At 38.6% G+C, this 72,089-nt stretch overlaps 2 protein-coding genes across 9 annotated transcripts in view; both read left to right on the top strand.

Annotated features, from left to right (window-relative positions):
* The window catches only part of LOC140375540 (metabotropic glutamate receptor 4-like), a 21,447-nt gene extending 14,470 nt beyond the window's left edge, over positions 1–6,977 (top strand). The window contains exon 3 of the mRNA XM_072461849.1: positions 6,613–6,977. Coding sequence (XP_072317950.1) covers positions 6,613–6,656 — 44 coding nt within the window. The 3' untranslated portion in view covers positions 6,657–6,977. The remainder of the gene's footprint in view (positions 1–6,612) is intronic.
* A 37,701-nt stretch (positions 6,978–44,678) lies between these two features.
* On the top strand, positions 44,679–71,258 carry LOC140375541 (immunoglobulin-like and fibronectin type III domain-containing protein 1). Of its 8 annotated transcripts, none has more exons than XM_072461852.1 (28): positions 44,679–44,837; positions 47,951–48,033; positions 51,430–51,549; positions 51,616–51,758; positions 51,828–51,927; positions 52,287–52,331; positions 52,657–52,690; positions 52,775–52,958; positions 53,027–53,140; positions 53,736–53,904; positions 53,981–54,253; positions 54,480–55,058; positions 55,548–55,658; positions 57,511–57,621; positions 59,615–59,728; positions 63,050–63,163; positions 65,955–66,079; positions 66,158–66,302; positions 66,538–66,831; positions 67,171–67,467; positions 67,534–67,716; positions 68,016–68,144; positions 68,566–68,874; positions 68,961–69,046; positions 69,236–69,428; positions 69,550–69,846; positions 69,987–70,313; positions 70,400–71,258. In XM_072461852.1, the coding sequence occupies exons 2-28, from the start codon at positions 47,985–47,987 to the stop codon at positions 70,402–70,404; spliced, it is 4,650 nt and encodes a 1,549-aa protein (XP_072317953.1). In that variant the 5' UTR covers positions 44,679–44,837; positions 47,951–47,984; the 3' UTR covers positions 70,405–71,258. The 8 variants fall into 8 exon arrangements, with proteins under 8 accessions (XP_072317953.1, XP_072317952.1, XP_072317951.1 ...); XM_072461851.1 differs by having other exon boundaries at positions 57,508–57,621; XM_072461850.1 differs by having other exon boundaries at positions 55,548–55,664.
* Positions 71,259–72,089: the final 831 nt, after the last annotated feature.

Genomic DNA, 72,089 nt, shown 5'->3' with positions numbered 1-72,089 from the left:
TAGTTCAGTGTAGACTATATAGTAGTCCAGTGTAGACTATATAGTAGTCCAGTGTAGACTATAGTAGTCCAGTGTAGACTATATAGTAGTCCAGTGTAGACTATATAGTAGTCCAGTGTAGACTATAGTAGTCCAGTGTAGACTATAGTAGTCCAGTGTAGACTATATAGTAGTCCAGTGTAGACTATAGTAGTCCAGTGTAGACTATAGTAGTCCAGTGTAGACTATATAGTAGTCCAGTGTGGACTATATAGTAGTCCAGTGTAGACTATAGTAGTCCAGTGTAGACTATAGTAGTCCAGTGTAGACTATATAGTAGTCCAGTGTAGACTATATAGTAGTCCAGTGTAGACTATAGTAGTCCAGTGTAGACTATAAAGTAGTCCAGTGTAGACTATAGTAGTCCAGTGTAGACTATAGTAGTCCAGTGTAGACTATATAGTAGTCCAGTGTAGACTATAGTAGTCCAGTGTAGACTATATAGTAGTCCAGTGTAGACTATATAGTAGTCCAGTGTAGACTATAGTAGTCCAGTGTAGACTATAGTAGTCCAGTGTAGACTATATAGTAGTCCAGTGTAGACTATAGTAGTCCAGTGTAGACTATATAGTAGTCCAGTGTAGACTATAGTAGTCCAGTGTAGACTATAGTAGTCCAGTGTAGACTATATAGTAGTCCAGTGTAGACTATAGTAGTCCAGTGTAGACTATATAGTAGTCCAGTGTAGACTATATAGTAGTCCAGTGTAGACTATATAGTAGTCCAGTGTAGACTATAGTAGTCCAGTGTAGACTATAGTAGTCCAGTGTAGACTATATAGTAGTCCAGTGTAGACTATATAGTAGTCCAGTGTAGACTATATAGTAGTCCAGTGTAGACTATGTAGTAGTCCAGTGTAGACTATATAGTAGTCCAGTGTAGACTATATAGTAGTCCATGAGGCAGAGAACCTAAACCAATAGCCTATTAAAGTCTCCTGGGGCAGTAGATCATATATATATATATTCCACATGAAATTGTTTTGCCTGTGAAAACATTTCTTTCTCACCAAACTAAGTAACACACTAGCACATTCATTATCACATTAAATGCTATGCAATGAAACAAAATAAACATTTAGTGTGTTCGTGTTCATTTGCATTTCAGGAAATACTACTGAGATCAGAGATACTTCACTTTGCCTAATTGACTTCAGCCAGTCTATGGAATATGCCAAAGCAAAGTAGACAATAATATTTATTTATTTTCTACTTGGATCATACATACTATACTTAAATTGAATTGTTGTTTAATGTTTTGGTATTGGTCGCTTTTAAGCCAGTATTCACAAGACACTTTTGAGAGCCTTTTGCAGCTCCAATATCCATGTTTGGGCATCTGAAAAACGAATGTTAGACTCGTAGCAGAGTAAAATATAGCTAACTATTAAGCGGTGTACCATCTTATTTAACGCATCATTGATTTGAGCAAATTTCCCCCAGCCGTTAATTTACAGAAGCGAACAGGAGTGAGTGTTGCATCTATGTAAAATGTATTAGTGGGTTTACAATTGAAAAGATGGAGGTGGCATTAGAGGCAAGAAAGAATGAATTACCGTTGTCACAAAACTGGTGGGTGGTGAATTCACAATGCACCCTTGTCTCAATTGAAACTCATGGAAAGAGCAGAAGATTGGTATTGATGTTGGTAAAGCATCAAGGCTAAAGTGGGAAGAAAACACATTTGTCATAAACACTGTTTTCTAGTTAATTCAATCGTTTGGTTCTCACTCAGCACGGAGTCTGTGCTTAATTCAGCAAAAAACAAAATTAAAAAGAAGAAAATAAAGCAGTTTACAGGGTCAGTTAAAAGCAAGTGTGTCTGGACATCTGTATCACAGTGTGTTGATGATTGGGTTTATAGGAAACAATATCTTCACTGACATCAATGTTGGTTTAGACACAGAGAAAGATATTGATCCTAGACTCAAATTCATATTTCTATCATTACTATGCCTGCAATGTGGAAGTACTCATATTTCCCCACTTCCGTATCTGGGCCTTTAAACGCCTCTAGTAACTGTCTGTTCCTCCGTCCACTCAGACTTACTCAGTACTCACTCATTCACAGTAAGTCTTTCTGAATGAGACAACTTTTGCAAATCTCACCCCCTGCTGTCTAGATAATCCTTTTCTATTGATCCCATCTAGAGGAAAGTACTTTTAATCTTACAATTCACAAAAAAGAGAGGTCTCGTTATGAAGCATATGGTCTTTGTTTATCCTCTTCTTCCATAGACCAGCTCTGCGATCAATACCTCAAATGTGCTGCGCTGTAGTAAACAACCATGATCGTCATCACACTATGACTCACTGGGATTATTCTGGTGTTTTTCCGATTCCCATCATCTCTTTGACAGATAAGTAGAATCGTGGCTTAAAAAACAAGTGGATTTTTGTGTTGAGTAACGCCTTCATGATTAATTATACACATGTTATATTTATTTCATGTTTGGGATTAAAATGATCTACCTTGCATGTATTCAATTGCCGGTGTTTTATGTTGCTTAAAACACATTGAATTCTTACTGTGAATGGGGTCACCTCTCAACGGATGTGATCTGTATTTTTCAGGTGCTTGTTTCCATGGAGATAAGCTTTACATCCCAGGCAAAGCAATAGCATCGCCACAAGTGCTGCACCTTTAACCTGAAAACCAAATCAAAACTATGTCTGTGACAAAGTTTCTGTGACAATGTGCTGCAACAACATGGGAACATTCAATCTAACATTAGGTTTTTTTTTTTGCAATGGTTTCTTTTGTGTCTTTTGTTACAGCCAGAGATAGTCCTAGAATTGATTGGCAACAGCAATCTTTCCTGATAGAGCTTAACTTTTACTGTGCACAGAGATTTGAATGGGCATAATTTGTCATTGTCACCGGCAGTGTGGATTTAAGTTTTGATGAAATTGAAAAAATCCTGTCTGGGCAAGCTCCGCCACCAAGAGTGGAGATGTGGTGGAGATATGTCAAGTTTATCTGCTCCACCTCAGTGAATCACTTAACACACAGTCTGCAGAGACAGGGGGAAAAGCTAAGGTCTGATGGCTGAGGGAGGCCTGTGTGGGTGGTGGGGCTAACAGCGAAGGCCCAGGGTGCTCCCTATTGGCAATAAAAGGCAGGGGGAAGGGGAGCAACGGTGATAAAATAGATTTGGTTGGTGCACGATCACATAGGTGTGATTAGAATATGAAAGTGCTTCAAGAAAACTAAAAGGAACCATTATGAAACTACATCCAAGCTGAAACAGGACTAAACAAATGGCCACTTATTGTGAAGAAGCAGCACATTTTTGTTAGAGGCATTTTAGGGTATAGCTTTTACACTTGTTTGGATCAGGTTCTGGTTTGGTTTAAGTTAGTTCTTATGTAGACATCGTTTGGTGCTGTTCTAATCCTGGTTTAGTCCTGGTCTATTCAGACTGGTCTATTTAGTCTGAATTAATTAGGCCCGAGCCCCAGCAGGGGGAGGGCCTATTGCTCCCGCAACGCTGCCGAAGGCAGCGTTGCAACTGTCTGACCAAACATGCGGGCGCAGCCCGCATGTTTGGTACCCCGTCGCCCCTGGCAAGTACAGTGAACTAGCCCATGCCGAAGGCATGGATCATGCATACTTACTCCTGCTATGACAGAAATAGTCAACAATTAGTGAATGGGCGTAGCCCATTCACTAATTGTTGACAACAGCAGCGCGAAGCGCTGCATTCCTCCAAAAACCCTCCTGGCATCGTCCCGTACGCGAGAATCCATGCCGCAGGCATGGGCCATGCTTGTATCTGCTCAAATCAATGGAAGTCTATGGGGAGTGGGCGGGGCATCCCGACGGAATAGGGAGTGACGAGCGCGTAAGCGCTCGTAATGATGATTCCACCCCATGGCGGCATCGGGAAGGCTTAGAGCTTTCAAACGATGTATCATTTGTTGTTATAGTAAAAACGGCTATATTGTTTTTGCTAAAAATATTATTATTATTATTATTATTATTATTTTTCTTGTTCTTCTTCAGCGCTTTGATCTCTAATTTGACCCCCTGAACATGCTCAAAAACTCACCAAACTTTGCCCAAAATTCAGAATCGGCGAAAAATTTTATTTTTTCTGGGCCATTTTTTTTTTCGTTAAAAAATGGCGCGACAGCGCCACCGACAAAAGTCAAAATACATTGCGCCTATGGGAGACGCCCCGAGGTCAACTTTGGCGTAAAGCTACGAAATTCGGGACACGCATTCTTCTCGTGAGGATAAACAAAAAAAATCATTGTGGCCACGCCCCCAAACTTACCCTATGGCCGCCATCTTCCTTTGAAAATGAAAACAAGCTGAGTTAGCCATTTTGTTTACGTCAAACTTTGACGAACTCCTCCTAGGGCGTTTTGCCCACCGACTTCAAAATCGGCGTACGTCCTCTGGACAAGTGGGGCATCTAAAGTTATTCAATTTTTTGAGATACCTTTTACGGTCTGTGTGCGGCGCAGCCGCAAAGTTGGACAACTTATTTTGGAATATTGCAGGTCTAAAAATTGCTCCCATTTGATCAAAACCAGTCCGATTAGGACCAAATTTGAATCAGTTGTTAAACTTTCTAGTTTGGACCAGTTTAGGCTGACAAAATTGAAATGGCAGTGATAGCGCCCCCTACAGAGTGACCTTTAAATTAACATTGAAGGTCAAAAATTAGTTTTACCAAAATTGTCTAAACTTTACCCAAAATTCTATTTTGCCGTCCCGATCACAAAAGCCAATCACAAAAATGCCTAAATTTTTACGCCGTAGTCGTAGCGATGACAGAAACCTCCCATGTTATCCCTATGGGAAAACCACAAAATCTCTCAAATTACCACATTTTTATGTTTTACACTTTAACGAAGTCCTCCTAGTGCGTTTTGCCCACCAACCTCAAAATCGGTGTACGTCCTCTAGACAAGTGGTGTATCTAAAGTTATCCAAATTTTAAGGATAACTTTTACGGTCTTTGTGCGACGGAGCCGCAAACGTTTCCCAGAATTCTGACTATTTGGCCTTCAGAGTGGCCTATAAACAATAGAGTTTTTCCAAATGACATGATATTTTGAACGAAATTCTAATTTGCCATCCTGATCATACAAGTATGAGAGCCAAAGTCATATTTTGTACGGCGTAACCGTAGCGTTGACAGAAACATCCCATGTTATCCTTATGGGAAAATCGTAGAATCGCTCAAATCACCACATTTTTACGCTTCACACTTTAACAAACTCCTCCTAGGGCGATTGTCCGATCAAGTTCATATTTGGAGAATATCATCTACACAAGCGGGGCATCAAAACTTACCCATATTTTGATTCTAAGTGCTACGGTCTCTGTGTGGCGGACCCGCAAATATATGTCAGAAATGGGAAAACAGCGAAATCTCTAAAATCACCACATTTTTACGCTTCACACTTTAACGAACTCCTCCTAGGCCGATTGCCCGATCAAGCTCATATTTGGGGAAAATCATCTACACAAACGGGGCATCAAAAGTTATCCATATTTTGATTTTAAGTGGTACGGTCTCTGTGCCGTGGAGCTGCAAATATACTGTCACAAATGGGAAAAACGCCAAATCCTTGAAATGTTCACATTTACGCTTCACACTTTAACAAACTCCTCCGTGGGCAATAGCTCGATCAAGCTTTACTTTGGGAAAAATTATCTACACAAGCGCGGCATCAAAAGTTATCCATATTTTTATTCGAAGTGCTACGGTCTCTGTGCGGCGGCGCAGCAAATTTGACTGACACTTGTGTTCATTTGCACTGGATTGGCCATGTCCAATGTGTCGCCGTCTGTCAAGTTCTTTTTTTATTCAACACACAATAAGGGCGCCATCTTTATCAAGTCAAAAGCGCAGAGTCGGAAGGCCGGCGGCCCGCGAGGGCCGTTGGATGCCGCTTGCGGCTTTAATTCCTATTTCTTTTTCTTTTTCTTTTTTTTTAGAAACAAGTTGATATCATAACTCATTTCAAATGTAGTAGTCTGAAAATGACTATTTGAAGTTTATACGTCTTGATTTGTAAAACATTGTCCAGATGACTACCTTTGAACCTTTTACTATGTCAAATGTGATGTTCTGCAAGTGTGAATGCACAAATGGTATGTGATTGAAACAGATTTAGGGTGTTTTACTCCAGTGGTTTAAGTCAGAATAAAAGTTTATTATTGAGGATTTTGCAGATCATTTATTACAACAAACTCAAATCAAGTTCATACATTTTAATTTGCCAAAACACAAAATTTAAGGGACGTTCCTCTAGTTTATTTAAACATTACGTTAAGGATATGGACAAGTAATGTAGTTTATTTTGTTTACAGTGTGGCAAAGAAAACCTGTCAAACTAAATACAATTCAGCAACAATAGCTGATGTTACTGATGTTAAGACTAGAGAACAGTCTTAAGTCACTTGATCACAGTGTAAGTAGCACCTGACATTTGAAAGACTCTGCACATGTACGCCTTAAAATAAACAACATTGTCTCTCACCTTTGAATGTGTGAAATCACAACAACACGCAACAGCAATAATCTTTTCTTTTTCCCCCTCTTTTTTTCCACAGCCACGAAGCAAACCTACATCAGCTACAGCAACCATGCGATCTAAAGGACAGCGCATCTCCAGTTAGTGTCCACGCGAAAATATCACTTACAAACAAATGAAAGGATCACAAAAGATGTGGCTGTTATTGTGTCTGAGAGAAAAGAAAGTGCTAATAATTGTAAGGTTTCATCTACTGTCTGCGTCACAAACACAACGATACTGACAGAATGAAGAAGAGTTGCATGGCAGAGGCCTTACTATATTGGATCGTTTACAATGTGCTCTCGGTCTTGAACACATGGACAAACTGATTATCAATCAAAGCATCAGGTGTTCTCAATGTTCCTTCAGGATATCATCAAGGAGAGTATGACAAAAAAAAATGAAAAAAAAAATATATATATATATATATATATATATATATATATATATATATATATATATATATATATATATATATATATATATATATATATATATCCATGGATTTATGAAAGAGATTTATGTGGCTGGAATCAGTGATCATCGCAATGCAAGAAACTGTCCCTCTTTGGGGATTCCTTGGACTTTGCCTCTTAAAATGGTCTCTGCTGATTTGAGCATGCCAGTTTCAACATCTAGTATTGTGTTGTTAAAAAATAAAATGTTTGAAAAAAAAAAAAAGAAAAAAAAAAGAGAAAAGAGTATCTTCGGAATGCGTTTCAAAAATCTGTTGCACCGTTGTTACTATTGTTTGGGCCAACGCCTTATGTACGTTTACGGTGTTCTCAAAATGGTGAAGGTCTAGTACGTGTTTCTGTGTGCTTAAGTGAGGCCCTGATTTGTATTACCAGCTGGCTCAAAGGCTGCCAGTGCCCTCTGCGAATATACTCTGTGCTTTCAAATAGGAGCTAATGGCCAACAGACGCCGCAGAGTGGGATCATATTGTTAGGTGTCATCCTGGGTGATCCGCCCCATCACTGCCACAAGCTTACTCCAGCTAAGGGTAACGCTGCACGGATCCATCAGGAGGGAATAAAGACAGAGCGCACACCTTGAGATCATTGCGCTCTACTCCCTGAAGGCGAGATCTGTAATGTACCAGCGGCTGAAACTGAATTTGTCACATACATTATCCTCATAAGGCACCCTCTTGACCGGACACTAAAAGGGGTCACCCTCGTAAAAGAGGTCCCGATCTCAATGGGTTCTCAACTGGTTAAATAAAGGTTAAGTAATACATAAATTCCAAGGTATAACAGTACACAATATCTTCATCATTCACCTGATTTAACCCTGGCTTTGTGTGGCACCGAGGAAAAACATAAGCAAAATGGATCATTTGTGTTGTAAATTCAATGCTGCTTCTCATGTCTGCGCTGTATTCCTTTAAACACCTCATTTGTTTTGCAGAATAAAATGTGAGCGCTCGACAAATTAAGTGGCAAGTTAATGTATGTTATTAAATAGGCCGATGATGTCTGCTTTATGTCCTGACATGTCCAACACTGGGAGAAAATGTACAAAAAGATACAGTGCCTGGCTATCTGATGATGTATTTGTTAAAGCTCATAAAAATAATGAAGTGTGTGAAGCATGTTATTTTTTTTATACAAAGTTTTATTTGTATTAAAAATGGTCTCAAACTTAACGTTGCTTTTTACGTTTTTCTTACAACAAGAAATAACTAGCTTGCTCACCTAGCATTTTATTCACATTAGTCTGCTTGAATTTGAGGTTGAAGAATGCCAGAAGTTGCAAGAATGGGACTAATGAATGGCAAAAACACAAATAATATTAGGAATCATTGCCAGTTTCGTCATAGAACTTGCTGTTGATTTGAGGTGCTCTGTATTGCTGAACAGAAGCCACATTGTTGAAGGTTGTTTGATTGCATGTCGCCGGCGCATATAAAGCCAAGGGTAATGTCGTTGTTATATGGCACCTGGATAAAGAGTAAACACACAAAGAATAAAGCAAACAAAGCAGACTTCAGCTCCAACAACAACACTGCTCACCGTTCTAAAGTTCACTCATTATCAAACAGAACTAATTAACTCTGACGATAGAGCTTCCCCTGCAGCTCTCAATATCAGAAAATATTATTATTATTATTTTTTTTCTCTTTTCTTTCTTTCTTTCTTTCTTTACCATAATAATACAGTATAACCACACACATCACAATACTAAACATTAAAAAAAGAGCCAGGGTTTTTCAGGAGAGTTGTCTCGCACAGGGAGATGACGAACACTTCAAACACCTCGAAAATACATATTTAACCATCGCGGGGACTTTCAAAGACGGTCAATAAGGTGAAAATGTTACTTAGTTCTGCTTTAACTGGCAACATCTTCTATGCTTTGGTATGACATGCTGCATATCGAGATAGTGATAAGTCAGTGCAACTCGGAGTAGGTACGAGAGCAAACCTTCGTGTTTTCGTTCTTTACCATTGACACCAACATAGACTGCGTCGTCTTATGTAAATAGCTTTATCAATGATTGGCAGCACAATTGCTCCTGTGTATTTACTGATTAAACAACTTTGTCAGCCTGCAGGACAAGAAGACAAAAGCTGCCAGGGCGGGAATAATATGTTGCCACAAGCTTCGGATAATAGCAGTGAAAAGAGCGAGGATTGTGGGTGGGAAACGTAAAATTATTTCAAATTAATGGTTAGCCAGTGGTTGAAACAGGGACCTCAGTTTGCAGCGAGCTCTCAGCATCTCATCTTCCCCTGCCCCCACGATCCTTTACCCCCCACGAGGACAAAGGAGCCTGGGAAATTACAGTGTGTGCAAAGCAAGGGTCTTGAATGCATAGCTGTGCTTCTAGGTTGGTGCATCATCTTCACAGAGAGGAGACATAATGAGGTGCTGCGGTGTCCCAGGTTTATCTGTACATGACGCACACCTTACAACATCGGAGAACTTTGATCAAAAAGAGAGAGATGGGGGGCGGACTGTGGCGGCTGGTGCATTAATATTAACATCTTATAGTTCCTTTTCTACATGCCTCGTAATTATGTAACGACGCTTGCATCTTGACGCTCCTGGCAAGAATTTACTGGTGTTTTGACAGTGGATAAACTAAATAAATACATAAATATATTACTGGCTACTCATGATGAAGATATAGGATGTAATAGTCGCTGTTTATAAAGATTAAAGCACACAAAAGCAATGTGTGTTTTGTTTTAATCCTGCAACAATTACAGCAGAATATATTATAGATTTCTTCACGATCACTGCAGTTGGAACTAATTGAAGTAAGTAAGTGAGTTGTGAAGAGGCAGGAGACAGGATGTGTATTGCGTGAGAACTTTATTAACCTGGAGACATGGACACTCAACACATTGTGGTGTTGTTTACGGCTGCTAAATTAATTGCAATCGAGTTGAAATCGCAATTTGAGTGGGCACAATTTTTAAAGTACCGTCATTTCTTCCGCAAACAACCATAAAAACGACTAATCCTGTAGTTTACATCTAGGCAAACATATTACAAAATACATAGGTTGTCAGTTCAAACTCCAACTGTTTTTGTCAATTATTCTGGACACATTAAAAAGAAAACTTTGAATAGAATTCGGGTATTAAAACAGAAATCGTGAATCTAATCGCAATTCTTGTCACAAAAATCGCAATTAGATATTTTTCCCGAATCATCCAGCTCCAGTATTGTCCATTCAAGTTTGGCCACGCCCCCATTATAGGGACTATTATAACCTCTGAAGTCAAATAGAGCTATTGGCAATGGAATGTCATAAAAGCACAGAGCTGGAGGTGTCCTTGGTAGTTTCTTTATCCTCCTCCAAGTGATAATGCAGTGGTGTCCTTCAGCAAGACATCTACTTTGTCTTTGTGTTTATGAGTGTGGGAGTGTGAAAGTTTGAAAGTGTCATTGGTTAGTGTGCTACCTGGTTAGATGTTGGCTTTGAAATTGTGGTTTGAATGAACACATTGTTGGAGTCTGGAGTCTAGGTTGGCCACTTTCATTGTATATTCAGCCAGAGATGAGAATTATGTTACAAACTGTTGCAATTACTCTTAATTGGCTAGATGGGTGAGATTTCATTAAGCATTAAGCCTTTCTCTGCAGATATTTGCTCTGTTTGGATTGAAAATGAGCGGGCAACAGTAAGACCATTCCCAAAAAGCCTCTTTGGTATTGTGCCATGTGAGCACATATCAGCAGCAGCCAGCGCGGATCTCAGTGAAGCTAACAGCCTCTCCCTCCAAACTGAGGAGGGAGAATTTTCCTCCAACAGCTGGTTTCTTCTTACTCCACCGAATGCGAGTGCGAAAGCCAGCAATTTACCTCAAACTATAGGAAGATTTTGGACAAGAGGTGGAAAAGCTTTCAGGCAGTTTAATGACAGGCAATGCATGAAGAAACACTTACTGTGGAGAAATAATGACACATTGGGACAGTTTTCCCAAGTAGACTATAAATTATTAGGATTTACAATTACATAGTATTATTAGAACGTTCAATAAAGAAGGACAGTCAACCTTTAGTTGTTTAGTCGACAATAAGGTCGACAATGTTAATTGACAAAGACTTTATATTAGTCAGCTATACTTATTTTATTTAGGATAAATAAAACAAATTTAGGCAACAGTAAAGTTATAATGGGCAACAGCATAAGGTAGAAGATATGGGGTGAGCCAGCTAAAAAATGTCAGTGTATCGGGAGTTTAAGCTGCCTTTTTACACACAAATCCACTGTATCCTGACTCCTTTTGAAAAAGAGTTCTTTGGATGACTATGCGGCCTTGTGGGTGCAGTTTGGTATTCAGGCCTTTTGCCCATTTCGCGCTACTTTCCCCTTTAGTCGACAGGTTTTCAAAGAAATATTTATGTATATATGTATACGAAAAATGTATTTTTTAAAAGAGCTGGATTGCCGTTCCACAGATCTGACCTGTAACTGCCTTACAGCGGAGACAACTTTTTCAAAATCAAGACATTTACATTTTTAAGATTGAAAATTACTTTTGGATGGAAGTCAAAATGTCTTGATTTTCAAAACCTTGTCCAGATGACACATTTTTCTATGATTCCTAATAAAACAATAAAACCTCCTCCAGAAAAATACAAAGAGTAATTTGAATGATGTTTTTGAACTTGTGTGAAAGTTCAATATTAGATTTTTTTTATTTTTTATTCCACAATGAATAAAGAAATGTACAGTATTAGCACTGACAATAGTGTGACTTGAGTGAAATATTTATGTTATAATGTTTTATATAAAGGACTGTTACTACTGTCGTTAACCTACTTTGCCTAATGCGCTGATCGTGGCATACGTTGATGGCATGATCATGAGCGTAGACCGCAGTGAGTCCAGTGTTTTATGCTGCGTATCCAGGAAGAGAGGTGCCGAGAGGACCCTCTTCATCGCTACATGAACACAATGACAGCTGCTTCATATTAGCCGACAAAATTAATTCAGACTGCTCTCACCCGGCCGCAGGAAATATTACCACACAGAGGCGAAATAGAGACAGGGAAATCCATCATATGAGCATTGGATTTGCCTTAGTAATCGACTTCTCATTTGTAGCCTTATTAATCCTGTCCCATGTTCTGGAAGCGATCCTGGCACCAGCTCAAAAGCCAAATCTATGCATGTCAAAGTCGCTACGAGAAGAGGCTTTATTAGCAAGAAACTTTTCCATCAAGTAATTCCATTTGGGCATATTCATTGCCAACTAATTTAATTAAACAAAGTGTTCAAACTGTATGGATGTGAGCTGACCGGGTGCATAACTAAAATGATCACATAAATAGGAATAGCAGAGCAGAGAGACTATTTTAATTAATGTTGCCACTTTTGAAAAATTACAAAGGAAGTGAACATGAAGCATTAAATAAGTTGGAAGTAGTACTGAAAATCGCAAATCCAAACGACTTATATATTGTTGGATTTATGTATTTTATCTTACTAATGTATCATGTATATTATGCTTAACATTTAGTTTGCTTATAGTCTAAGAAGTGATTCTAAGTGTGTGAGCTGTTTGCAGACGGAGCAGTTTCTCATGAAAGATGAAAACAGATGGAAATACCTTACTCGCTTCGCAGCGACAGGACTAACTTGTTAGCTTCACTACCAACAGTTTATGTCAACAGTGTGACGTGCTGAGATGTATTAAAAATGTGGGCCAGCTGTCCTGTATGTGACCTGTACCAGTGACCTTGTCCACTTAGGGGAAGCTGGTTAATGTGTAACTATCGTACGGTCCTTAATAAAAGGAAGGTGGACGCGGGAGATCGGCAGAGCGCTCTGAGTGGTGGGCTGTCCAGTGTGTGAACTGGAAGGCTGTTCCTCTTTGTCGTTTCTCCCCCGTATTCCACCGGGGTTAAAGATATGGATGGTCTCTAAAGCTTCCTATTTCTTCTAACGTTGTCTTCCTTCTCAAAGATTTAGTTCTATCATATATGTACACATTCTTCTTCTTCTCTATACAACTCTATCTGTTATTAACCAAACATCCAATTTTGAGATGAAAAGTTACACTATAATCGCTTCTGAAGGTGGGTCCGTCTTCTGCTTGTCTCCATGGAGATGTTAATGATGTGCCTCAAATGTTCAACAGTTTGGCATTAGACAAATATATGTTGCATTTCTTCAGTAGCAAGTGTTTTTGTCACAATTCTTATTACAAGTGAGCTCCTTCTGGTCGCAGATCTTACCTGTAACTTGTCTGTTTTGCCACCTGCTCTTCTCCATGGAAATGGATGGTTCAAGCTATATTATGGAACATTCTGTGTAAGTTTTGTATTTTGTCTATTGTACTGTATTTATAATGATTCTTTGATCTGTGTATGTGTTTTGGACCCCTTTGAAAATGAGAGGGTACGTCTCAAGGAAATGTTACATAGTTTACCCTTAATTAAGTCAAATCAGAACTGAAGGCATACTGAATAGTTGATAAGCCCTACTCCATGTAATTATTTATACACTGAGTATACACGTATACAGTTACTGTTAGTGCAACTCTACCCATTATAAACAAATGTACAAATATACAAATTTAGAGATCAACAATTTCAATGTACCATAACCTCCATTCACCACGTAATGCTGTGCTTGATCATTCCATACATTTACCCGAGACCTAAAGAAAGACAATATGCATAAGACAGATAGAATGACGATAAATCATACAGGTGTTGTGCTCCGACCACAGCAGGAAACAATGAGGTGCAGAGCAGAATTTGAAATCGATCACACTATAGCTCCATTTCCATTTGCTTTTAGACCTCACTGACCATTTCGATTTGATGAAGACTTTTAATGTGGGCTCAGCTGAGAGCACAATGCAGAGGCCATCCCTTAAGCGTGTGTGAATAGCTGAGCAGATAATGTGTGTGCAGTAGCCAGCTCCTATACTCCTGTGTGCACCTCGAGACAATACAACAGAACCACCCCTCGGTGACAAGAGCTGCATCGGCGCACATTCGTCTAAGACTGAGCACCAATTTACGGGCAAAGTGAGAGATGCACTGCAGTGGTGTGTGTCTTTGGGCTGCTCTGAGTGAGCGCTCAGCAGGCACCGTGACGTGAAAATTATATAGTATTTTCTCATGAACAAATTTATGACTGGCACAAAAAAGAAGATGAATGCGGTGGCTTAGAAGTCTTTCAAAATGCAAGCTTGAAGGCATAAATATATTGAAAATGGAGCACATACAAGCTAAAAGTACCCAAATAATCGAAATCTATTCATCGAAACCGGTTTCCTAAATGGGAAAGGAAATGTCTCAAAATGCCATGTGGTCCATATCCCTAATGTATGACTCTTTTATGTTTGATGGCATTGAATGATCACAAGCATCTTATACACCACATATGCAATGTTGCTATGGAAACTGTAGCTTGTGAAAATCTTGGGGTACAATCAAAGGGCTCTGACGGCTCACACACAGCACAACTACACTGGTAAAGCATGTGGAGAAAAACGATGCTTGATGATTTCTATTTTTTAGAAATAATTACATCAAATTGCTTTTAAATGAAGAGTTCCATAAAAATAATAAGGACGTTGTGTAAAACATGATACAATTTGGTTAATCAAGTGAATTGTAATGATTGTGTCAAAAATGTACGCTTCAATTAAAGTTGCTTGTATTATTAAGTCATTATGTATCAACATGTAGAAAACAAAAAAGACATACCTGAAATATTCAAACATAGTTTAGTTTGTGTATCAAAATGATATCACCGATTTACCTTTTTAACTAAACTTGAGACACTTAAGATTCTTAACAAAAACTATGTGTTCATTCTCATATTTTCATTGCTGGTACTGATCAGTAGATTACCAAAAGATGCATTGCATGACTTTTCTGGAGTGAGATACGGCACCTGCTAATCTCCATCGTCTCCATAAATACTGTATGTAATGTTTTCAATAGAAACTTTTAATAGAAAAATGTCCTCCCTTATGTATTTTATTTTGAGGAAAATTGTGTGGGGAAATTGGGAATAACTGCAAAGAAATACAATTCATTCTTGGAGAAGAAAATACATGCAAGGTGTGAGAAGAACTGGACGACCAAACAGAAGAGCGCTGTATAATTAGCATCATGTCCGGAGAGGACCGTAAACCTTGGGTGACACGGACAGGTCAGTGGGACCAAAGGTGTGGAGCTTGTTTCCTAAAGCAAAAACATAAAATGGGGAAGAACAAGTGGACAAGGACTCTTTAAAACAGATGGTCGTGTGATATTGAAATTGACCTCAACTGCTTTTAGGACAGTGCTTAAAATAAAACAAAGTCGCTTTGTCAAGGGACGTAATTGATGATGTTTTGGCCCAGGGATGTTCATACTTTATGGTACTGGATTGCATTAATAATACAAAGGCACTGCATCAAGATTGATTTGTTATTTTAGAGTGCATTATTGTATTTACCCCATACAACTTGTTTTTTTTGTTTTTTTTGAATCATTGTTATTTGTTATTTGCCCTGAATAGCATGAATCAAATCAGCAGATGAAGGGCTGCAATTGTTCTGGAACGATGGACGGTGTTTCACGTGTAGAACTACAATATTTGTTGTGGATTATTTCTTATCTTATCTTATTTAAACTCATCTTGTTCAGGAGGTACATTTCTGGGACTGGGTGGTGGGATGGAGACAAACAAGCTGAGATTGAATCACCTTTCTCTGCCTTGTTTCCTTCGTGGTCCTCCGTGCGCTTTCACACAACAAAACTACGTTACCCAGTTGTGAATTTAAAATAACACAGGCACATTAAAGCAGGAAACGGATGGAACAAAGTAACCATAATAGTATAAAACCTCAACTCAAAAAGTGTTCTTCCCTGTTAGTGTTTTCATTGCATGTACTGTTAATAGTACAGCATTTTTTTTACTTTTAAGGACGGATTTGAGTCCACATCTGGTACTACAGATGCCTTATGGGAGTTCCTTATTCTCCATGTGTACGTTTCACTGCATTGGCATTATCATTTTGGTTAGCTTCTATTTTGGTGGAATTCTCCTTTAGTCCAATATTGAAAATATATGTGACTTGTCTGTGTGTGACTATGTGAAGTATTGTCCAGTTTGTCTTCTTGCATCAAATTTGTCTTTTTATACAATTGTGGCAATATGGGTTTTTGCCACTAATTTTAGACCAGTAGGTGGCGCTTTAGAAATATAAAAGCCTCTCTCATCGTCTTCTTCGCTTGCTTCCGGTCTGGTGTGCACACCCTGTCCTCTGCTGCGTCAGGTAGCTATTCAAAACCTTTGTTTTCCAGTTTAACACTGCGTAACCACTGAGTTAAGGCCTGTATTGTCGTAGTGCCGCAGTGTGGCAAAGCCCCGTGACGCACCGCTTCATGGCGTTTGTTGTCTCGTGCTTTGGAGGGTGCAATATCTTTTTGGCGCCTGGAAGTGTTGCAGCCGGCTACGATGCTGCGAGCCTTCGTGATTATTCAGGCTTCAGGGTTGAGCCGTTGGCCCATTGCTGCCTGTCTGTGTGCCCTGTGCCCCGCCAGCCTGTGCCATTGCCTGGTTTATGGTTATGTAGCTTATGTTCTAGCCAAAGGACCTTTATTGGGAAAGTGCAATAATTACAACTAATGAACTCAATCAACATTGCCCTGCATATGTTGGGTATGTAACATGCCCTTGTATTGGTTTATGAAATAATGATCTGATACATGTGTATAGCGAGCAGCTAACCATCTGGTACGCCACACAGACAAGGAGTGAATATTGAAATAGAAGCGCAATTCGAGTGTGTGTTTACCAAATCCTGCAACTAATGATATTATATCCCAGATTAAACTATTTTATTTTTACAAAAACAAAACGTTATTTGCGAACTTGAATATAACTTAACATGAATTAGTGGTCCTTGGATTGAATAATATCTTCATCTGCAAATAACTGTTATTTGCCACAACAGCAAGACAAATATCAGATATTGCATCGGCTCAAAAATCCACATCAGACCATCGCATTCATTTTGATATGAAAGTGTAATGCGAAAGGCTTGATTAAAGCTGGCCTCCTTGATTTTCACACAGCGAAAGGAGGAAATATGCATTTAACTGAGTGTAACTCTTAACGCACTAGGGCTAAACGATTAATCGAGTATGTTGATTACAAAAAGCTTAGATTCTTTTTTGATTGCCTCGATGATTAATTTAATTTACATATTTATTCAAATGGATCTATGGCGCACGGAACGCTTTAGTTTCACTCGGAGCTTCCGTGTAGACCTGCAGCGGCGTATTTTAAATTCACAACTAGGTAATGATTATAAAACTGAAAATCTGCGAAGACGGGGCGAAGACACAGAGGCTAAAGTGAACGGCACACGGAGCTAATGCTGCAAAATGAGTTACAGCTCAAAACACAAGACACAAGACATCACTGGCTTCTCTCAACATAAGGTTTTACAAACAAGTTTCTTATTTTAAGTTAAGTGACATAAAACGCAAATGAATTCATAACTACTGTAACTGTTTACATACACAGGCGGGTGACAAGTGAATTAGTCCTCAGAACAATTTGGACTGGTCAAGTGAAATGTAGCTGTTTTACATACATTAGATTAAAATGAAATGTGTTTTAAGCAGAAACTCCTCTGTCATCTATTACTATGAACTGTAATGTTTATTTAAAAACATGTATATATGCTTTTAAAAGTGGTTTGTGGAATGTAAAAAAGTATTAACGTATTGAAGAAAATCAATTGTTAGATTTCTTGATTACTAAAATAATCCATAGCTGCAACCCACTCTTACAAACCCTTTGTCACATCTGCAATATCTGCATGCATTAATATTTCAGCTCATGCCATTCATGCTGATTTCAGTTCTCACTTCCTGTTCGACAAGAAATAAGATACATGTTTTATTAGATGCAGACAGCGCACTTACAATATATTCGTTGGGGGACACTACACAATTAACTTTTGTGTATATAGTTGTGTGATAAGTTAGGTACCCAAGCTTTAAGTACAGTTCAAGGTGTACAGTTACTTATTAACCATTGTGAGCCACATGTGAGTTTCTTCTATTCAGATAGAGATGTCTAGGACCCTCTTGGCTACGAGGTCGGGATTTACCCAAGAACACACCCGTCTATGTAAACAGCGCGTGGCCATTGTAGTGATGTGTAGTCCACTGAGGCAAGTCTCCCCCAGGGAGAATGTTGGGACAAGTATAAGCTCCCGTATGAAACTGTGGCTTGGTTAAAGACAAGACAGTCTGGTAATCCTTGGGGGCAGAAAACATTTGTGAGGAGGTGGGTAGCTGCTACAATGAAACTAGGCCACCCTAACAAGGACTGGAAAGCTGTGACAGTACAGTACAGTGTCGCGGGTGCTGCACCCAGCCTTTCTCCAGAGCACTGCCAATATTTTCTTCATTTGCAATGCACCATTTCACTCAGTGGTTTTAAGATGCACTGACTGCAAAGCCTTGGAGTATAGTATAGTGTAGTGTCGGGGGTGGTGCCACCCCTCGAGAGGGTGCAACATGATTAGACCCATCAGTCTTGAAAAAAAGGGCAAGTACATAACATGGGGCATACACTGCAAACATTAAACAGGGTTTTATTGTTATTTTGGGACTTAAATTAAATGTATTGAATGAGTAAAATGTGAAACCAAATTTTATGGAACATAAGCTTTAACAATGACTTGATTCAAAGAGCAGTAAATAGGTCAGCCATGGCACATCTGTCTGGACCATGGTGTCTCCTTCTCTATGATATCAGAAGCAACTTTTTTCATGTGCAAAGAAACTCGATGGTTATCAAATCAAATCAAATCAATTTATTTTTGTAAGGCCCAAAATCACAACAACAGTTGCCTCTGAGGGCCACAGGGAGAAATGAATCAACAATGTCTGTGGTGGCGATGAAGTCAGACAATGTCTGTGGTGGCGAGGGACGATGTCCCAGGGTCCTCTGTCCTTAGACTCTCCTTCTCGGCCAGGAAAAACTACAAAAAAACCTCTTTGGGAAAAAAGCGTAGAAACCTGGAGGAGTTCCAGTGAAGGAGAGATCCGACTCTCACAGACGGACAGAAGGAGACTGGAGCTGGACCCACTCTTCAGGCAGAAGAGGGACCGTCTGAGTCGAGCTGGACCCACTCTTCAGGCAGATGAGGGACCGTCGGAGGCGAGCTGGACCCACTCTTCAGGCAGATGAGGGACCGTCGGAGGCGAGCTGGACCCACTCTTCAGGCAGAAGAGGGACCGTCTGAGTCGAGCTGGACCCACTCTTCAGGCAGATGAGGGACCGTCTGAGTCGAGCTGGACCCACTCTTCAGGCAGAAGAGGGACCGTCGGAGGCGAGCTGGACCCACTCTTCAGGCAGATGAGGCGAACTGGAGCCACTCTTCAGATGAGGGACTGTCTGAGTCGAGCTGGACCCACTCTTCAGGCAGAAGAGGGACCGACTGAGGCGAACTGGAGCCACTCTTCAGGCAGATGAGGGACCGTCCACACAGGGCAGGGACCACTTCACCAGGGGAGGGGCATCTGGGTCCACAGGTCCTCAGGAGTGAGAGAAAGAAAAGAAGGCGGTGAACAGTTTGCAAGTGGAATCAAAAAATAAATATTGTTTGATAGCATAAGTAGTTATGGAGGAAAATGCATACACAGTGCATCCGCATATGTACTTTCCCCCCATTTTGTTAAGTTTAACATTAAATTCATTATTTGCCTCAAACTTCTACAAACAACATCCTGTAATGACAATGTGAAAGAATGATTTGCAAATGTATTTAAAACTAAAAATAATTGAATAAGCATTTCTACATAAGTATTCACAGCTTTTGCTCAGTACTTTGTTGAAGTGCCTAATTACAGCCTCAAGTCTCTTTGAGTATAATGCTACAAGCTGCTGCACCTATTTTTGGGCAGTTTCTTCCATTCTTCTTTGTAGACCCTCCCAACACCAATAAGTTTGGTTGATGAGTGTTGGTTTACAGCCAGTTTCAGATCTCCCCAGGGATGTTCAATTAGATTCAAGTCTGGGCTCTAGCAGGGCCTTTCAAGGACATTCACAGAGTTGTCCTGTAGCCACTCCTGTGTTATCCTGATTGTGTGCTTTTTCTATTCACGGATGATGGAGGCCACTGTGCTCAGAGGAACCTTCAGTGCTGCAGACATTTTTCTTAACCCTTCCCCAGATCTCCATCTTGAGACAATCCTGTCTGAGGTCTACAGACAGTTCCTTGGACTTCATGACTTGCTTTGTGCTCTGACATCACTGTTAACTGTGGGACCTTTATATAAACAGGTCTGTGCTTTTCAAATCATGTCCAATCTACTAAATTTACCACAAGTGGACTCCACTCAAGTTGTAGAAGCATCTCAAGAAGGATCAGTGGAAAAACAAGGGACCTGAGCTCAATTTTGAATGTAAACACTGTGGAAACTTTTAATACATTTGCAAAGGTAAGTATTCATTATTGGGAATTGTTTGTAAAGGTTTGAGGCAAAGATTTAATTTAATCCTTTTTGGAATAAGGCTGTGAATACATTCCGGATGTACTGTAAACAAAGTTGTCCTTTCTTTTTATATTGCTACAGCAAATATACTCCTTTGGCTGATGTTTTTCACATTAATTCCTTAGTATCCCTCCTATACATTTACACATGGTAATATTAATAAACATGCTGATATTAGATAGATTGGTAATGTCTTCAAAAGCCAAATGTATTTTACTGCAATCTAATCCAATTATTATCATTATTTTGATTAATAGCTGTAGAAAATGTTGATCATTCTTCAAAACAGAAAAATGTGTTTTTGCAATTTAACTACTGTATATATTGATCCAATGTTTTGACTTTTTTTTGTAATGAGCCGTGGACCACTGGGTTCCAGAAGTAAATTTTCCATTCATTTTACACATAGTGATTCCGAAAAAAAAAGTCTGAAAGCTGATCACCTACATGGCGCGTAATGAGTACAAGACCTAAAATGAATTATATTTAAGCTGTCAACCTCCACAAATGTTAAGTTTTATATGTGATTTTTGCTCCACAAACATCTGTGTTATAGACATAACTGGTTAGCTTCCATCGTGCTTAATCTCTTTAATATTTGTTTTTTTTTTCTAAGATATTAATCTTAATCAATTATTAACATTTTTATTAAAATCTCCAGCACAGGCCAATATTTAGTTTTGGCTGACCTTCTGCCTAAAGAAGACACATAAAGCTTTATTTGAACAAAACTGCGGTTGTAAATTCGAATGAAATCATTTGGGCAAATTCAGCCTTACATATCATGCAAAAAGTATCGGCAAAGCTTCTCTGGATTCTGAACTATTGACATCGGCCATTAAAAAGATATGGGCCAGTATTTTATTTTTCAAAACTTAATTTCCTTGTTTCAGACCCAGCCAAACTAAAATCCAATCAGAAATGTTAGTTTTCCTCCCCCAAAGTGTTTTGTGTTAGAAAATCCTCTGAATCCAACATTTCAAAAGCTGGGCTCTGCCGATAGAATAGGCTCTTGAACTCCAGGGAAAACGGCACAAAGGAAAAGTGTGCTGCTTGGAGAGCCTCCTTCAACAGATAAATCTTCTGGGATGGCAGGTGAGGCGAGATAGTCACTGGGGAGGGTCGGGAGGGAGGATGGCTTATACTGTGAATAGAAAGGGTTAAGGCTGAGCAGAGCTACCAATGTGCAATGTGGGACTCAACATGTAATTGAGAGATAGGGTGACGAGTTTCAGTCTGGGCCAGTAATGGGACGGCATCTTTAAGCAGATGAAGAAGCAGAAATACATTTTGAAAAGTATTTGGAAGCAGCAACATGGCAAACAGCTTAAAACTAGCAGGGAACAAGTTGGCAAGAAGTTTTGGCCAATCAAAAATACCATAAAAGTCAAAGTTGTTTGAAAAAAGGAGGCCCCCCATGGTTAGCCTGAGAATACAGCTCTTCACTGTTGAATCAAAAGGAGGAGGAAAGTGAAAAAGTACCTATTCCAACTCTGCTTACATCAGGGCAAAACTGAAAGGGGCAAGTGAATAAGAATTTCTCTAGATTTTGCAGTCCTGGACAGAAATGGTCTTTTGTACAGAAATTGAATAAATTAAGTTAATATTTTACTTGCCTACTTCGCGATCGGCAAAACAAGTCTTTTCTGAGCTATTTGTATTCATGTGTTGCCAGTCATTTGTTTGTTAGGCATTTGTTTGGAAGAAAATACAAATAGAAAGATAGAAAAAATTTAAATGAGAAGACGAGTTTTCTCTTGATCTAATTAGAAACCAGATATTAGCTCAAGTTTAAGAACCTAAATGCGTAGCTGGAAATGCTTGAACTCAAATACATAACTGTTGTGTATAGAATAAAACATTTAGAACACCTATATTTGTGTTAATACAAAGTTATCACCACAAAAAGTGTTTTCTCTTCAGCCTGCATGGAACTACAGTGACAAAATCAAGCACAATGAAAAGGTGGGAGACATATAGGAAACCGTTGGCAGCTGGAAGTAACTGCAGAGGAGAAAGCAAAGATTATGAGGTACAGGAACCTGTGATCTTGTTCATATATAAGGTCGGCCACTGCAGACCAGAAAGAAGTCTGTGTAAAGTCTACTGCAGCAGAGGAAGCAAACTGATTCTGAGCATGACAACAATGAAAGAATGAAAGCCCAAGATTTCCTTAGGGAGTGTCTAAAGAGTTATTAGGGCCTCTGTAAGACTATAAGATGCAGACAAACTGGGTTGTGCATCAGACAATTCCACTATAGGAGAGGATTATGTGTACAGGGGATGAAACGCTACACAATGAGTACACAGCTGAGATCCACATTTATCTTCTCCCACGAGGGAATCACCAGCAACTTCGTGGACTTTGTTGAGAAGTGGGTCAAGTCTAGATAGAGGTGAACCTGATCCCTGAAGCTGTTAAAAGGATGATTTATGAGGATCCATGCAAAGCTTCTGGTCACAGTGACACCCAGGATGACACTGTAGGTAAATGTGATGCACAGGCTCAAACACATTCTACTATAACTAGAGCAGAGGGGCCCCTGTACATGCAGGACAAGAACTGCATGCCACAGCACATTTTGGGACTCAATAAACGATAATATAAACAATGCTTTTTAGTTTATATGGAACCTTCCAGGGGTCATTAATAATAAATAGGGAGAATTTCCGCATGCCCATTAGTTAGTAAGTCGAACATCATACTATAATGATATGATACACATGCTGTGATTTCTATCCATTGTCTATCCATACACGGAAAGTGGAAGCAAGGTGGGTGAAGTGTCTTGCCAAGGAAACGACGACAGTGTGCACTACCGCCGCCCTGTGGCATGTGGCATTCCAGCAGTCTCCCATCCAATTTACCAGGCCCGTCCCTGAGCTTCTGAGATCTGATGAGATTGGGCGATGGCAAGTTGGTATGGTATGCAAGTTTGAGCTTTCATTTTCACTTATGTCAATGAAGTCAGAGAAATCAATGTTAACCACACTTCAGATCAGGTGCTCCAGGCGCTCTAGCTGCTCTTTGACCATGCGACTTATTTCAGTTCCAGAATTACTAACTTGTACTAACTTGTAACTAACCTTTGAAATCCAATTAGACCATAACCTGTATTAATCGACTTAAGAGTGGGTCTAGGTGAGCGTAAACCTCAAGCTAAACGGTGTGTGACCATTTCTATTAAACTTGACATTGTAAAAAAAAAAAAAAAAACGTGAAGAAAAAAAACAACAACAAAAAAGAACTTTTTTGCAAGAATTAAAACTTTTTTGAAGAATCTGTTTAATTGTATTGAATAATTTGGCTTAGAGTGAAGTCGCTACAGTGTTCTTAACTGTTAGACATCCAGTTCAGACCTCTCCATATGGTACAATAGCAGTTAGAAGGGAATCAGATAAAGTCGTGCTCAGCTGAAATGGAGCTAAGTGTAAATTCAACCTGGAAGACCAAACTCCACCTATGTCCACGGCTTCACCAGAGCTCACCTTCTCTCCTTCAACGCACCCGAGTTACTCCTCCCTCATGCACAGCACTCCTCCTCTGCACCCAACCAGCACCTATTCTGCCCCATTCAAACCCTTTTGCCCCACCACCTCCCCATCTCCTCCTCAGCATTCCATCCTCACATTGTCCCCTCTATCTTCCTCGGTGTCATCTCTTATCACCACCATTCTTCAGGCCCCGGGGGCGACATCTCCTAATATACATCTAACCTGTCACGGCCATCATCTCAATGTCTTCTGGCGGGGTCCGAGTGCCAAATAACCCATTTAATAAAGCCTTCTAAATGCTGTTTCCTGTTTCTGTCTCCACAGGGTGAAGTGCATATCTTTAATATGGGTAGATGATGTGCTATGGTGGCCAAAAGGAAAAAAATACTTACAATACTTAATAAATAAGGCAGCAACAAATTTGGCAACAATGACAAATGAAATAATGACATGCAAGTTTGACATCGATGCAACTTAGTGTCATTACATAATATACACAATAGTTTTGTAGTTAGGTCGTGTTGGAGCAGAAAACTGAGGCCAGGTCAGACAAAAATGAGTGGTGGTTTGAGGCGAGCAGGCGCCACACTATAAATATTTGGAGCTTCTTGGCAATGAGCATCTCTGTGAGGCTCACTTTTCTGGAGATTGATTGGGTTGTTAAAGCTTCCATTGAGATTAATATATAACCTACATACTTTCTGGACTGGGACTGCTGTTAGCCATAAATAACGGTTGGCTGAAAATGACTTTACCGACGGCAGACTTCAAGCCCAAAAGAGTTCCCTTATTTGTTTCGATATGACACACTTAGAACGTGAAGACTTGAAAGAAATGGCTGACCCTCACCCACTTTAAATTAGCCAAGCCAAGTAAGTAAGTGAACTGAACCTAAACCAACAGAGTTAAGATTGATTGACATCAGTGGAAACAAAAAAAAAAATGTTTTATTGAGCCTATCCATCTGGCTGTTTGGGAATGTTTGACACTTCATGAGTCAGAAGTGCTTGATTTGCTTTAATGGTGTTTAAACATTCTTGAAAGTGACAGCGCAAGTTGTAACATTTCATATGAGACATTTAATACTTCTATCCAGCATTTTGGAAATAATCATAAGAATTCTTACTTTTGTCTATTTGGAAATATTTAGTTAATCACCTCTGTGTCTTTCTAAAACTAAAGTTGTTGAAAAATGTATACGCAAATGCAAAATAAAAGGACTGAGACAATATAAATGAGGTTTAAGTGTCAAATATTGGCAAAATGTGTACTATGTGTAACCCAAAGAATACTGGCATTAGTGTTAGGGGTCACATTGTTTTTTCTTTGGATGAATGGGCTTCAATGATCCTTGTGATAATATTGACTCACAAACTCCAGACCAATTATCTTCTAGTCAAAAACAAGTTGAATAGTGAGTCATAAGGACAAGACAATGAAGGGAGAAAACTGCTATCGTTAAGCACAAGACAGGAAAAGACAAGTCTAAGGGGTTAGTGTGTCCTCATTGCTCGTCTCCAACTGGTCCAAAATGCTGCTGCCCGTCTTTTAACTGGAACAAGAAAATATGAGCACATTTTGCCTATTTTAGCTTCACTCCACTGGCTGCCCGTCCATTTTAGGATTCATTTTAAAACTCTTTTATTTACTTTTAAAGCCTTAAATGGTCTTGCCCCTCCTTACCTCTCCGAGCTGCTACACCCCTACACTCCCAGCCTTTCCCTCAGGTCAGCTGACCAGCTACTCCTTACAGTGCCACGGGCTAAAGGTCAGAGGTGAACGAGCCTTTGCAGTGGCAGCTCCAAAACTGTGGAACAAACTGCCACTCCTCATAAGAAAAGCCTCCTCACTGCCTCTTTTTAAATCGCTTCTTAAAACCCATCTGTTTTCTCTGGCTTTTAACACCATGTAGTGTTTATGTTTTATATGTGTTGGGAGGGCAGTACCTTTTATTTATTTTATTTTATTTATTTTATTCCATTGATTTTAGTGTGTTTGTTTGATTTAATTTTCTATTTGATTTTGTTTTTATATCTTATTTTATTACTTTTATCCTATTTATTTATTTATGCTTTTACCTTGCTGTGAAGCACTTTGGAACCCTCTGGTTGTGTAAATTGTGCTATATAAATAAAATGGATTGGATTGGATTAAGGTGTGGACAATGTGAAAATGTATTCTATTATTCTACATTCTATATATGACTGAGTTGAAGGAAGGCATCCGAAAACAATGTATTCAAAATCGTTCCTAATATTATGCAGTTCCAGCATGTAATCATACAACTTTTGCTACTAACTTGAATTACGCAGCACTGTCTCCGTCTTATTGCCTTGCGGGCAGATGAATTCCTGCAACATTAGTGTGTCCACAAACTCACGAGAATCCATGTTGAGCCTCTCCCGCTGCCGTGTCTGGGCTCAGTTATGGGATGACCAATCACAGGCCGCCCAAACAAACCCAAACAAACCCAAACGAACATGGCAACGCCGAACGACGCTTTCAGGCTTTCAGTGAGGAGAACCCAGATTGATAATGTGCAGAACTCGACTCAAGAGTGTTTCATACATCAATGTGGCCTTTGTCTCTCACAGATATAGCAAAACAGCTGAGGCGGTGATTAAACCTTAAATGCCTTACGTGGTCCAATTAAAAGCCAATACAAATATGATGTGAAGAGTGGTATAGTGCCGAGCTAAAGGGCAGACTGGGGCCATCCCTCAGCAAGCTCCTGGCCACACCACTCCTCTCTCACGTGTCAATTAAGTGTGAAGAATACAGGGCTGCAATCTGCCTCCTACAGCATAGACAAATACAACAGTCATAAAAGTGAATAGTCCAGACTCCTAATTATCAACCACCATCTGCATTGCTTCTCAGGGATTAGCATGATGTGTTTGGGGAGCTTAAACAGATAATCAATGTAATTTGAGTGGGTATTCTTGGTCCAATTGGTGGAGAATGTTGTTTGTTACTACCACGTGCTCCATATATAAGATTAACATTGACGTGGATGCGGATGTAAAATGTTCAGATTAAAATGGTTATACATTTCAATTTTTTGACGTGGCTCTGATATACATGGGTTTTGATGTACTGATATTATATTTGCTTGTGGGTTTCTGCTGAAAAACAGAGCTTTGACATTTGTTACAGTTTTCCCAGAATAGTTGATGAGGAGAAGTCTAAAAGAGTTTGTTGGAGGGGATGAGAAAGAGGTTGCCAAACTTGCATGCGATTTGGGCAGTTACGGAGCTTTGAAGATGTGGGAGGACAGACTATGAAGATAACATGTATTTTTGATCATTATTTCTCCTCAAGCAGAGCAAATCTCCAAACAATGTTACACCAACTGTTCCCTTCTGGCTATCAACAAAATATGTATTAGATTCTTAATGCTGACATTTTCTATCTACACCAATCATTGTGATGGGTTATGATCAGTGTTTTTTTTTTTATCATATCTTTTGTTAGTTTCATATTTTTTGCTGGGTAAAACTAAATAAATACATCATTATAAAGACTAAAACTATGACTAAAATTACATACATTTTTGTCCACCAAAACTATAATTAAAAGTTGATATATTTGTGTTGAGTAAAAGTACTGATACTTTCATTGAATGATCAAAACTAGGCAAGGCAAGTTTATCTGTAGAGTACAATTCACACAACTTCACACAACAGGAAAAATGCATTCATATCTCAAAGATATGACAGAAATCACAAAACAGTTTAAGACATACAAGAGAAGAGTGCAAATAAAACTATTTCAGTCAAATGTACAGCTAAACAAAACTAAAAATGAATGAATGAATGGAAAGAGTAAAAACAAGGTGGAAGTTTCTGTTTTTAATCCCAGAGCCTCAAACTGAACAAAGATCAACTTTACATGTCGCATGAAGCAATGCACTACATCTGATAAACATTTTAGTAAACATTTTAGTTTACTAAAATGAGACAAAAGCAAAAAAAATAATGTTGGTCAAAAGACTAATTAATAAAGTAAAACACACTGACTACCTGCCGAATACATCCACATGTATGTACTCTGACATTCTACAATGTATTCTATCACTTTTTGTCCAGAAAACTATTAACAACATACATTACTTCACTTTATTTAGTACTGTAAATCCTTGTTTTATGCATGTCTTATATATTTGCTATTATTATGCAATTATTGTTATTGTAAAAACAATCATCATCAATTGTAGTTTGTGATTTTTGGTTCACTGACAATAGCGATAAAACATTTTCTGATTCTGATACTGAAAGGGTCTGACCCAGCCAGGAAATTATCACAATTCATGTGCATTTTCTACTTCTAAAACACCAACTACCATTAATCCACTTGCTGCCTCATCCATCCCACTCAGTAGTAAAGGTTTGCCTTGAGCGATAGGTGCTGTTTTTTGTCAGTCGCAATAGACAGGTTTAAGTTAATCATCTTTTATGTTTTAATGTTGACAGTTGAGATAGAAATCCTCAGCTAAACTCCGAGCAAGGTGCAGAGGGGAACTGGGACGGTTTCAAATCATGCACCTCTAAAGCCAAACAAATCTCACACACGATTCAAGTGCACTTTAGAAAATGAGCTCTGGAATATGCTGTTCGGGCTGTGGAGACCCTCTTCTACTAACTGCACTTAGGCCTGACACTGTACCGTGATGTGGCTAAATCAAAATACCAGCCGCCTTGTGACTCCTGCGCAGTGAGATGTACAAGGAAAACATTATAAAAGTTATGCATGTCTCTGGAAGCTGTTTTTTTATTCTCTGTAACTGCAATTTACTGCATCTTGTCATTGTAAAGGCAGCACTGTCTGAATCCTGATTGATGCGGTCATTAAAGGATCAGTGATAAAGAGTGGCTGGGATGCTAGTACAACATGTAAACTCACGAAGAAGAGCGAGGGTTGATTAAAGCATCACTGTTACAGTCCAATTAGACCGTATAGATTTCTAGGGCGAGAGAAAACAAGCTCTATGTCACTATGCACTGGGGAATCAATGCAGTACATGTTGTCTTATGTAAATATTCACCCTAGTTTGGAGCATAGTGAGTGTAATCTATTGTATTTGTATATATGTTTTTCATATTTCAAATATCTATTGAGTTCCAAACCATAATTAATTGGGGAGTGACATTAGTTTTATAATATACAGTATCTACAAATCAAATAGTTCTAAAGTGATATAATATTATTATATACAAACATATATCCTGTGCAATGCAGGCATTTCCAGCCCAGGACTGAACAAAAAATACCCAAAGAATGTATTTTGATCATATTTTACTTTTAAGCGCGATTTAGAAAAAAATTATAAAAAAACAAAAATGAAAACACACACAAAAAAACGTTTTCTATAAAAGCAACTTTACCTCCTGTAAAAACACATGGGATTGCAGTAGCTCCAGGCTGCACGGGGCACTCACACCTCCATGCATGGCAATAGAATTATCTTTTTTTATGTATTATTTTCTTTTTTCCAGCAGCCGGGAAACCCCTAAAATATAATTTTATACAATTCATAAAATCAAGTGCAAATGCCCTAAATAAATAATAAAAAGTAGATGTATAGATATTAAAACTGATATTTTATTGAATGTGAATGTGCATTTTTCAAACTCAAACTTAAACTCTGAAAAAGTGACAAAAACATGTACATAATTCGACACTTGTTTAAGTTAAAGGGTGAAAATATCTGTTAATAACAGGGTTAACTTAACCCGACGACGGTAGACTACAACTGCCTCCCAAGAAAGAGATCATGGGTTGGATTCCCAGACCAGACCAACTTCACATGATCTCACTGGGTGGAGTCTGCATGTTCTCCCCGTGTTACCGTGGGTTCTCTCCGGGTTCTCCGGCTTCCTCCCACCGTCCAAAGACATGCATGTGTTAGGTAAAATTAGCAACTCTAAATTGGCCCAATGGACAGGTGTTGAAAATTTGCATATTCTGCTATAACACTTAAAACATTGCATCTGGTTCGTCCAATGTAAATGCTATGTCCATATTAAATAAATAAATAAAAATAAATAAATAATAATGTGAATTGTGGAACGTGAGATTTGTGCACTAATGTGGATGATGCAGTGATGTAGACTGCTAAATGTATTTCTGTTTACAGTGTATGGAATGTATGTGTTTCTGTTATTGACCCTTCTGTGACCCTGTCCCTTGGTTTGAAATTAGCCTTTAGCAACAATCCGGTGTGTTTGCTTCATGTTGTGTCATGTCTGTCCTTTAACATGTCCAAATAAATAAATAAACAAAAAATAAAGTCCTATTCCCCAGATCCGGTCCTGCTATAGCTTACACGATCTGGCATTAACAAGCAGGTTTGTCCCGGCCTAAAATATATCACTCAAAATGCTATAAATATGTCAAAAGATGTATTTATCATTTATCATTTGAAAAATAAATATGTATGTGTACACCATTGCTATTTTTACCTCATTTATTATAGTCTATTCATTTTTCATTACAGCTGGTTCACCTTTGCCACAGCTGTTACGTCAAGCCCCTGGAAAATAAACGCATGCTATTTTTTTTCTATTTGGTTGTTTTTCATACACATACAGTATGTCCTTGTCCACTATGAGTGAAGAAGGACATCCAGCTGATTGTTTCCATTGAAATGTCGTATATAATGGAGAACATAAAACGTATCTCTCAAGGGAGAATGTTACACAAAGACCAGTGTAATAGGTCACCTCTAGAAAGAAGGATCTACAGGTAGCATCAGGCAGCGCTCATCATAATGTATAGGTTATTCCGATTTAAAAACTTTATCATCAGTTGTAGCACAATTGAGGGAGAGAGGGTTATGACATTCAGAAAATGGTCAAACACTGGAATTAAATCCACAATGCTGCGGAAGAAACCACTCATGGGCGATGTCATTGACCACTCTACCACCGGCGAGCACATTTCTTTTTTGTATTAAAGCTGACCCTCCACTACATGTGCACCTCATCTTTGCATCGCTGTTGTAAGTCACAGCAGCACAGACAGAACAGCACCTGCTCTGAACAGGACCACATGACCCAACACTTTTTACATTGTCATTCAAATAAAGTATAATTAACAATTTGACCACTCTGATTTCATGGTAGTTTGTTAGTGTCTTTAGGACCACCCCATGAGTCACAGAGAGGTGTGGTCGGGCTATGACACAACCACAAAGATGAATATTCCTGGATTTTTGCACTAAAGGTGATTGCCCTATAATTCAATATTACTGGTAAATGCTGACTCTCGTTCTTTAGTTTTCGTTACCTTTTAGTAAGGGCCGCTACCTTTTAGTAAGGGCTTTGCTGTGGCTGATTCATTGCCTGACTGTATCTCCTTAACAGGCAGCAGGTGCAGGCTCTGCTTTGAGCTCCCGCTGCTTTTGTTTTAGTACAATCATGAGTCCTTGAAGCTGGCAAAGTACTTTCATGCTGCATTAAGTAGAGAATTCAAGATCAGGTTACTTTCGGGGGAAATATTGCATGATAGAATATTGATGGGGGGAAACCAGAATGCCCCGGACGACACCCACCCACATGAGGAGAAACTTTACACAGAAACAGCTGGTAGGTAACTCCTTTATTAACCACTTGAATTATCTTTGTTTTTTATTATGTATGTGTATTATAGTATTTTTTTTTTATATCATATTGTTATATACTCAAATATTCCTGTATGATATTGAACAACAACAGCTTCATCCAGATACCTAAAGTCACTGCCTGCAATTACCCAAGTGCCAAAAAGAGTGAATGAAACAGTGCCAGTAACCTGATGCCAGCATCCTGATAACAAGGTAATGTGGAGGTAATGTGTAGAGAGTCTGACACTAATGGCATGGTGCAGGCTCGCTCTCCTCTGCTCTTTGCTCTGTGTAACGTTTAGCTCCTCTTCACCATGAGATACACGTCAGGAGCTCTCAGGAGTCGGCCGGAGATCATCCAAAGCAATCCAGGATTTGGGGGTTTGTCTTTGTTAATCTTCTTGTCTTTCGAGCTTGAGGTGAATACCATAAAAATCAGCATGTGATGTGTGGAGAGCCCGGTGAGGGTTCATATTCTCCATAATAATGTAAGATGATGCAGCTCTAACCTGGAGGCAGGACCTTTCATTCTCAGTGACTGTGGAAAAGGTGCTTATAGCAAAACTTTCTGGCAAGACTTCACAAAGTTTGGCTTGACTAAGGTGCACCAGAGATGTCTTAGCAAGATGGCCGGTGGGTTTTGAGATGTTTTATTATTGTGATACATTATTTGTTATCTCAAGGTGAAATCTGTTTGGTCAAGTGTTCAAGAAAAAAAGCAAAAACAAAAAATATTGTCTTAGTCATTATTAATCACAGCACAACTTCCATTATTTGTCAAAACAAACTTAATTTGTGATTAAAATGCATGCTGGTGTCCTGTCTTGTTCTCTACACAATTACAGGACTGCATGTTGAATGAGTCAACTTTTATCATAGTTTAGTTTGTCAAAAGGGCAAAAACATGACATGTTTTTGAGCATTCCTTTTTGTTGTTTTCTTAGCACCAGGAAGTTAACTCACAGCTTGTTTTGTTAGCTGCACTGAGCAATCATTCCCACTAGTTTGTTCAAAGAATATAATGTCTTATATTATATATGTCTAATCTTATTTAATTTATATACATATAATATAATATATTACGCAAACTAAATACCGTATTTCCCGCACTGGAGTATAAGTCGCACTGGAGTATAAATCGCATCGATTTGATAAAATCCAAGACCTAGAACAGACATTTAATCTTGAAATGCAATTTAAAACAATAATAGATTAGAGAACATAGTGAATAGGTGTATGTGTGCTCATGTAACACCTTCAGCTACATGACACATAGACAATGAACAGTCGTAAGTGTCTGGTATGTTAACGTAACATATTAACAGTTATTCAGATAAATATAGCATAAAGAACATGCTAACAAGTTTACCAAAGCATCAGTATTACCCCAAATCACTAAATCCATTGAATTCTTCTTCCTCTGTGTCACTTCTAAACAACTCTTAGAGCCTAGAGCGCCCTCTTGCGGTTGTCAGTGTGAAAATCATCAACATGTGAAATGCGGTTGCCATTGTGAAAATAATGAATAATATCACATATAAGTCACTGTGAAGTATGAATCGCACCCCAGCCAAAACTATGAAAAAAGGTGCGACTTATAGTCCGGAAAATACGGTATAATAAAATACACAAACTACAGACTGGACGTCTAATGTAAATTCTGACACATTACACTATTCAATAGAAATTGGACTTAAAATTTTCGTAGACACCCAAAAATTGGACAGCGAGGAAAACTATGTCTCTGGACCCCACTCCTACACCTGATAGCACCAACAAAACAGCCTGTTAAAGCAGGGTGTTTTATAAATATAAATGGGGGACTGCTCTATCACTGCAGAGTTATGGCTCCTGTCTGTGCACAGTTGCTCTCTGGCACTCACAGGGCTAGTATAGAAGACATATGGTGACCAAGAGAGAGACTTATAATGGCCAAGTCTTACATGATGAATTACTGCTATTCCATGGGTTTTTGCCAGTTGTTACACAGGTGATATATATGGACCCAGCACCTGACTGGTCAGTGCTATCATCATTTTATCCAATTTGGGAACATGTTTTGTGACATGTTGCATTTACAACACTATACGTCTATCATTGGGTCATGGACCAATTAAGTGACGATTGATTTTGATTCGATTTTTTTATTTCTGTGTGAGCAGTAAATATTGAAAAGGCAAAAAATCTCTATCTTAGGGTTTACCAGAAATATTGTCAATAGACCCTTTTTAGGCTAAAAGATGGTAGCAGTTTGGCCTCATCCATTTGTTAAAGTTTTGGCACATCGTTAAAATCCACATTTTAGGTACGTGCACTGTTTAAGAAGAACTTTTTTCATCAGACAGTGAAGTGAAACTGGGGACGGCCACCCAAGCACAACCAATCAGGGTGCTCTCACTTCCAGCTTGACAAGAAATTGAATACTGTATCAAATGCAGCAGGCAGCAAACCGATTTTTGTCAAAAAAAAAAAGTCCTAATTTTAACAATAAACTCTTTGGGAGGAAACACAAAATGTACTCAGCCAGCTTTAAATATAACAACAACTCATATGATATGTGAAGCAACAAAGCAGTTTCTTTAGAAAGCCAAAAACAACAGTTGTTTGGCAATGTGATAAAGGTAAGTTGAGTGCTGAAACAGTGTATGGACATTAAAAACAAGGAGGAGCACTTTTTGGAATACCACAAGCTCACATCAAAGTTGGGACAAATCTATTACCATGTTTGTACCGTGTTACAATTCTGTACCAAGGTATTGAAAAGAAAACCAACAAACAAATAATGCTTATCTCGTTTTAGCAGTGCGGTGGATAATTCATGACACGGTTAGACATTTCCCAATATTTGATTTGCTCTCTAAAGTGAATCCAGAGGGAGGTGTTTAAAACCTCTTTGCGGCATCCTCTCCCTGTCCTGGGATGACCCTCTGCTTTGAAGCTTCACTCACCCACATGTGCCAAACAGAACCTTCAAAACAAAATTCCTCTCATCCAAAAAGCCCATGTTTATAATTGCACGTTACTGTATATCTTATTAGATCAAACCATAAATATTTGTATATAACATTATACTTTGATTCAGACATTTTAATTCTCCACAATTTAAAATTTTTGTGAGATAAAATTTGAGAATGATAGCTGCTAATGTCTGTTTCCCCCCAAAATATGTATAATATATAATTTAAAAACACTCCTTGAGCTATAAGAAATGCCTCATGAATATGCATGAGGAATAATGGGAATGTTTGAGTGCCCTGTGTTGAAAGCCTGTGTGAATAATGTGGCTTTCCCTGTGCCGGATATACAATTCTACCTCTCAGCCTTTGCGCCTGCCAGGAATTGGATGGCTCTTTTTTGTTTATAAATATACATACTCCAAGACACCACTCATCATCAAAGAGGAATTTTCATAATGCAATCAATATGCAATGGTCTTGCCAACTGCAGCCTATAGTGACAACATCGCTTTGTATTTCAAGGTCTATAAAATTGGCTGGCATTTTTCATTTAGAACTTTAGATTTTGTGGAAGAGTAAGAAGGGAGTTATGAGAGGTCCAGAGTCACTCATCTTAGAGCATGCCTAAAGTGTTCCAACGCCACCCAGTGGTAGCAAAGAGAAGGGAAGAGAGGAGCAAAACGCCTGATAAAAGGGATGTAGCAAGCTTAAAGCAGATGTTTAAAAGAATCGAGCTACACTGGAGAAGTGCAGATCAGCTGAAGTTGACTGTGTACAGCTGGAAATAGATTAGACAGTTCAATACAATCATACTTCTAAGTTTAGATATACTGGATACAGAATTGGATGAATCCAGGTGTCTATAATCATAAAATGACTTTGCTCAGCCCTATAATAAACAAATTATGTGAAGAAAATGTCTGTTGAATATAAATATATAAATTATGGTAAATGAAATAAACCAAAACAGGTATAAAAGTCAGTCAGAAGTAGGAAAATATTTAAGATTTTTTTTTATTTATTTGTGATTTATGTTTTAAGAGTGAGAATTTTCCGGCCCTAATGACAAAAGACACACATGGTCAGTGAGCCAATACAAGATGCATATTTTACACGGATCCAACTGTTCGTATTAAAGAAATGAATGCAACTGTATGACATTATATCATGTGTGACCCCCTTTCAACTGAACACGAGCCACACTTTACATTCCATGCTTGAGAAAGAAACAACACCAATAACCCTTTAGTCTGAGGTCTTTGATGGAATGGATGCTGACAATGCTTTCTTCCGTCTGTCCTCATCCCAACAATTGTATAAAACTGCTCTGAAGCACATTTTAGCCCACACACAAACACCAAGTTCTCCCCCTGAAATATTCCAATTACCACAAGTTCGGGGCACTCAGTGAGTTTGGAATTAAAGCTGCTCTTCACTTTGTCAACAGCATAACAAACTATCCATGCAGCGTTATACAATACAGACAGGTGGTATTTTACAGGGGAATGTATTGTGGACAATGGAGGAGGGCACTGGGGGACGCAGCATTTGTCGACAGTGTTTATTAATAGTCTGACAATCTATAAAAAGGTGACATCATTCTTTCATTTCAGCAGCTTTAATTGATTTGGAGGCCTGACGGATGAAGCCAAATGGAGATAAAATCCACCCCAGTCAATCCCGACGGGCCCAGAGGTCGGATCTAGTTCTCTCTGACCCACTGAAATGACCGACAATCTTAGAAATATAGGTTACAGGATTGGGAAAGCTGGATCTCTAAAAATCATTTGTTCAACATTCCCACATACTCACTGTGAGCGTTAATGGATGAGTGGAGTGGGCAACTGAGGGCGGCAGATAACTTGAACATGGATACCAAATCTCACAGAACTAAAGGAGAACCAAACATAAATGTGTAAAGAAAAAGATTCATATTCATTAGCAAGGACCACACCACAGCAAGTATTCAAGGCATTAGGCTGGATTAGGAAGAATGGGAGCTAAAGCTGTGGTCAGATGCTGAGGGAGGCGTGATCCTGCTCACAAACCTCAGGTAAAATGAACTACATTTATGATAGATGTACTTTTAAAACTTTTAACCATGTCAGAAATTACCCACTGATACAAGCCCACTGCTCGATATTTTTGAATGTAGGATTGAGCTGCATCACAAAGGCATTTTGGCAGAAATAAAACATCTCTGCTATTCCATCACTGGAGCTAAGCAAGGCCGTAGGCATGGTTCAGGCAACACTATTTTCAACAGGCTGAATCAGACTTTTTTTAGACCAATAATGTAATTGAGAATGTCAAAATATATGATAATTATCCAGGGGTGTCATAGAACATAGCTGTGAAAAGCGTGTCTTCGCTGAGGGTGCGTTCACACTTGCTCCTTGTCTGAGCTCAGTTTAGTCTTAATGCAGCCTTGGTGTTTGATGTGTTGTATGTGCAAGTGTGAGCAGTGTAATTAAGACCAAAAAGGAGGGATCCTGCAAAGACATCAGTCTTTTAGTGGCTCCAAAGCTCAGAATCACACTTAGAGTAAAGTTGTTTTTAAGCCGTGACAAAACCATTCAAGGCGTTGCAATGAAAGTAGTATTAGCAGTTTGACAGATTGACTTTAGAGTTATTTTGTACACATTCTTACTGAAATCCTGAGGTCGGAGGAAAATTGAGGTCCTTTTGAGAATGTGTCAGCAGCTCAGATGTCCAGAGTGTTGACGAGAAAAGCTCTAGGAAGTGGGTTAGACTCTATGGACCTGAACATCCATCACACAAGGAGGAGGATGACATTTGAGGGGATCTTTTGATATTCAAAACGGTCAAAAAACATAAGCTGACTGTAAGGTTCATTTTTATACAAAAGTTATGTGTTGTACATACACAACTGACAGCAGCAAGTTGTCTTTCTTTCTTTCTTTTTAATCTAGAAGAATAGTGTAAATGAGACCAAACAAAATACATGTAATACATCATTATTCATCTCATTATTTTTATTTATAAATTACATATACAACCCATTACAAATTCATTAACAAATCAATTCATCATTAAATAAAGAAGTTCTTGGATTTAGAAGACAACATGTCACTAGTGTTTACTAAATGGAATTGGTAAATGATCCAACCCTTCGTACATTTCAGTAATGATTCATTTGTGACAAGTGAGCTTACAATTACACATGCTACGGTCAGCTCAGGTCTATAGTTTTATTCTTGGACAACATTGCTCACATTAGATACTTTAATTAAATAGATAGATACATTGTCATTATTGATACTTTAGAGAATATAATTTACAGCTATATCCTATCGTATATAACACTGATCACAGGGATATTTATTGTGGGGCACTGGAGGTGAATGGGCCATAACAACATTATGTCCTCATGTGGAAGTCAAACCCTCCTCTTCATAGTTCCACTACACCCCTGATGCCCTAACTAAATGATGCTCCCAAATGCCAAAGAAGTGATGTCAGATGTGATCAGATGTGATTAGACTGGCTGAGGCTTGATTAGTTTGTTAGCTGGTCTTAAAGTGATAGAAATGACTGAGACTTACAGTGGGTTCAGGAGCAGGGACCATGTTTCAACTAAAAGCCAGAACATGCTAGCTAACTTTCTATTCACTAGGCACATTTTCATCTACCCTTAAGCATTAAAACCTGATAGGGCCTATTTTTTCTAAAACGCCAGACTAAAATGAGCCCCAATGCAAACTGAAGCTGTTCCTGAACCCTTTGGAGTATTTGGCTGGACTGTGTGATGCTGACCCTCTGTAGTTTACTTTTTGGATCATCAGATTTTAAATTCCGCCTGGATTTTCTCTATATGTGAATGAGTAAAATTGGTGTCTGGAGGGATTGTCTGATTGACTCTAGTTTGAGCAGTTCTCTTAAAAAGCTGGAGTTGATTTCGAAAGTTAAAAGTTAATAATTGTCTTTCTTGTTCGTTTGACTGGAAATAAGTGGGTTACCAATGTCTATAACATATCTTGCAGCTTGAGAGTTCCTAACCCCTTAGATTGAAGACAAAATGGAATAATTAAAAAGAAAAAGTCTGACTTGTTTTGTGATTTATTTCATGTCTCTGTGATTCTAATGCATTTTTCCTGTCGTGTGAAGCACTTTGAAATGGGTTCTACAAATAAACGTGCCTTGCCTTTCTCTTCAAATCCTAGTGAATGAATATAATTGAAAAAGTAAAGTAAGTGTAGACCCCCAATAACCTCGAAGCTAAAGCCAGGCTCTCTCCTCTCAATCCTTAGTGTATCTGGCTTCTGTGTGCAGTGGATTGGGGAACATTAACGGGATACTGTCAGCAGCTAAGGTCCCTGGTTGGGATATAAAGGACTGAGCGGAGAGCCAGTTCTGTGGTATTCCAAGTGCAGCGCTCTCCTGGCACGCACTGGCAACAGGTGGTGCCTTTATGAGCGAAGCTGGTGTAGCATGACCACTGCAGCTCTGAGTTTATCACAGCAGTCACCAAGGGAAAGGCGATAGGGGCGGAGCTAGTGTCACAAGATCAGATGAGGTCCAGTGTTAACGATGAACCTGTTGAAGACATCTTGAAAATTCCATTCTTTTAAAGTTAGAAAAGCCATTTGTTTGATGTATTACAATTTCTTTAGATTTTAGGGGGCAATGTAATGGCTGTAAATAGAGATGTCTCCGTTCTTCTTTGAGCAACCAGATCACATGATGCAGACATTCCAGGAGGCCACTCGAACCTCCACCCCATGACCTCTGAGAGATTCAGGACTGTTGCAAATAACCATATAATTTAGAAAAAAATAAATAATAATTAGACATATCAGTGATATTAAGGGGTCCGGACCACAACACGAGGTCAAACTTCTGCACTCATTGCATCGACATGTGTTCACATGAAGTCGTAACATTCTGCCTGTTTTTAACCGTGATCTGGAGGGCAGGTTCAAATTCCGTGCCTCTACAGCAGGGGTGGGCAATTATTTTCCTCCGAGGGCCATGTTCGAATCCAGGCAAGTAGCGGAGGGCCGGCCCGCGATCATTGGTGTTAAAAATGAATAAAGAAGGAAAATATCAAAGAAAATATCACTTTTCTGTCAAATATAGGCTATTAAATCTATTATTTAATTCATTTCATGTCATCTTTATTATGGATACAAGTGCAGACAGATGTTACAGACAATTAAAAAATAGAAACTAAAATCTTCTAGGGGCCAGATCAAAACATGCTGAGGGCCACATCTTGCCCCTGGGGCCACAAATGCCCAGGTCTGCTCTAGAGTATAAATGATCATGAAGTTATAATCCCAGATGGGGGCTGGAGCCAGTTTCTCTCATCTTTGGGTTTCAGAGTGATGAAAAATGTGGAGAGGTGCCACGACACTCAACAATTCAAAACTAAATATTTTAGCTTTTGAATGGTCAACATACTCAGAATGTCATTCAAAAACCATGAATTCATGTTGAACCTGGTCATGTTATCAAAAATAACCTAAAACTTGATTGTTTATATCATTGTTTTCACAGTGGTAAATATTATTTATGTAAATATTATCGACAAAAAGAATGTTGAGAGTCACCTGAAACTCAGAAACACCACAGCTCGTGGATGCCTTTAGTAACTTTAGCCCAACCAGTGAAAAGAGTATGAGACAGTAGCCCGGAAAATGACAAAGATCAACCTGTTCGTCCAGTGAGATTCCACTGAAGATGCAGTATAATTTAATTGTACCTCACCAGCACGCACCAGCAATTTCCAATCTTGTCTTAAACTGCACCCAGCACTACAAACTCCAACACTTTCATTTCCAATATTGTCTCAGTTGAATTGTTTGGCAAGTTGACACCAGCTTTCTAATTAAAAGGCTGTCAGCCAGGAATAGAAAGCCCTGGCAGTGAACCGTGTATGAAGAGGTATTATGTCTGTGCATAAGTCTGCCATGTTTTGTATACACACTCATGTTACAGCTTTTAGACAGACTCAGATTGGTGGCAATGGAATCTTTCTTGTAGTGTTAATCTATTACACTGGTGCTATAAAATTAACACCTTCTCACGTTCAAGCATGTAGCACATTAAGGAGCCTTGGGTTTTAGAATATAGACCACATGCATCTTACTGTATGCTCATGCCTGACTATAACATGTCATAACATCACATAACATTGAACTGCACCTGTATATCTATCTATTTTGTTTCTCTTCTTTGTTATAGAGGGTCTGGCTGGAATTTCATTAAAACGTTATATTTAGAGTAGTCAAACACTTACAAACTCATGTCTCAACATAGTTTGTACGGATAACATCAGGCATTAGTATTCTCATTGTCATTCCTTTGTTCCCAAGACATGACCCCCATATGCGTCATTCCGAGTGAGGTATTTCATTGAAAGTTTAACGCGGACAGAATAGACTTTTCCAGTCTGTTGGCTCAATGACACCTCTTCAGAGGCAGAGGGGTGTGAAACCACACATCAGGTAACTCAGGAGCGCTCTTCCACCTCGATACTCCCCCTGTGCACTTTAGAGGTACGATGTCTGTAAAGGTTACTCAGTTTACATAATAAACTACTCACTCCAATGGTCAAACTGCTGCAAAAACCTAATTGTACATTTCTGCATGAAGAAATCAAATGCTTTAGAGCTATTCAATAAATTAACACACTTAAATGAGAAAAAATAATCAGTTTGTGCTGACACCATATAAATGAACACTTAATTGCAGCATAGTTAAACCTCATCACCTTATCACGCTTTAAGACATGGTGGTTATTTTTCTAAGTGACATGGGGCAATGGCTAAAGCTGTTAAACAAGCCAGGGTTAATGTACACATAGGCTCATGGTACAATGGGCACACAACACGCAACACTTCAACACACATTTTATTTAATTGTTTTCATTTATTTGAGCAAGTCAATGAATACAAGAAGAAAGTAAGTACATATTTCCAAAACTTAGAAATGCCACAGGCCCATTGTTTGATCTTGAAAAGGAAACACACAATAATGCATTCAATTCTGTACAGAAAAACAAAATAATAAATTAAAAGAAGTCTATTTGTCATTATCATCATCTACTGCTCATTCACTCTATGGGCAAGTATCCAGAGACCTGATGTGCAGACAATGAGGACAAGAGTAATAGGATAATCTGAGGATATTATATGTCAGACGGAGGACCAGACCATTGGTGTAGCTAGCACTCTCGCCTCAAAGCAAGAAGTTTGTGCGTTCGACTCCCGGGCCTTTCCGTGTGGAGTTGACATGTTTCTCCCTGTGTCTGGGTGGGCTTCCTCCGGGTGCTCTGGATTCCCCCTAAACCCAAAACATGTACAATAGGTAAAACCCTACCACAAAGATCTGAAGATGGGTTTCCAGGTGATGGGTTTCTGTGGTACCCATTGCTTTTGAGGAGACGACCCAGTGACATTGAAGGAAATACAGAGGACACATTTCCCTATAGGGACAATAAAGTATATTGCATTGACTGATAACGATACTTATTCATTCACATTATTTCATATATTGCAGCAAGTAATAATAATTTGAGATGACTAAAAAATCAAGGTCACCGACAGACACTTTCAAAATTTATTTCAGACATTTATACAGTGCTGATGTAGCAGTAAATCACACATAAAAGAAAAGTAAAGAATAACATGAGATTTAGCTTCAGGGAGAGGACGATTTAGTCATAGTATATTGAAGGTAAATGAGGAGGAAGAGAGTCAGTGGGGAGCCAGAGGAGCTCGAGTGAGATCTAAGGCAATATATTAGAAAAACCATGAGAATTACAGTTCAGAGAATGTAAAGAATACCAAGCAATTGTATTCTTGTACACTGAGCGGTGTGGGCTGAGGCAAACAGTGAAGGGGAGATGAAGAGAGGTGGAACACAAGAGGAAACAAAATTACTCTTGGAACATGACCCAAGCATGTTTGTGTTGAGAGCAGCGGGCACATTCTCAGGAAAGAATGCCAAATAATCTATGGTAATATTTGGAACGGGATAAAGAATTTAAGAGCTGTATTACACTGAATATCTCAAATGTGATTAACAGCCTTTCTTGCATTGCACTGTAATATTGACTCACTTTCTTTCGCACACACAGCCGGATAAAAATGTTCAATCCCATATCCTATTTGTTTCATTAGTCAGATTGTGTTAAAACAAAGCATTAATCTGAGCTTCTCATTTGAGTAAAGGAGCTTCAGAATGTTGACGACATCACATGAAAGGCATCAGTACTATTGCATGTCTGTCATATAAATACAGTGAAGTCACTTTTCATCTTGAGCATGTGCGACATGCCTCCCATGAGCCCTATAAATAATAACAAACCAATGGAATCAGCTTTCCATGTATGAGAAAAAGTAAGCAGTTAAGTAGCTCTTGAAAATATGGATGTAGAGTATAAAGAACGTGCGTCTGTATTACATCTGAAAACGTAAAGGCTTGTGCTGGGGTGACATCTGCAACAGCAATGTACATCTGATGAACAAGTTACGCTATTACTAGTACAGAAATGGGAATATAATACTGGTTATATAAATATTAAGGTTTAAAGGTATAAATATTAATAAGGTTGTAAAAATATTTCTGAGGTAAATCATTGCAAATAAACATCACTATATTTAATAAAGGTTCTAATGTAGCAGTTTGTATTGATTCTGTAAAGCAAGTAAAAAAAAAATATAATTTTGCATAGCGTACAACATACAATAAATACATTGTAAAGGCGTAATGACTTGTACAAGGGTCTCTGATTGTGTACATGAGCATGAGGAGCCCGCTGAACTGCAAATGATACATGATACACTGTGACAGAATTATGGCCCTAAGTCCCTGATCAGGTCACAGTTCACAGGTTTTACAGTCGGGGCAAGAAAGGTTTAGTTAGGAAGGAATGTAGTGAAAAAAAACATTGAGGATACTGACATTACTGATTACAGGTTCACATGAAAGCCATTGTACTCTTTATGGCGGTGCAAAGCCTGGATAAATGATTGCACGATTTAGAGATGTAAGCTATGCAGAAACGATGAACACAAACTAACAGAACAAAAAAAAAAAAAAATTGGCTGACATTAATAAGAGTCCATTGCCATTTTCAAACTAACAATTATATTTCAAAAAATATAAATAATACCTTTTTGGTGACCCAGAGCAGAGTGCACTGAGTATTAACAGTTGCCATGTCTCTGATGGTCATAGGAAAATAATAGCAGCTGTTGATAGCACAATGTACGGTGCTACGGGGGTCACACTTACAATAAGTATCATTTATGTGTTAAGGTCTCTATGGACCGTGGCTGGCATGCCTCAAAGAGAGTTAAAATAAATCTGCTCTCAGCATGACACCCACAGAGAATACCACTGTCCAGTATAAAATCTCACACACAAAACATGATGTTACAAGGTGGTTCTCAACATCAGTACTGAGAGTAATAATGACAATTTGTGTTCATATTCCAGCAATAACTGTCCTGGCCTTGGGTTTCTATGAATTGAAGTATATGAAATTAGAGGAAAAACAAGACCGTATAATACATTAAGTGTTCACAAAATGCGGTTTATTAAATACTTGCAAAAAGTGGAATCATTATATTAAATCAAATCCAATCTCACCATTGCGAGATATTTGCAAAATAATTAATAATACGATAGTTTTTCATGTCAGGTTGTGTAAGAATGTGTCAGAAAGGGAAAATTGTGGATTGCACTAATTTCTGACTGGAAGTAATTTCATTGTCTAATTAATACTTGTAAATAGTTAGCTATAATATTTTTTTTGTTATTAGCTCAATTTCTCTGTAAATTGTCCCTTCAAATAACACCTAAACAAAACGTAATCTATTTGTTAAAGTTACTCAAGGAATGATTATTATTATGCATGTTAAGGACTGGTGATATTGTAAAACTAAGCAGTATTACTGTTAAAAAAAAGAACCAAGCAAACTTGAATTAAGAAGTATTTAACCTATTGTTTGACCCTTCCGCCATGTTGCCCTCCCCCTCCACCAATATCTTTAGAGCAGTGGTGCACACAAAAAAAAACAGCTTTTGGGCTGCCACTGGCTCCAAGGCAGAAGCAGAGGAGCATTGAACACTCACGACTTGCATGCTGCTCGAAGGATATATTATTACATTGAAGAAATTATAAGACAGGGTGACAGCAGAGACGTGCCTGGCAGGAGAGACCGAGCACTGGACACTGAGAGCAGGTAGGTGGCCTCTTTCCTGGAGCCTGGACACAACAATACATGAGAGGAGTTAAGGGCTAAAAATCTTCTGTACTGTTGTTGACAGATTTGCATCAATAATACATCTTAAAGGGAGGTGTGTAAATAACAGCCTGTGATGTGTCGGTATCTATTTTCAATAGCACATCTTACAGGGCAATAATACAACTGCGAGAAGTCTCAAGCGCTATCTAATTTTGGTATATCTGTTTACAAGGCATGCTCACATTTTATTTAACTGGATATACATTTAATGTCATAGAGGTTAGTTTAGATTTGGCTTTGGGAATCACTATGGAGAGGCATGCAGACTTGTCAGTTTGAATTTCAGTCTGAAACTGTGTGACCAGAGCCTGTTCGTGAGGTCAGTCAGGCAACCTAAGTTTAGATCATAATATTGGATCTGTAAAGTTTTTGGTCATTAATGAACCCAGGGTAGAATCGTTTGGGACACTAGGGATAGACACTATAGATATTGCCCTCTACAGAATACAAAACATAACATACAATTGAGATTTCTAGAATTCAATCAAAAGTTACCATTACGACTAGAGGACAATAATAAAAAAACAAACTCTAAAAACGTTATACTTAATACATACATATATATTAGACAACAAACTAAGCTTCAGTGGTCTGGTAACATTTATGACCATGTTAGCTTACAGTGGACAAATGAATGGGTTCATCCCTTGGGAGTCAAGATGGCACCATTAGTTGCTCATTTGTCATCACAGGGCCTTGTCATCACTGCGATCTACATGTCCGAAAACACCCTCTGCCTTGTACACAGAGCAGGAATGGGGTGACGTGAGGGGGACACTTGAGAAGTTTGCGGATGGCATTTCAAGAGTCAGTGGTGCAGTCATGTGTGGTGGCTGGCAAAATCATTATCGGACATGACATGGACACACTATATGCAGCGCTGGCCATGTATTACAAGTGATAAACCTCTCATTACCTTTTTATGGAAGAATCAATGTTGTGACCCAATTAGCTTTAGCTACGTAAAGCTAAAGCTGTGGTTTTGGTACTGCGTCCTTACTCTCACCTCAATATAACCGAAGCATCATGTCCATCTACTTTTGTAAAACAGGTCAATCTGAGATATTGTTTTAACGAGCGGAGGTCAGCCCTAAGTCATGGACACACTGAGATGCAGCTACCCTCACATGATTCGATTTGGTGTTAGGATTCACAAAGACATAGCAAGCAAGATATTCATCATGCCCTCAGTAAACACATGACGGCCCAAAATAATCGATCCTCAAAAAGCAATGTGTTGTTCAACTATTAAAGCAATGCAAAAGAAAAGCTTCCCAAGCAACATGCAAGCCTGTAAAATACCTTCTAAATCCTTACTGTAAACTGATTTAATTTAACAGTCTCAAACGAGCACGTCAAACCTTCAAAACACCTCTTATATGTGAATTTAACATGTACTTGCTTCATCACACTTCTGGTTAGACGCTATTCCGCATTTATTTGCACTGCATTAGTACGAGTTTAATGGAATGTTTTGATACTGTACAATCCTAATGCACAGCCCTATATCTTAAAAGTTAGTATGCATTGGAAGAAGTAGACCGTTGCAAGGTTGGCAGAATTTTATGTAAATAAATGGGTCGTCCAGTGTTTTCGAGGTACCAAATGTGGTACCCAAGATTTTGCTATCATCAAATTGGTTACAATTTAGATTTAATTATAACTTTTTTACACTTTGGCAATATTTATGGTATAAAGATTGCTGGGGTTGAGTGAGTTAAGTAGAAGCAGTGGATTTCCCCAGTCAGCGTGTCTCGTGTTACAAGCCGTTTTGATTTTACCATATGTAAAGTGTCACTCATATTCTAACACTATCCTGAGCCAAGAAGACTGTAGGGGCCAAACTCTTTATAACATATGCTGATGCTTGTGTGCAGCTAAGATAAGACACTCCAGGGACGGTTATACTTTGAAATGGAAAGTAATAGCTGACAGAAGATGTAATATTTGTAGCGTTGAGATAAACACAATTATTATTATTATTTCCTTTTTATTGGTGGCACAACCACTTTGCAACAAAAATGTCTAGGTGGGTTTCCTTCGGGTGCTTCAGTTTCTAAGACAACAACTTAACCTTTGGAGGCTAAAAATAAAGTATACCTTAATAATAACCAAACGTATGGGGTTGATTTTTACACTAAATGCTATTGATGCATTTTGAGGACAGGGTATGAAAAGCCCATTTAATGCAACAACATGTGATTTTTAGGACTATAAACATGAATCATTTTTATTTTAATATTTATTCAAACTGTCTCATAAAAGATCATAATAATTATCACTTTTTTTTACTGAAAGAATGAACTAAGAATGAAGTTTCGATCTGTAAATGACAGTATGATTAAATGGTCAGGCATATCTCCACCTCCTCCACATTACCGTCCAAAAAGAAGGTAAAGGTCCCTAAACTGAAGTCACTAGGTCAGATTTTACATGAACAGAAAATAGTCGAGGCATGTGTCTTTTTTAAGAGTTTTAAGGGTCAGTTAGTTAGTTCTGGTAGATGTCCTCAGTGCAAAATCACACGTGAGGATTATAGAAAGTAAATAAGATATCATAGTCTTGACTTACTAATAATTTGTGGCAGAAAATTCTAACATTGTATTATTTTTCAGCCAGTAAATGTGAGTGAATGGTTTCAAAGTATTGAAACCAAGTAGCCAATGTTGTTAAAACCTATTAGCGATTTACAGCAGCTTATGCTTTTGTGTCATTATGATGGTCCTATTCAAAACTTTGAGTGCTTTACTTTCAATATCAATGCTACTGCAAACATCAAATACAAGAAAAGACAATCTCGTCCGTTCTATAACTCAGTTCAGACATGCCAGCAGTGGACTCTGGATAACAGCATGCTGAGAGAAGCAACTAAGTCTAGACGGAATGCTGTCCTCTGCTGGCTGGTGAGAGGAACTGCACTCATGCAGAAGCAGTTCTTAAGCATATGTTGCATAAACAAGTTGAGTGTTAGATAACACTTAGTAAGGGTGACCAGCATAGTAGTATTTAAACCAACACGTTAATCAGTGTGCCTCTGTGTCGTTTGACAGAACCTGATCTGGGAGAGCTCAGGCAGACGACAAGATGTGGAAGAAATCCAAGGTGACAGACCAGACTGCCGCGGGGCAGGCAGGTAAGATCAGTGCTGACTTCTGTGTTATAGGTCAGCCTCTGGATGTGTGTCTCTGCACATATTTTCTCTTGTTCGAACTATGGCGGGTGCAATGATGATGAAGATGATGAAGAGAATTTATTTGGCTTTTATCTCAACTCAGAGGAACTCAAACATATGGCGGTGCATTGAAGTCACAGTGAACAGAAACACCTTGGACAGCTGCCACAGAAAAGATTATGTAAGTGTGCCGAGGTCTTTGTAAAAGAAGAGGGACATGAAAGCGTCAGAATAAAGCTCTATTCTGTTCGATGTTGCACTTTTGTTGAGCGAAAAATGAAGATAAGCCCAGGAGCAACTTCTTTGTCAAGTGGAAGAAGTCCAAGAAACATTCAAGGCATTTGAAATCCCCCACAGCACATCTGCCTGGCTGTCAGAAAACTCAACAGAAGGCCCTTTGTGTCCACAACAAGTGAAGAAAATTAGTGTTTCTGCAAAAGTGTACAAGCAGCAGCAACTTCTGATTGAAACACAAAGAGACTGTGGATAAAACATAAGATCATCACTGAACTGAAGAAATACATTTACCAGAACCTCCAGACAAAAGCCTGAAAACCACGTTCAACAACTGCTGGAGGCGTTCAAATGACTGTCACCAGCAAATACTCCAATGGAAAATCAAATCCACTATGGCCCATTTTAAAGCTACAGTATTATGAAAACATATTTGAAATTAATTTCTACCAATTTGTTCTTCCCTAAAGAGTGTACATACATTTGTCTCAAGCACTGCACAGGAATCATCCTGAGAGATCACCTTGAAAAACGCCTTATGAAGCTAAGTGTAATGAGCAGTTGCACAGCATAACTACCCCATGCTGCTGTAACGCCATACTGCTAACACTATGCAGTAGAGCTCCCACTAACCTCTGTGTCTGTGATGTGTCTGGGTTGTCTAAACACTGGCCTGGCTCCAGCTGTGTGTCTCTGTGCTTCCCACCACGTTTGGGTTGTACTAGTGTTTTGTGTTTTAGTATTGTGTGTAGTTTGTGTTGGGATCCTGTCCAAGTGCCATGCTGCCATGGCACTTGTCAGGATTCATATTTACCTGTCCTGTTCCCTCTCTTGCCTCTCGTTGTCGCGTTAAGTCGGCGGTACAGAGGGATTTCACCCAGACGACAAAGGTATGCGAGCCAGAAGGTTCTCAATCACACCAATCATTGTCCTGATGTAAACGCATGCTCCATGTTGGATGCTGCATGGATGACGGACTTCATCAACTCAAGAGGCGTTTCATTGTAAGACGATGATGGAACTCCAGACTTTTCAAACCTGCCGATCAAAAAAAACAAATGAACAAAACAGAGTGTCATTAAAAGACAAAATCAGGTAATAAAGACCAATCAGGATAAAGCAAAGAAAATGCAATAATGCTAGGGACAGATTTAATTTGAGTAACTTCAAGAGCCATAGTGACATACAGGCGTTCATTACACAAAGCATTTGGTTTCAGCTACTTTTCAATGAGGCAGGTGTTATTTTCCTGAGAATTTAAAACATAAATGGCCATGCTAAAGCAAAAAATACTTGTATACAAACATTGTTTTTATGTATTTGCTCTTCTTCTTCTTTTAGAGTGTAAGTGATTTTAATAGGTAGAGGTAGTAGTACAAGTTCTTGTAGTATCATGGCATTCATACAAATACTATAAGGTACATTTTAAAGTTGTGGATGCCAGCTAATGTTACAAAATGATGAATGCATATGTTAATATTTTGGTCAACAACACTGAGGTAAAGAGCTAATAATAACAACAATCTCATGAAGTATAGGAAATTTACCGATATGTGAGTATATAAGTAATCCCTCATTCGTCCTGGAGTGATCCATCAAAGAAAAGGTTTCAAAAGTTATCAGCTGACAAATGGTTTGAAATCAAATTTGATTTAAAAATATTGTCCAGGTTCTCCACTTTTGAAACTTTGTCTAGGATGTGAATGTATATAAATGGTATGAAAAAGATATCAAAATTAAAAACCTTATACAGTCAATGGGCTGCATTCAGTCTATAAATAGTTTATCACGAGTGCAGGGAAGTTTAATTTAGGCATTACCGGTAAACATGGGACTGGATAGAAGCGCTTAGCTCTCAAAACATGTTCAATTGAATGTACTGTATTTACAAAGTGATGATGTTGAACACTTTAAATGAACATGAAAACATACATAATGTACCTGGTTTTACATCCTATTTTATTTTTTGTCTGACCAGGCGCTAGGCCACGTAAAAAGAAAGATCACCATGTTGCAGTTTAGTACATTAAACTCAAACCTTGCTGACTCCAAGTGTGAACATTGAGCCTCCTTGACGTAATAGGAGTGCAGTGATACCAGTGTAACCTTGCAGTACATGCAGTACATACTGATCTGAAGCACCTGCCCCCAACAGTTTACCTCAACACAGTAAAACAGCAGGACATTGCAAGAACTCCATTCCTCCACCTAAAATATACAAGAAACTATTGTTTATAGGCAGTTTTGCATTGATTCAGCAACAATATAATCTGTTAACACATTACAATATCACTTTAGAATAAGGCAAAGATACAAAGCATTTATAAATAGTTATTATCATTGTCAAACAAACTAATAATTTAATAATAATTTATTAATGTTAGGATTAGGGTTAAGGTTATTGTTTGTGTTAGGGCTAGTTTTTTTAAATAATTTGCTTATTTTTGTCAATTGCTTAATTATTAATTGCTAAACATTTATACGTGTTTTGAATCTATGGCTTATTCTAAAGTGTTACCGAAATGACAACTTCAATAATAGATTTGAGATATACAATACAATGGCCTTAGAAGGGATCATTCTCCACACAGATGCTTCAAGATCAACACTGTACCATTCGCATAAAGGAATAATATAATAGTAGAATAATATTAGTCAAAACATTTATCAGACAAAAAGAGTATGCTTTTTCCATCAGTAGCCAAACCATTGAAAGGGGTCTGGCTCAAACCTATGAAAAATGTATAATCTGTTACTTTATTTGCATGATTATAAAAAGGAAAATAACTATTATTAATAATATTAACTATCCAGTGAATTGAACGAAGACCATCATATATTAACAAATTAAAAACTGAAGTCAACTTTACCAAGTTCTAACAACATTAAACTAATAGAAATTGACATATTTTTTTATTTGTCCATTCAATTCTATTTACATTTACATTTAGCTCAAATGGAAGAATACAAACACCAGTTTATAGTAAGTACAATAAAAACATAATTTTCCCGTTTGACTGACAATAATTTAGCCATAGTAAATATAATTAAACACATATTGATGAGGGGAAAAGGGAGATGAAGAAAAATGTTCATTGATTGAGTCTAATTGTCTGTGGCTAGGCATCAAGAAGAAGTCCAAAGTGCCTGGGGTGATGATCACCCAGTTCCAGGAGGAGCTTCCTGAGGGAATGTCCACTCCTGATTTCACCCGCAAACCCATCGCACTCACTATTCAGGAAGGTACAGTGCATATAATTACATAGACATAAACAATCACCCGTGTGTAACACAAGGGCTCTATTTCAGGTAAAACTGCAATTTTTAAATCTATTGTGGTTGGAAATCCCAAACCGACTGTGACCTGGAGCCGAGCTAATGGGGAAATAGTGTTCCACCCAGACGTGTGCATACAGAAGTATGACGAGTCCTCTAACGAACACACTCTGGAGGTATAAGCTGTTAAAGCATAGATGGCATAATGTTTAACCTTTTCTTAATATGTGTCTTCTATTTGCTAGTTTCCTAAGGTTGCCCCCGACGATGCAGACACGTACAAGTGCTTTGCAAATAATGAACATGGAAGAGCCATTTGCACCGTTGTTTTGAACGTCATTGCGGGTGAGAAAAAACATATAACATTTTTATCTTTCTTTTCTTGTTTCTAGTCGAGTACACTGAGCAGCAACAAAAGGTGGAGGAGGTTCAATCATTTCCAAGAGTACTCATACTGCACTCTGTGAAGTGGAGTGTCTAAAGTGAACGAGAGACGATGGACAATAATGTGCAGCGACGGTCACCATGGGAATTAATATCATATATTGGCTCAAGCTGAACTTATTGAGCTCAAACTAAATAACCTATAAATGGAAAAAAGTGTATTCAAAGCCTGGTTTAGAACATAAATTCAAAAGCCACTGTTAGTTGAAAAGAATATTTAACCATGTAGAATGATTTTATAAATGGACTTTTATTCACAGTTGGGTTCTCCAAAACCAAGGAGCTTCAGAAAGTCCAAGTAGAAGGTAATTTTGTGCATGACATAAGAATGTTAAACCGTTTTCATGGTTGACGTGTGTTGTCAAAACATAAAATAAGGCCTTTGAAGAAAAATTATTTAAAAAAAATATGTATGATAAATCATCTCAATTTCTACGGCGAAATGAGCTGTTGACCAAAGTTATTATTATAATCATCATTATTGCAGTATTTTAATAATGAAATAATGAAATATATTGGCGTCCTTATGACAAAAGTATTCTGAACACAGGCCCACCATATTAACTGTTATTGAAAACACGACTGGGTGAAGTGAGACTGATCTTTCTTTCACTCATCACGGTTTTTCAGACACAGCAGACTTCAGAAAAAAACTCAAGAAAAGGTAGTTGAAGTTGGAGCAGATTCAGAAGTTGAGACGTATCGTAAGTCAAACATTTTCAGAAATAAAATGCATCTCATTTGAAAGAAATCCTGATGGAACTCGTGAGGAGAAGGCAATGGAGCCGGAGGAGAAGGTGTGGGAGATCCTGCTCAGTGCGGACAAGAAAGATTACGAATCCATCTGTGTGGAAAATGGCATCACAGACTTCCGCGGCATGCTTAAAAAACTCAACGAAATGAAGAAAGAGAGGGAGGCGGAGATTGCAGAGGTGCCCAATATACTGTACATATTTGTTTTCTTTTACCATACCTTTCTTAACTTGTTTGTGCTTTCTAGTTCGTTTCGCACATCAACACACTCAAACATATCGAGGTCAATGATGATGACTGTGCCACCATTGAGCTGGACCTCGACCTCAAAGATCCTGCCAGTAAAATCTTCTTCTACAAGGTAAAGCTCATAAGTGTTCTTATATATTTATATTTGCATTCAAAAGTGAGGATATATAGATGTGATTGATGATGGAAAGGACAAAGAGTGGGAAGTAGATAATTAGATGAATAAGAAGCATAAGATGAGAATCATGGTAAAGCCTGAAGATTATTTTGGGGTTAACGATGCCCATAAAGAGAAGGAGAGAGTGAGGGGTCGAGAGAGTCATCATTGTTAGAGTTACTTCCTGGATTAGAGGGGAAGCTGGAAAAATGGGAGGTGCATAACCATCATATTCATGTGCAATTACTGATGTAAATAAGAGTGTTTACTTACCATTAGTATTAGTATTATTCAGTCTTATGCTAGCTATTTTACTTTACTCTATTTTTATCTTTATCTTTTTATTTTATTTTATTTATTAATAATTTCCTCCATTCCCTATTAAGATATGAGAGGAGTTTTGTTAATAAGAGTTTTTTGTTTTGTTTATAAGAGTTCTTCTATTAAGAGTGTTTTTTAAACTTCCAATAAGTTATCTGTCCTTTCCCCCTGTATCTACTGCGTAGCCTATATGAGATGCACAGACTACTTAATATTTGTGATTTCACAGGACGGTGTAATGGTCCCACTCACTAAAGAAGAATGTGATGGGCAGAAGCACAGTCTGAAACAAATTGGAAAGAAATTTGTGTTTACTATTAGAGGTTTGGGTAAAGATGATGCTGGCCTCTACTCTGTGGATGTTGGAGGTTGCAATGTGTTCTCCACTAACTTGAAAGGTCAGCTGTCTGTTGGTAAGCAACACGTCAAGCCAATAAGTCAAGTATTTTTAAAATATTTTCCCGATACATGCAGCTCCAGATGTCGAGTTTGCAGTCAAACTCCAAGAGATCAAAGCAGAGGAAAGACAAGACGCCATGTTCCAGTGCGTCCTGACAGCGCCATACGATGACCTCAAATGGTTTGGTAAAAAGGCTCCACTGACCAATGGGAAAAAGTTTGAAATCAGCTCATCAGAGGATAAGCTGATCCACAAGCTCATCATAAGAGACTGTGTGCCTTTGGATGCTGGTATCTACGCGGCTGTGGCAGGAGTCAAGTCTTGCAATAACTGGCTGATAGTGGAAGGTGAGGCCAGTTTGACAGGTGTTTGTTTTGCTTTAATCATGGGACTAAATACAGCCGTAAGGTAACTTCGGAGTAAGTTTAAAATGGTCATTCAAAATTGAAATAAAGTACAATACTTGATATAATCAACATAATACTTTTAGTAGTTCATTTGTTGAATTAATTAAACTCAAAGTTTAATATTGGTATCATGTGGTCATTGCTTTTTTTCAAATTGCATTTTTAGCTGACAAAGACCCAAAAGGAAAGAAAGGAGAACGTAAGTCTACCATGGCAGGCGGCGCAAATTCCGAAGAACTGGAAAAAATAGCAAAAGAACAGCAAGAACGATATGAAAAAGAGATGGCTGAGAAAATAGAGAAGGCCAAGCAGGCTCAAGCCGAGAGGGAACTCGCAGATGCAGCAGCGAAACTGGAATCTGAAGCTGCCAAGAAGGACGCGGCAGAAGCTAACGCAGCAGCAAAGGCAGCGGCTAAGGCTGAAGCTAAAGCCAAGAAGGCCCAAAAGATCGCAGCTGACCGGGCTGCAAAGGAGGAGGCTGCCAGGAGGAGGGCAGGTGAAGGAGGAGCAGATGGAGGAGCAGGAGGGGCAGGAGGAGCAGGAGGAGCAGGAGGACTTGATGACGGACTTGATGAAGATGAGTTATCCAATTCTGAGAGTGACAGCGCAGAGGGAGGACCAGCTGGAGGAGCTGATGGTGCAGAAGGAGAAGGAGGAGAAGGAGGAGAAGGAGCAGACGGAGCAGACGGGGGCAAAAGAAGACGTAAGAAGAGAGACGGCCCACTGGTTCCAGACACTGTCATAGGTAAGATAATCAACACTCTCATTTCTGTGTTACTTAGCCAGCCCTCAAAAACACTCATATCCTCCCTATTAAATACAAATGGACAAATGATTGAACATGAGTCATATTTCTTGCAGATTATCAGTCTCTCTGGCTTTGAGTTTAAAAGGACTATTGTGATTGTTTGTTTGTTTGTTTGTTTGTTTGTTTTTTTGTATGGATGTATGTATGTATGTATGTATATATGTATGTAAGCCTATGTATACCTATGTGTTTGTAATCTTAATCTTATCAACTTTATACCTTTTTTTCTTCTTCATCTTTTCAGGATTTATAAAAAAATGCATTCAATTCTGAAATGGAATTTATATTTTCAAAAAATAAGATGAAAATGTAAAAGCAAATAATTCTACTAATAATAATAATTATACAACACATTATTCTAATACATAATGAATATACTGACAATAGCACATATGGCTCTGTGTTGCTGCTGGTTGTGGTTAATAGGAGATGAGGATGAGGATATAGATGAGGAAACTGCTAAGCAAAGAAAAGCTGCAAGAAAAGGAAAACGTGCCAAAAAGATGCTTGAGGACGGTGAAGCCTCAGCAGCAGTGGGTAAGAGTCAAAGGCTGCATGACGGAGACCAGTTTTGGCTTCAAAGTCATTCAGGATCTGAAATGACTTTGGATTTTAAAAGTAGTAAGACTCAGAGCAACTACATTAACATCATGAGCTGTATTTTGAGCCCGATCATAGCGTAATGGGGCCTCGGCCATGGGGCGGTTCCAGGTAGCTCTCCTGCTACATTCACAATGTTAACGCTGGCGTAAAGAAACAATGGACTGTATTCATTATTCTATAACATACTTGTGTTATTTATTCCCATGAAGGTAGTTTAATTTTGATAATCCATCCATACGGAGATAGTAATACAAATCCAGAAAATATCTTAGGCATGTTATGTTTTCAGTGGACTAGTTTTGACGATTCTTATCATTCACAAAATTCCCTCAATTTGCTTCACTCCATCTCATATTTTGGCATAATCCCACCTCCTATTTAGAGGCCCTACGCTCTCAGCAGTTACGGCAAAGCTAGATGTCAGCGAATTATCTTGTGAACTCTCGTGCACTATGATCGGGGCAAAATGGCTTTATGTGTATAAAACTGGCATTGAATGCAAGTCTCAACCCAATCCAGTTATTTATACAATTATTTGAAATTGTACTGCTCTTTTATATCTTTAGAAATAGTAGGACAGTGTGAACATGATATACAAGACTAAAAAAGTGCAAAGTGTTTTTATTTCCTTTTTTACTAAATTTGCCTGTGTAAAACATAATCAGCGCTTATGCAAAGCTTCTGGCATTCACAATCCTTATGCAGATGGGTGACTTCACTGTATCTGGCTCTAATCAAACCAGAAGGAATGAAAAGAGTGAGGTGAAACTGAAGACCCAGAGGCTGCACTGAGATGTCCGTCTTCTGCTTTCTGTGGTTCTCCTTCCCATCTGATTATTATTCAAATATTTGTAGATTTAGTTTAGGGGCAGAACTAGGGTTACATAAACCTAACCAAATGAACTGTTCTAGACCTAACCATAACAAGTAACTGTGAAATGATATATTGTCATAAAATCAAAACTTTCACAACCAACTCAAAAATCATGAATTATTATTGAATAGAGGTTATAATGTCTAAAAAATATTGACTTAAATATTTGCAGGTATGTTAGTAGAAAGTAATCATTCAATTAGACTTGAGGCGCTGAGCCAGATGAGAATCACAAACCAACAGCAAAAGAAGACGGGACATCTGAGTGCAGCCTCCGGGTCTGTAGAGTCATACTATTGACTCCAAGGCCAATGTCCACTTTTCTCATCTTTCGAGCTTGGAACAAAACTACATCAACAAAAAGATTAAAAAGCCTTCGCTTTCCAGAAAGTCAGAAAGTCTATGTTAACAAGATGTTTTTGTGTGAAAAAAACAAAAACTGACTTAACATGATCTCTCGACTTGTGGAAAAATATATTTGACTACTTCACCCTGCCATATGCTCACCCATCTGTATCTAAAACTAGCATAGTGCAAATTCCTTCTAAGCTTGATATAGATAAATGTAGATGATCTTTTGTATTCTTTTTTGTTGTTGTGATACTGTGTGTGCTTTGTGCGTTGTCCCGTTCTGTTTTTTCCCTCTTGGTCATGCTTACACTGGATTGATGGTTATGATACACTCTTTAACTGGAAATCTAAAGACCGAGGAGGTAATAAGGGCGTGGGGCCGGTCGGCAGCGAGGTTGAACAAACAACAACACTAAACTCTTGTTTATGTTGTTTAAATGTGTGTCTGTGGATTGTTATCAACCTCCTGCTTTGAAAAAGTAAAACCAATACACGTCAGTGTATGACAATGTGAAAGACAATATATGGCTCTGTGTTGCTGCTGGTTGTTGCTAATAGGAGATGAGGATGAGGATATAGATGAGGAAACGGCTAAACAACGAGGAAAAGCTGCAAGAAAAGGAAAACGTGCCAAAAAGATGCTTGAGGACGGTGAAGCCTCAGCAGCAGTGGGTAAGAATCAAAGGCTGCATGACGGAGACCAGTTTTGGCTTCAAAGTCATTCAGGATCTGAAATGACTTTGAGCATTACAGCTGCTATATTAACACCATATGTGTATAAAACTGGCATTGTACGCAAGTCTCAACACAAGTCAGTTGATTATACAATGATTTCAAATTATACAGCTTTTCTGTATGTTTGGACAAAGTGGGGCAGCGTGAACAGAACATTCAAGACTAAAAAGTGTGACGAGTTTCTTTTTTTTAAACTAAATTTGGTTGTGTAAAACATATTCAGCCCTTATGCAAAGCTGATGGCATTCACAATCCTTGTACAGATGGGTGACAAACTTCACTGTATCTGGCTCTAATAAAAGCAGAATGAATGGAAAGAGTGAGGTGAAAGTGAAAACCCAGAGGCTGCACTGAGATGTCTTCTGCTTTCTGTGGTTCTCCTTCCCATTTAACGGAATGAACATTTTTGTAGATTTAAATCTGAAATCAACTTGTGTCTCCTATCGAGGGTAATTTAGAATATTTATGCAAAAAGGAAAAATACTTCCTGAATGTTCAGCATTTCGTTTTGGGGCTGGACTATCGTTCCAAACACTACCTGAACGATTTCATTATTTTCTTCATTTGGTCAGGACAGTGCATGTGATGATACACATGCTGTAAACAAGCCAGATTGTAGCCACGGGCTCATTTCAATCTGTTGCCCTACATTCACTCATAAAAACACATGCTTTCATACACAGACACAGCGACAGCCTGCACTACCGCCCCACTGTGCAAACTGGCATTTCAGTGGTCTCTCCAAGTACTAACCAGGCCCAACCCAGTTTAGCTTCCCAGATCTGACAAGATTGGACATTGACAAGTTGGTATGGTCACTATTAACTGTTCCTGGACCTAATCCTAACCCAAACCGCACCCTAACTGTGAAAGAATATAAAGTCTAAAACAACATTTGCAAAGAAAATTTTAAAACATTTGAACGCCAAGCTAAGCCCCGAGACTAAATGCAGGACTTTTAGGGGGCAAAGTGAAGATTAATTCCCCACAAATTCTCATAGCAATAGTTTGTATAAAAACGTTAAGGTAGCAGTATATTGACCTTTTCATAATGAGTTGTCAGTTTATTGACAAAAAAACATATTTTTAAATTATTGATTATTATTGAACAGAAGTTATAACATCTAGACATATTTACTTTAAATATTGAAATTCACCTTGTAGCATGTGCTTGATTATTTCTGAGCCAGATGAGAATCACAAACCAACAGCAAAAGAAGACGGTACATCTGAGTGCAGCCTCCGGGTCTGTAGAGTCATACTATTGACCCCAAGGCCAATGTCCACTTTTCTCATCTTTCGAGCTTGGAACAAAAACAAATAAATCAACATAAAACAAAAGCCTTCACTTTCCTTCACAAAGTCAACATTAACAAGATGTTTTTGTGAGTTGACGTGAAAGAAAATATGAAGAACCTCCACAACATACATTTATATATATATATAAAAAGAAGCTAAAACTGACTTAACATGATCTCTCGACTTGTGGAAAAATATATTTGACTACTTCACCCTGCCATATGCTCACCCATCTGTATCTAAAACTAGCATAGTGCAAATTCCTTCTAAGCTTGATATAGATAAATGTAGATGATCTTTTGTATTCTTTTTTGTTGTTGTGATACTGTGTGTGCTTTGTGCGTTGTCCCGTTCTGTTTTTTCCCTCTTGGTCATGCTTACACTGGATTGATGGTTATGATACACTCTTTAACTGGAAATCTAAAGACCGAGGAGGTAATAAGGGCGTGGGGCCGGTCGGCAGCGAGGTTGAACAAACAACAACACTAAACTCTTGTTTATGTTGTTTAAATGTGTGTCTGTGGATTGTTATCAACCTCCTGCTTTGAAAAAGTAAAACCAATACACGTCAGTGTATGACAATGTGAAAGACAATATATGGCTCTGTGTTGCTGCTGGTTGTTGCTAATAGGAGATGAGGATGAGGATATAGATGAGGAAACGGCTAAACAACGAGGAAAAGCTGCAAGAAAAGGAAAACGTGCCAAAAAGATGCTTGAGGACGGTGAAGCCTCAGCAGCAGTGGGTAAGAATCAAAGGCTGCATGACAGAGACCAGTTTTGGCTTCAAAGTCATTCAGGATCTGAAATGACTTTGAGCATTACAGCTGCTATATTAACACCATATGTGTATAAAACTGGCATTGTACGCAAGTCTCAACACAAGTCAGTTGATTATACAATGATTTCAAATTATACAGCTTTTCTGTATGTTTGGACAAAGTGGGGCAGCGTGAACAGAACATTCAAGACTAAAAAGTGTGACGAGTTTCTTTTTTTTAAACTAAATTTGGTTGTGTAAAACATATTCAGCCCTTATGCAAAGCTGATGGCATTCACAATCCTTGTACAGATGGGTGACAAACTTCACTGTATCTGGCTCTAATAAAAGCAGAATGAATGGAAAGAGTGAGGTGAAAGTGAAGACCCAGAGGCTGCACTGAGATGTCTTCTGCTTTCTGTGGTTCTCCTTCCCATTTAACGGAATGAACATTTTTGTAGATTTAAATCTGAAATCAACTTTTTCTCCAGTCGAGAGTATTTTACAATATTTGTGTAATAATTAATAAAAGAATACTTCCTAAATGTTTGACATTTCATTTCGGGGCAGGACTAGCGTTCAATTAACCGAATCAAAGTAACTACTTATAGACATAACTCGAAAGCCTAATCCTAATTGTGAAAGATTATATTGTCAAAAATAAACAATTCAAAAGAAAATGTAAAAACATTTAAACGCTAAGCTCTGCCCCGGAACGAAAAGTGAAGGAAGACTAAAGTGTAATCCTCATTCAACGAGAAGTGTTGCATTCTGTTGTGGTCATCTGGACACTGTTTTGGGAAAACAAGACGTTTTGAATTTCATTCAAAGGTTATTCTCAATCAGCGGATCTAGTCATAGAACTGAGATATTTATCCCACTTTGAGCTGCGTAAGCCCTGCCACGGAGTGGAACCTCCTGATAATAGTCTGTATCTATTGTGTCTGTATCTATTGTATCTATTTGTTGGCACTGTTTACAGTTTCCCCTTAAACTACCAGCGAAATTGTATATATAGGGGCCGCACCTGTCAATAAACTGCAGGTGCCCACATTCTAACATGAGATATTTACGGTACACATAAATATAGTACACAATACATGCCAGTTGTCTTTTGAACTGTGGGTTTGTGTCGCTCGCGGTCCGCTGCTGCACCATGGGTCTAATTAGACAAATGTCTTCCTGAATATGAGTCTGATTGTAATAAAACACACAGCGTTAGAAGCTTAAATTATAGAGAACTTAAACGTGTCACCTGGACAGTGCTTTTACTGTCCACTGACGTCTTCTTCTACAGTGTGTCAAATGCTTGCGCTTCCTGCTAGATTGCGGCCGTTAGCTAATAAAATCTATCAATTAGACCCACCGTTGTGTGGGCCGCAGGGTTCAAAGCGTGAGAAGAAAATAACGGCTTAAACTCCGAAAAGTTAACTTAGTTATCCTAACATCCCTGTTATGGGCCATATAAATCCTATTGTTAGCTGGCTGCCGCTCCCTCATCACTGATGAGTACATGATCAGCATCTGACTGGCCCGAGCTGACCCCGCCCCTTGGCTTTAAAATGCTGCTGTACACTACCAGTAAATTGAACCTTAAACCTCCATTTCTGTTTAAAGATGGATTTTTTTTTTTGGTACAAAAATCGCCTATTTCCATCTCTTCTCCTGCTAAGAATCTTCACCTCACCGAGGGCCGCATTTTGAAACTTATACGGAGCAAAGGGCCACAGACAACCCGCCAATGAAGTGTACCATTCGAAATGTTGCATTTGATATTGTTTTGATGCGCCTCCACACCTTTAATAAGACTTGGAACATTAATATTAGGTTGCAGGGTTCAGAATAAGCGGTATCGCATCGCAAAATGCGACGCAATTTCTCTCAAATGCGATGCGTTCGTCAGCAGCTTTTGCGTTACAAAAATGTGTGTTCAATTGTACAACCAAAGCGCCTAAAAGTACTGATCACTCGTCAATCGATCGTCAATAACGGCATGACACATGTAGGACGCTGTGTTGTCATGACGAGTCCCGCTGCTGTCTCAGATCAGCGTCTGAAAGTGGGAGGAGCCACGTGCGGTAAAGTTAGCGTCACAGATTCGGACTTCCGAGGTCAATAACTCCTAAACGCAAAAGTCTTTGCAGATCATTCACATGTCAAAATACTCATATTTACACTGCCAAGTGGCACAACCTCGTTTTTAACAATCAGATGCGTATTTTGGGCGCAGCGAATTACATGGATCCGAATGTGCAGCCGGAGCTGAGACGAGAGTACTTAGAGACCGTCATCAAGTAGAAAAACGAAAAATGGAATGGAACGTCAAATAGAGCGGTACAATTTGAATAACACATAAAATACACCATGATGGAAACACCACAGCAACCTTTATTTTTCCATCAGAAGCTTAACACATATTTTTTTGTGAGTGTAATGACCATTAATATGTAAATGAGACTCCTGCAAATAGTCATCTGATTGATGATGATATTGAAGAAAGTTGTAAATAAGGCCATCTGACTTTGTGTTGATTAATTTGTTCAACAACTAATTTTATTTGCAAGTTTTCTGTTTTATTTGAAAAAAAAATGTTTAAAAAGTGTTTAAAAGTTAATTTGTTAAGAGTTTTTTTTTTTAAATAGAATGTTTACAAATACATTTTAAATAAATAATCGTGTTATATCAATGGAAAATATTGATTGTTTGTCACTTTCATGTTTTGCTATGCAATTATCAAATTGCTGTACAAATTTGAAAACATTAACGGATTGTTTAGCAGCACCGCTATACAAGTGAAAATCCTTAATCTGAACCCTGGGTTGGTATAACATAAACAGGTTTCATGTTCCAATTTTACAGTAAAAAGTATGACTTTTTGTTGTTTGGGCCAACTTAGCAGGAAGCCTAAGGGCCAACAAAAATTGGTCTGAGGGCCGCATTTGGCCCACGGTCCGTTTGGACACCCCTGGTGTAGTGGCTTTCAGATGAAGATGCACGGTGCTCTGTCATCCCGAATTAGTCAAAACATCTTGTTTTTCAAAAACAGGTTCTACTGCTGACAGATGCATGCGACTGAATCTTTTCATTTACATTGTCACACTGAGTTGTCAGTTTCACAACCACCCATAATTTAACATTTAAAATTACATTATAACTTGTATGAATAGAGGTTATAATGTCTAAATATATTTCCTTTTAACCCTGTATGTTAATAGAATTCAACGTGTAGCATGTGCTTAGATGATTCTTCAAAGTAATCATTCAATTAGACTTGAGGCTCTGTGTTGCTGCTGGTTGTTGCTAATAGGAGATGAGGATGAGGATATAGATGAGGAAACTGCTAAACAACAAGGAAAAGCCGCAAGAAAAGGAAAACGTGCCAAAAAGATGCTTGAGGACGGTGAAGCCTCAGCAGCAGTGGGTAAGAGTCAAAGGCTGCATGACGTAGACCAGTTTTGGCTTCAAAGTCATTCAGGATCTGAAATGACTTTGGATTTTAAAAGTAGTAAGTCTCAGAGCATTACAGCTGCTATATTAACAAGAAAACCATTGATTATACAATGATTTACAAATATACTGATCTTTTGTATCGGTGGAAAATAGTGGGGCAGTGTAAACAGAACAGAATAATTAAACATTTAATTCATTTTGTTCTAAATTTGCTTTGGTAAAACATAATCAGCGCTTTTGCAATGCTGATGGCATTCATTATCTTTATATGGATGAGTGACAAATGTATCTGGCCATAAACCAACCAGAGTGAACTGAATGCCAATGACCTCTTTTACATCCCTCAGAACAGGCAAGCCAATTTATGTATATAGAACATTTAAGAACAACAGTTGAGCCAAAGTGCTTCACACACAACAAAAACAAGCAATACAGTACAGCATAAAGACATGCAGACAGAAGAAACCGCACACTTCAGGCACAACAATTTCAAAACTATGATAGTTAAAGGTCAGGTGATAGATGTGAGATTTAAAAGAGTTGTAAAATGAGCAATGGATGTGGGATTCTTTATGTGGACCAGGAGATCATTCTAAAGTTTAGGGCCTATGACAGAGACAGCTCTTATTGCCCTTAGATTTGAAGAATGGAGTATCAAAGTCAGTATGTGCTAAGGGCCAGTGAAGATGAATATGGAAACAGAAGCTGAGGGGCCATATTGTTTAGAGCTTTAAAAACAAATGTTAAAATTTTCAACTCAATCCTATGCTTTACTGGCAGCCAATAGAGTTGAGCTTAAACTCTCCTTTTTACTGCCTGTTAAAAGCCTTTCAATAGTGGTGTTTGGGAGTCCTACATTCCCTGAATAGCAGTGGTTCAAACTGGTGCTAATATGATTGTTTCCAAGTCTTTGCGAGACAGGATTTTACAAACACGACACTACTGACAAGATTACTTATTTGTTTTTCAAATTCATGGAGGAGTCTAGATAAACCCCGAGATTTTTGACTAAACTGTGGTGGTAGAAAGACAATGAACTAGAACACGAACAAAAAAGAAAGCAGATGCTGAGGCAAATGACTGAATAGGAACTGCCAAAATGATTGGCCGTGTGGGCTCAAGTGTGGGGAACAATACAGTTAAGTCGCAAAATAATTTTCCAATATATTTGCGTATTTAAAAGAATATCTGGTAAATGATGACATCTCAAACAGTGGAAAAATGTCCCACTATTTTGCGATACTGTTCATCCATATGTATGTCTAATATTGGCATTTAGTGAAAATGACGTTTAATATTATTGATGAATATAGATGAATTCTATATTTGTCTGTTAGTGTGTGTGTGTGTGTGTGTGTGTATGTGTGTGTGTGTGTGTGTGTGTGTGTGTGTGTGTGTGTGTGTGTGTGTGTGTGTGTGTGTGTGTGTGTGTGTGTGTGTGTGGTGGTGGTGGTGGTGGTGGGGGGGTTCCTCTTGTCAATGTTGTTTGTCTTTTAACCAAATCTTAAGATGAACATTATTTTGTTTTTGTCACATTTTCTGTGCCACGCGTATATATTTCACATCTTCTTCTTTACTGAAATGTGTGTTGTTGTGTCATTTCATGCTGCAGATCTTGTGTTGATACGTCATGTGGATATGTTAATTGTTAAGGTTACTGTTTTCATTAATGATTTTTGTAAGGCATATCCAACAGAAAAAGAAACATTGGACTGATGGTAATGATATCCTCTAAAACTGAAAATAAAAAGGCAGAGGAGAGGGAGGTGCCAGTGGTGATAATGGCGTGAGGCCGTCAGGCAGCGATGGTGAGGCTGCAGAGCCTGACGTCCCACGAGCAGCTGGCAAGCATTCAGGCCGCACACGCCAAGGCCCATTGATCGCCGAAACTGTTAGTGGTAAGATTACAGGAGCTGCCTTATCTGCTGCATGGGAAGCACTGTTCACTGAAAAAAGCCATCTGAGGTGCAGATGACTTCAGCAGTGGCCTGCAGAGTGTAAGCACAGAATGTACTATTTGATCTCATTTAGAGAAATGACTGATCACAATGACATTCTGACAATCCTTGGACTAATGTTTAGATTGCAATGCTTAAGGCATAAAGCTATTCAATCAAACAACAAGGAAGGAACAACCTAATTCTTGAAAAATGTCAAGACCCATGTTTTTGCAGTGTTGTGTCGCTTGCTTCTGTCCCTGTGTTTCATGTAGATAATCTTGCTCGTTTTTAAGAGTTGATTCAGGATGAATCAGTGCCTTGAGGTTAGTATTCCACTGAATAATGACACAAATAGATTCCCTCTTAAGCGCACCTGAAACATTATGATGTGTGAAGAGAGAAGACAAGTTGGAAGACGCTCATCCTTTGAAATCACATTGAAGACTGAACTTGAGGGTTGGTGCCACAGAAACCATCCACAATAAAAGGCTTTTAAACGTGGGTTTTCATTAGAGCAATCTCAAGCAAGACAAGACAGAGGATCAAGAAATGAAGACTATTTTGTTCTTTTTGATTTAGCATTTGTATTTATCTATTAATTGTTATTCATTGACATTGAGATGTAATTGCAACACTATCAAACAAAACATGTTGCAATGCAAATTGGATTTCAACATGTTTTGTTCATTACCTCAATTTGGAGATTTAAGGTTGTGATTGAAGGTAAGTGTGGAGGCATTCATTTCTATGAAATTTAACAAATGGGGACTTTAAAATCCAGTCTTAGAATGTGTTCTAACTAAGTGGCTGCTAAATCTTCAGACCCGGGAGTGCACTTTCACGCTGGGCTTTCTGACTGCAAAGCCATTATGGGAGAGGCGGCCGAGCTGGAGTGCAAAGTGAGCAGCGAAGACTGTAAAGGAATCTGGTACAAAGATGGAGAAGAAGTGAGTGCAACAAGAGCAGAACAAGGGGGTTACATAACTATTATAATGTTTTCCTTTTTGTTTTTTGTTTTTTTACAGATTAAGACTGATGCGGAGGGTGTTACTATTACTCAAGATGGAAGTTTCCACAGACTGAAAATCCACAAAGTTACAGATGAATTTGGAGGGAAATATAAATTTGAAGCAGATGGACGCAAAACCGAGGCCATGGTTGTTGTGGAAGGTAAATATGAGCAAAAATGAGTGTATATGTGTCATAATCTGGGTTAGAAAACATCTGAGTAACATAAAACAAGTAAAAAGGTGTGCACGTATAGGATTTTGAGATTAAAATAGAAAAGCAATAAACAGTTAATTGTGCATGAAGCTGATTTTAGTTAGTCATAATGCTACTGTTGACGTACTGTGCCAAGTGCCCCCTAACCCTACTAAATTGACTTGAATTTTTACCATTTTAGACCCACCCCGATTTGAAGCTGAAGATCTTGAAACATTTAAAACCTCAGTGACGGTTAAAAAGGGTCAAAAGGCGACCTTTAAACTGCCCTTTGTTGGCCGGGACCCAATCAAAGTGCAGTGGTACCTGGAGGGTGAGGAGCTGTCAGAAGAGTCCAACATCAAGATTGAGCACACGGAAGGCTGCTCCCGCCTCCTTCTGACCAAACTCCAGCGTAAAGACAGCGGCGAAGTCAAGATCAAACTTAAAAACGAGTTTGGCACAGTGGAAGCCTTTAGTCAACTCATTGTGCTGGGTATGCTACACAGTAACGTCCATTCAAACGATTCAGAAATGTTATATCACTTTTTGGTTTTCCTGAAAAGCATTTGCTTAGCGGAGACTGAAGTCATGTTAATTAGATGAGACTGAAATCATGTGAATAATAAGAACCTTTTTTTTTTTTTACAAAGCAAGCAACAACTTAGGTTTTCAATACAGACGTAAATAGGTTAGATTGAGCAATAATGTACTTTGCGTGCAGGTCTGTAAAGTTAAAACCTAAAGAAACTAAGTATTTTACTGAACACAACCTCTTTATTAAAACCAGGTTGTTTCTCTGAAATACACTTTTCTAAACACCTATTTTTGACAGATAAACCCACTCCACCAATGGGACCACTGGAGATCATTGAAGCTTCCCCTTCAGTGCTAGATTTCAAGTGGAGACCCCCAAAAGACAGTGGCGGCTGTAAAGTTGACAATTACATCCTTGAGCGAAACCAAATCGGACGAAACACATGGAAGAAAGTGGGCCTCATCGGCCCTGAGGCCAAGTACAGGGACTCAGATGTAGACCACGGTAGAAGGTACTGCTACCGCATCAGGGTGGAGACAGAGATTGGAACCAGTGAACTGATGGAAACTGAGGATATTCAAGCAGGCACAAAAGGTATCTTTTTAATTCAATTTTGGTATAATCAGCTCATATCCACAAATGTTTAACATTGTCTTACAGCTTATCCTGGACAGCCTTCAGCACCAAAAGTTGCCACTGCTTTCAAGGATTGCATCAATCTGACTTGGGCTCCTCCTTCAAATACTGGGGGAACTAATATTCTGGGATACAACCTTGAAAAACGCAAGAAGGGCAGCAACCTGTGGAGCGCTGTGAATCCACCTGAGGAGATGATCCGATCAGGTTTATTAATCATTATGTTCATACACGTTCATTCATCATTCATTTTACTACTTCCATCTGAGCTTTTATTATACTAAAATCCAAGTGTATTGCATTGTGTCTCTATACCAAAAGTATTTCCAACCCTATGACACAACAAACTTGCTTACTTTTATATGAGTTAATCTGTCTCAGAATCTAAACATGTAAATAGCATACACAAGTTAGTTTTGTTGGTAAGCCTATATTGTTAAACTTGGACTGTCGCTGCAATGAATGGCTAAAATGCTGTTTTACATGTCTGTTCTTCTCCAACAAAGGCAAGCTATGTCCTGTCAAAGATGTGATTGAAGGAATGGAGTATGAATTTAGAGTGGCTGCCATCAACAACTCCGGAGCAGGAGAATTTAGTGTTTCATCTGAGTTTGTCTTCGCTCGAGACCCCAAAAGTAAGTGGACTAAAACAATTATATCCAAAATAGAGGTGGGAGATATATCATCGAACGAATAATACCAATTGTTGCTTTGAAGATCATGCTAAATCAGAACATTGAGTATATTATCTGTAATAATAAAACAGTTATTTAAAAAGACTAAGAGCAGGTAAAAAACACACACACAATTGTGCTGTGCAATCTTTCAAACAAGGGCATATACTGATATTTCTGCACTTTTATGTTATCCATTTTCACAATTTGTGCAATTCTTGAACCTCAATCACATTAAGCACATTTCAGGTTGCCATAAAATCATCTGAATATTGTCATTGGGACAGTCCAGAAAAATTGAGATCATATTCTTTACAATATCGCCCACTCCTAATTCAAATACAACAAAATGCTTTTAGTTGAACGTGTTGTAATGTCACAGAGCCTCCTGGCAAGGTCATCGACTTCAAAGTGACAGACTCCACCTACACAACACTTTCCTTATCATGGATCAAACCCAAAGATATCAAGGGGGAGGAGGATGAAGCCAAGGGGTATTTTGTGGAGGTGCGACCTGCAGAGAACACAGACTGGGACCGGTGCAACACAAATGCTATTACGATGACATCCTACACAGCCAAAGGTCTTAAGTCTCTGGGCATGTACTGGGTCAGAGTCATAGCAACCAATGAAGGCGGAGAGGGTGCGCCACAAGAGCTCGACAACTACATCTTAGCTATGCCACCACCAGGTATGGGAAGGTCCTGCTATCTCATTTGGAATTTGTATTTAGTTTACTGAAATAATGCCTCACCTCTGTTATGTTTTCTGATCTAGTGAGACCTAGATTCACAGATGTTAAAATCAAGAGTTTCATGATCGTAAGGGCTGGAAATTCTGCAAGATTCAATATTAATTTTGAGGTAATATATACTTTTTACAAGTCATTTATTGTGTACTTTATTTTACACCTTTTAGATAACGTTCACACAATTTCTCAGTTGATTCATGATGACAACACATTACATTTACTGGCTTTTGGAAATGAAGGTTCACTTTTTTAAATCGTATTCATTATGTGCACTTCGTGATAATCTTTAATGTTTTAATAGGCTTCCCCTTGGCCTGAGGTCACCTGGCTCAAAGATGGCGTCCCTGTGACCAAGAAAGTGACCATCAGTAATGCAGAGGGCATGTCCCAGCTGCTGATCCCATCTGCCGAGCGCACTGATACTGGCATCTACGCCATCATCGTTAAAAACATTGTTGGTCAAGAATCATTCAGCATTGAAATTAGAGTCACAGGTAACGTGGGCTGGATCCTCCCGGGCGATGCATTCAGTGCAGAATGTTGGATTATTAAGATGAAGCGTGTGTGATGAAAGCATTTGGGCTTTCGCTCTACTCAACACTTTGGCATTTACAGATGAGCCAAAGCCTACAGGCCCCGTGGATCTTGATGAGAACGTCCCAGGGACAGTCACTATTTCCTGGGCTCCATCTCCTGATGAGAAGAAAGACGACCGGCTGCACTACATGGTGACCAAACGTGACTCACACAAAAGACAGTGGCACACAGTGGCCGACCGAATCTTCAACAACAAGTTCACAGCCTGCAACATTCTGCCGGGTCGAGAGTACCAGTTCAGAGTGTATGCGAAAAACGACATGGGGTCCTCCAAACCATCTGAGTCTCCAAAGTGGCTGATTCCAACTAAAAAGGGTACACATTAAATCAAATATAAAACTAAAGTATAGTCAAGTGGCCAGCATGTTTACCTACCAATCAAAAACTACAAACATACAGCTAGGTACCAACATCCTGGCTCTGTCAAAGTAAAACATGTCTGTTTTTCTTTTCAGAGAAGTTCACCGTGAACTTGGCTGAATCAAAGCCCTGTGATCTCCAGTGTGCGCCTAAGTTCCTTATACCGCTGAAGATGCACGCAGCTCCCCAGGGCTACGAGTGCTACATGAGCTGTGCTATTAAAGGAGACCCCACCCCCCACGTCACCTGGTACAGGAACAACATCAGCCTCAACACCAACACCAACTACTTCATCTCCAACACCTGTGGGGTTTGCTCCCTGCTCATCCTGCGGGTGGGGTCCAAAGACAGTGGGGAGTACAAGATTGTGGCTGAAAACCCCCTCGGCCGGGCAGAGTGCACAACTAAACTCACTGTCAGAGGTGAGCATAATAATAAAAACGACAAGAGCACATACTATCTTATCTGGCATTGTCATTCATGCGATTTTCATCTATTGTGTTTTCAGAATGATGAGTGGCAATTGAAAAATGGCTCTCTATCCAAGATTTTGTTGAGTGATAAGTTGAACATGTGCCTTTGTGATTGTGTGTCTGCAGCCAATATTATGGTCTTATGTTATGCAAGCGCTTAACCAAAAAGGAAGTTATTCAAATTCTGTATTAAATCAAAAGTACTGATTACTTTTGAAAAGCAAATGATGTGAGAGCACAAAGAATATTAAATGTTCAAATTTGTATTTTGTGTATGTTAAATTTGAAATATATATATATATTAAAATGTATGCATTTTACAAAATTCTACTTCCTTTGTAAAGGTATTTTTATCTAATTTTTATTTAACCTTTATCTAACAAGGAGAATCCCAGAAAGATTAAAAACCTCTTCGGTAGGTACTGTACTACTCAATATCATTTTTAACAATCTCATTTAGTATGTAGTACAAGCTAATTTACAGAGTTCCCACATTTTGGAGTGGACTTGAATTTTCTGAAGCTGAAAGCTTTATGTCTTTTTATGTTGTGTTCTTTCTTTTGAATGTCCATAATGTACATGTTTTGTCTACTCATGGTATAGAAAGAACAATGTTGAATATAGTCCAACGAACAAGTCTCTTTTCAAAGTAGCACAATCCAAGGACATTATGTCTAGTTTTATGTCAATAATTTATGTGCGGTCTTGTATAATGTGTCTGTTGGGTCAGACTGCAGTCCAAGTTTAGAGTCACTGAAGAAGAGAGGGTCAACAGTTACACCCTGGGCTAAATTATGACTGACCAGTGCAGTATGACACCTCTCCATTTCAAAGGCAAATGATTAGATTATTGTTTAGTAAATTCTTGTTTAATAAATTGAAACAATGCAACAATTTATGTCCTGGATTGTCCTCATTTAGTTTCACATGCACAACACATTAACACACTAATATGAATTAAGTGTGTTGTAATAACTTCCATGCTTGCAATCAATATTCTTAAAGTGAAAAATAATTTCACAACTTGTAGAATTAAGAAATAACAATCAAGCATTAAAATTTTACCTCCTTTGTGAATCTGTTTGTTGTCATAAGAATAATGGAAGTAATGACAAGCTCGAGCAGTCACATCTCTTGAGGCTTTTATTAAGAGTGCTCCTAAGACCCCTGGTGCCATAGTAAGGCTGAAATTCCAGTTTTGAGGGAGGGATTAGTTATGTTAAATGCATGCATTTCTAGCACAACCCCCTTTTTAAAAAGAGTACCACATACTCCAGAGGCCAAAGCACGTAAGCCTATCCCTATGAGCCACTGTGAAAAAGCCCTGGGTTAAGTGACTGTCTCTGAAAAAGTTTATTGCCTTTCAAAACACAGTAACAGCAGCAACCTGGGGGAGAGGAGCTCTTCATAGGACAGTAAGTACATTTCCTTTCAAACCAAGGGCAATTGCTTTGTTAATGTTTCTTTTACTGACAATATACAAGGGGAAACATACTTCAATTATTAGGATTTTGACTAATTGTTGTATGATATTGTGGTGATTTAAAAGTTAATTTAAATACAGAGCACTAAATAGCAGACATTTTGTCTGTGCATTGTGTAGGGTGTCGTCCAGAGGAATACTGTTACATTAGTACATATGTTCTTACACATTGCTCATGGACTATTTTTTCTCTCGACATATTTAGAGGAGAGGTTGCATATTTTGAGAGCTGTACAAATTTG

Source organism: Eucyclogobius newberryi, unplaced genomic scaffold (genome assembly GCF_026437365.1).
Source record: "Eucyclogobius newberryi isolate DKJ021-1_F unplaced genomic scaffold, fEucNew1.0.hap1 SCAF_322, whole genome shotgun sequence".
Lineage (NCBI taxonomy): Eukaryota > Metazoa > Chordata > Actinopteri > Gobiiformes > Gobiidae > Eucyclogobius > Eucyclogobius newberryi.
The sequence above is the reverse complement of the archived record's forward strand: the minus strand, read 5'-3'. Positions and strand labels throughout refer to the sequence as shown.

Excerpts from the sequence above, each read along its gene's own strand:
- LOC140375541 (XM_072461850.1), top strand. The coding sequence starts at position 47,985 with ATGTGGAAGAAATCCAAGGTGACAGACCAGACTGCCGCGGGGCAGGCA. Across the intron at positions 51,759-51,827 it reads CTAACGAACACACTCTGGAG|TTTCCTAAGGTTGCCCCCGA; the intron begins GTATAAGCTGTT and ends TCTATTTGCTAG. Across the intron at positions 53,905-53,980 it reads GTTCTCCACTAACTTGAAAG|CTCCAGATGTCGAGTTTGCA; the intron begins GTCAGCTGTCTG and ends CGATACATGCAG.